The 72089-nt window shown below is 28.3% G+C and overlaps 1 protein-coding gene across 9 annotated transcripts; it reads left to right on the top strand.

The window, feature by feature from the left end:
• Positions 1-45277: 45277 nt before the first annotated feature.
• LOC136076747 (uncharacterized) lies at positions 45278-53709 on the top strand. Of its 9 annotated transcripts, XR_010636556.1 has the most exons (7): positions 45278-45315; positions 45392-46928; positions 47277-47441; positions 50954-51011; positions 51097-51226; positions 51861-51959; positions 52610-52754. XR_010636556.1 is itself a non-coding variant. In XM_065790155.1 (5 exons), the coding sequence occupies exons 2-5, from the start codon at positions 46337-46339 to the stop codon at positions 53051-53053; spliced, it is 906 nt and encodes a 301-aa protein (XP_065646227.1). In that variant the 5' UTR covers positions 45278-45315; positions 45392-46336; the 3' UTR covers positions 53054-53104. The 9 variants fall into 8 exon arrangements, 2 of the variants coding, with proteins under 2 accessions (XP_065646227.1, XP_065646229.1); XR_010636555.1 differs by having other exon boundaries at positions 51097-51959; XR_010636554.1 differs by lacking the exons at positions 50954-51011; positions 51097-51226; positions 51861-51959 and adding exons at positions 53050-53103; positions 53188-53702.
• The last annotated feature ends 18380 nt before the right edge of the window (positions 53710-72089 follow it).

The following is a 72089-nucleotide window of genomic DNA, read 5'->3' as shown; positions in this document are numbered from 1 at the left end:
TAACCAAGTAATCAAATTCGTGAGCATAAAAATGCTTAGCAAACTTAGCAAAACAATAATAAAGAACAAATAACAGCAGCCAATCAATTAAAAGTTTCAAAATGTAAAAAGTGTAGAGTACAGTTACACACAGAAATGTTGCAATGCGAGAATTCGATGTGTCGGGAACGGTTGTGCAAAGAAACATGTTTACCAAAAAAGTATGTAGTTGGAACTAAATTTTTTTGTTGCCAGAAATGTAAAAAATTTAATATAGTTTCTTAAATATAAGTTGTGTTAAAAAAAAAAATAATTTAAAAAGTTAAAATTTAAAAAATTCAATATTTTCTCTAATGTGCGCTTTTATCAGAATGTCACTTAAAACTGCACTATTATTTTTTCTTTACATTTATTATTTTCAATAACTTCATTCCCAGCCAACATTGACATACGGGTACGGTACGGAACCCATGCGGATTGTCAACTGGGTCTCGTATGGGAAACGGTATCCCGCTGGATCTTGGCCGCAGTTTCCATAAGAGGCTCATATGGGTATGCCTGATGGGTATCCCGTATAGGTCCCAGTCAAATCCTGTACTTTAAAACTGTAAGGGGTCCACTTGGGTTTGCAACTGGTACGCGTATGGGAAACCCATCGGGAACCTGCCGGATCATGGCCGCGGTTTTCCTCTAGGGCCCATATGGGTATGCCCACCAGGTATCCCGTAAATGTCCCACGAGGTTTACCCATTGCAAATCTTGAAAAACTACGTTTAAATGTTTAAAATTTACAGAAAAAGCAAATTTATATATAACTTGCTTGGTTTATTTCTGTAATTTTAATTATTAAAAATAATTGTAATTTTAATTATTAAAAATAATTAAAATTACAGTCGAAATTAAGCAAACTTTTAAACGATTCTTTATTCGTGTATCGAATGCTTTCACGGTTATCTCGCGAATGGGAAGCTTTTCCATTGTTGTTTAAACGACTTCTTTGAAAACCTCTTTACATTATCTCGTTTCAATATGACCTGTAAAAAAATTAAAGTTAACTGTTAGTCTTAACTTTAATAGGTAACAAATTATCTTTAATGTTATAAAGCTCTTACGATTTCTCCTAAAACTCTTCGGACAAAAAATGTAATTTTCACAATCGAAGGTAGAAAAATATAATCTATAATTTTATATTTGACATTCATTTAAATGTTTTAAAATGTATTTGTAATAAATAAGCACATGCTTGGGATTCATATAATAAATTGATAACATTCCTTTAGTTACTGATAAATAAAATATATAAAATTATTAATTAATAAAATTTTATATTTATATGGAATATAATTTGATATATACTGTTATAACTTTATATATATACATATTGTATATAACTTTATATATATACATATTGTATTAACCCCAAAATTTTTAAAAAATTTTCCAATAGATAATGCTAAATTAAAAAAAGTAAACCTTACATTTGCAAAAGGGCCCTATATTTGCATCTGAGCCCCCTAGGAACAGCTCTGCTTATATATATATACATATATATATATATATATATATATATATATATATATATATATATATATATATATATATATATATATATATATATATATATATATATATATATATATATATATATATATATATATATATATAGAGGGGGTGGCATAAATATAGAGTGAGTTTATTTTTAATATGACTTTTTTAAGCTTTTTGAAAATTTAATGCAAACAAAAAAGTTAATAATTTAAATTGTTTTAAATTTTATTAACAGTGGTTTTGTAAACTAATTAAGATAAAAGGTTTAAAAAAAAAAAAAAGTTTAAGATTTTTTTATTGGAAAAACTTTCACACATGCATGAACACATCTAGGCATAGATTCAACTAGTCGGATACATAATTCTCTTGGAAATTCTTTCCAAAGCTTTTCTAACGCCTGCTGTAATTGCGCAACACTAGCTATGCTCTTTTTGACCAATCTCTTGTCTATCCAAGCCCAAATGTTCTCAATGGGATTGAGATACGGAGAACAAGCTCGTCAAGGCATGACCGTAATGTTTGATCAAGCCACTCTTTAACAGAGATTGCAGTGTGAGCTGTAGCGCCATCGTGCTGAAAAATCCATTGTTATCATCTTCCGTAAAAAGATCAGGTTGTTGGCAAAAGTTTACTTTTGAGGATCTTTTTGTAGATGTTCTGATTAATTCTGCCGTTATAAATGTTGAATAACCCTGTTCCATTATGGGAGAAGCATCCCCATATTCTAACTGATCCTCCTCCGCCTTGTATCCTTGGTACACAAAAACACTCTTTGAAATTTTCACCAGCCAGCCTCTTGATGATTAATCTTGGCTTTATCACCTCAAAATTGGATTCGTCGCTGAAAACAACTTAGGCCTAAACTTATACAGACCAGTGAATTCTTTCTCTACACCACTTTAATCTTTTTAGGCGATCTGAGACATGCAAAAGTGGTTTGGAGCAGCGACATAGCAATCTAAGCCTTACCTATTTAGGCATCTTATACAGTCCATCTACAAATACTAACGTTACCAGGCGTATTTGTGAACCCTTCAGCAAGTTCGCGGTAAGAAATTTTAGGGTCTTGTCTGTTCTTTCTTTAGAGATAACTTTGGTCTCTTGAAGTTAGCTTTAAAGGCCTACCAAGCCTTGGTAAATCTTTGACATCATTATATAGCTCATGGCTTTCAAAGCTGTTTGTACACATTTAAGCGAAACATTGCACATTCAAGCTATTTCTTGTTGTTTATATATTCGAGCTATTTCTTGTTTCAAATATATATATATATATATATATAAATATATATATATATATATATATATAAATATATATATATATATATACATATATTTATATTAAAAAATTGATTATTTTAAACTGTAAACAGTGTCCCGATCCAATGGTTACTGATCCATCAAAATCAGGAATACTAAACTTCTGTTTATACCCTTGTATGTGTTTATTTGAGCAACCCTATGCTCTTTGAATAAGCTTTTTTAATTGATCTGAAAAAGTTTTGTATTTGAACGAGGGACCTTAATCAAGTACTTAAAATTTAACTGTATCATTTCCTATATGTATTAAAGAATGGACATAGTAAACTAGTTGATCCTTTCCGTAAAGTTCACCAAATAACTGCACAAAATAAGTTAGTAACTGATAAGGAAAATCCATATATTTTTTCAACAAAGTAAAACATAAAATTAGAACTGCAACTGAAAGTATTAAAAGGTTTGAATAGATTTTTGGCTAAATCATCCTCTTTAAACAACTGGCCCAGTGCATACTAAAAAAAGTCTAAGTTCAGTTGTTTTTCATTTTTTAATATCTAATTAAGACCTTGGTTTTCAAGAAAATTTTCTTGGAATGTAACGACATATCTGAAACAATCCGCCAGATAAAGTATTGACTGTAACCTAAGACAATTTACAACATTTGATCCATTTAACCATAAGTTAATGAGTCTTTGCATACCCCTAAGCATAATAAAGGCATAAAGTCTAAAGGACTTATGTGTGTTAAATGGAATTAAATTTTGTCACCATGTCAAAATTTAATTTCATTTAACACACCACTGAGATGTTCAGAATGCTTTTGATGACAAAAATCTGAATCAGTGCTTAAAATTGATGAAATATGTGGTAATATTATCTTGCCACACCGCTCTCCTTTCTCAACACAACGCTTACATCAGTTATAACCATTGTGCCCCTAATACACTTCACAAATGCTCTAGCTGGTGCATCACATATGATAACAGCAAGATTGATTTCATACTCAATATTTTAACAGATAAAACCATCTTTTGAAAGAATTTTGAGCTCTATCAAAAAATTAGGTAGATAATCAAAAATGAAATTAGGTTTTTGGGCACTGCTTTTTGAACAAATCTCTAAAAATCCAATTTGGGTTGCCCAAAATTGCGAGTCCTAGACCTAGGCTCTGACAGCAACATTTATAAACAGCAAAAACTTTTTACAAATTTTGTTTAAAATTTCTACATGTATGTTTAAATTTTGTCACTATTTTAGATATTCTTTGAATAATTTCCTAAATGTTTTTTTATCATAAAATATTTATGGTGTATTGTTCTCTTTTACTTTCAGCTATCAAGCAGGTTGAACTGACTTATCCAGCTTCAGCTTTAACTTGGAGCTAATGAGTTTAAAGCTGAAACTGAAATATCAGCTGCAACCCCTAACTTACAGACAACATAGTTAATGTGATGTATATACTTTATCATATGTGTATAATACATGTGTTTTTTTATACTTGAATACTCATTTTTTTATTTTAATTTTTATTTGCTTTTTTTTCAATAAGTGCTTTTTTATAATATTTAATACTTAAGAAAATATTGACTTTTGCGGAATATTTTTTAGACAAAAATAATATTTTTTTACATTACTCTAATTGTGGTAAAAAACAAAGGTAATATTTACTCCATTACATTTGTCCCCCAAAGTTCATGCAATTCTAATAATATTCGTGGTCTTCGAACTAATATTCGTGGTCTTCGAACACTAATATTCGTGGTCTTCGAAGTAACTTTTCTTCTGCTGAGTCATATCTCTTGCAAAGTTCACCAGACCTACTTGCTCTTTGTGAGACTTATTTGAGTTTTGCTGTCTCATCTTGTGATTTTAGTGTTGATGGTTATCTTCCTCTAATTCGTAAAGACTCCAATAGTCACATGCTTGGCCTAGGCATTTACATTTGTAAGAATTCACCCATTTGTCGTGAAACTAGGTTTGAATCCACAGACTATTCTTTTATGTGCTTTCGTTTAGCACCACTTCACTCTATTACCTTTCTCTTTGTTCTATATCGCTCTCCTTCATCTCAAGACTGCACTCTTTTTGACGTTATTTCTGATCATATTGACCAAGCCCTCTCTCTTCATCCATCAGCTAATATAGTTGTTGTTCGTGACTTTAATGCTCACCACTCTGAATGGCTTGGCTCTAGTGCCAGTGATTCTGCAGGCATTAAAGCCCACAACTTTTGCCTTTCTCAAACCCTAACTCAAATAGTCAACTTTCCAACTCGCTTTCCAGACAACCCGAATCATTTACCTTCTCTACTCGACTTATGTCTTGTTTCTGATCCTAGTCAGTGCTCAGTTTCTCCACATTCACCCTTAGGTACTTCTAATCACAGTTTGATCTCTCTAAAACTTATATCTTATTCTTCTTCATCACCTGAATCCCACTATTATCGCACCTCTTACAACTTCAGTAAAGTTGACTGGGATTCTTTCCGTGATTTTCTACGTGATGGCCCTTGGGTAGAAATCTTTCGTCTTCCTGTCGACAAATGCGCTTCTTATATAACTTCGTGGATTCAGACTGGCATGGAATCTTTTAATCCCACTCGACAATTCCAGGTCAAGCCTCACTCTCCTCCATGGTTTTCTTCACACTGTGCTGCTGCGATTGCCAATCGAAACCGTTACTTCCATATTTATCAGCAAAACAATTCTCCAGAACACAGACGTCTGTTTATTACTGCTAGAAACAATTGTAAAAAGGTTTTGTCTAACGCCAAAACCCGCTATTCTCAGGTCATGAAATCTCGTATCTCATCTCATAAATTAGGCTATCGTGACTTCTGGAGAATCTTTAATAATATCAATAGTAAGGGCAAATCCATAATTCCACCTCTCTTGTATGGTTCAGACTTTGTCACCTCACCTAAAGACAAAGCCGAATTGTTTGCTAAAAACTTTTCATCAATATCATCTCTTGATTCCACTAGTTGCGTTCTACCTGATATTGCCAACAAACAGGTTGATCCATTGCTTGACATTCATATCACTCCAGCATCTGTATCTAAAGTGATTTCCTGCTTAGACTCTTCTACAGCTTGTGGCCCGGACAACATACTTGTTATTGTCTTGCATAAGTGTTCTCCGGAGCTGTCATCTATACTCTCAAAACTATTCAACAAGTGCTTATCAGAGTCTTGCTTTCCAGCCTGCTGGAAAGTGGCATCTGTTATCCCTATCTTCAAAAATTCTGGAGAGCGATCGGATTCGTCTAACTACCGTCCAAAAAGTCTTCTTCCTATCATAAGCAAGGTTTTTGAATCTTTAATTAACAAACACTTAATTTCTCATCTTGAATCTAATAACTTACTTTCTGACCATCAATATGGATTTCGATCTTCTCGTTCTACAGCTGATTTGTTAACAGTAATAACTGACAGGTTTTATTGTGCATTAGATAAAGGTGGAGAGGTTAAGGCCATCGCTCTTGACATTTTAAAAGCTTTTGATAAAGTTTGGCATGCTGGTCTTCTCCATAAGCTTTCTTCTTATGGAGTATCCGGCAACATCTTTAAGATCATTGAATCCTTTCTTTCCAATCGTAGCATAAAAGTTGTCCTTGATGGACAACACTCTTCTTCTTATTCTGTAACTTCAGGGGTTCCTCAAGGTTCTATCCTTGGCCCTATACTCTTTTTAATTTACATTAACGATCTTCCAGATATTCTCACATCTAAGGTGGCATTGTTTGCTGATGATACTACCATTTATTCTTGTCGTGATAAGAAACCATCACCCTCTGATTGCTTGGAGGGGGCATTTGAGCTTGAAAAGGATCTCACTTCTGCTACAGCATGGGGCTTACAGTGGCTGGTGAACTTTAATTCAGATAAAACTCAATTTTTTTTCAGCCAATCGTTATCGCAATAATTTAGATCTTCCTATATTTATGAACGGTGATGTACTCGATGAGTCACTTACTCTTCATCTTCTAGGATTAACTCTTACTTCCAATCTTTCTTGGAAACCATATATCAAATCAGTTGCAAAATTAGCATCTGCTAAGGTTGCATCTCTTTATCGAGCTCGCCACTTTCTTACTTTGGATTCTATTCTCTATCTCTATAAATCTCAAATCCGGCCTTGTATGGAATACTGTTGCCATATCTGGGGCGGATCTTCTAATGATGCCCTTTCTCTATTAGACAAGGTGCAAAAACGCATCGTCGTAATGTTGCTTCTCTTTCTCTTTTCTTTAAATACTATAATGGGCACTGCTCTAAAGAGCTAGCGTCTCTTGTGCCATCTACTATAATTCATTCTCGTGTTACTCGTCATTCAATTAAGTGTCATCCTTTTCTGTGACTGTTCCTAAGTGCTCCAAAAACGCTTATTCGTCTAGTTTTTTTCCTCGAACATCAGCTCTTTGGAATTCGCTTCCTCCATCTTGCTTTCCTGATTCATATAATTTGCAATCTTTTAAGTCGTCAGTCAATCGTCATCTTGCTCTACAATCTTCATCTTTTCTCTTTCAGTAACTTCCAACTTTAATTAGTGGCTGCTTGCAGCTTTGTTGGAAGCGAAGATGTTTAAAAAAAAAAAAAAAAAAAAAAAAATTCTATCATACATAAGTTTTTCACTAAATATTATTAAATAAAGTTATTACCATTATTATTATAATTATATTTACTAACCTGTCATTACTAATATTCATCAAAAATACATTCTGGTTGTTGAAGTCACTTTTACTTATATCAGTTTGCAAATATTGTTAAAGGTCAGAGTTCACCATCAAAAGTATTCTTAAACATGCTGCAAATTACAAGATATACATAAGATATATATCATATAAAACCTATCACCTGGAACTTTTTACTTTTATCCAAGCATTTTAAAATCAAGTTATGGAAAACAAAAACAGTGTTCAACTTACTATAACTCAGTTATAATAAATAAGCATATGGTCATGATCTATATAATAACTTTATTTAGTTATCGTTATTTATGTTAAAGTTATCAAGTAAAAATAAAGTTTTATAATTAAAGTTTGAATGCAAAAGTTTATATCAATAATAATTTTATCAGTATTGTAAACATAAGTTAAGTATTATAAGTATTTACAAGTATAAGTATTGTAAGTATAAATTATCATTAATAATAATAACTTATATTATATTATAATATAAGTTATTAATATTAATGATAACTTATACTTACAATACTTATACTTGTAAATACTTATATTGTTAATATTATTAACAATATATATGTAATATTAACAACGTATGTAATATAACAACGTATGTAATATTAACAATAATATCATAATATACATAATATTATGTATAAGTTATATTATTTATATATAAGTTATTTATATATAATTATATATTATTATAAATAATATAATTAACATATTATATGTAATATATTGTATATAAAATGGTTATTATATATAAAATAATGTATACATATATATATATATATATATATATATATATATATATATATATATATATATATATATATATATAATTATTTTTTAATTTATATATAACTTAAATATAAATTAATAAATAATTATATATATATATATATATATTATTTTATATATAATAACCATTTTATATACAATATATTACATATAATATATTAATTACATTATTTATAATAATATATAATTATATATAAATAACTTATATATAAATAATATAGCTTATCCTTCAAGTCGGAAAATCACGTGATCAAAATTCGCGATTGGAAGGCATTATGATTTAGAGGAAAACAAACTTTGTGGCTATCGCTTTCTTCTATATAAATATTGCATTTATTAGTTTATTTTTAGCATTATGGAATCTATTTATGAATATTTTGAAAATCTAAATACAACATCTAAAGAAAGATATAATGAAAAGTTGACAATAATGAACAATAAGAGATTTTGTTTGATAATAATAAGCATAATTAGTATAATATCTTTTATAACTTATAATAATAATTAATAATCATATATGTTATGTATGATTTATACTAAATTATACATAACATATTCGATTTTTTCAAATTATTGTTAAAAGGTTAATTAAAGGTTAAACTATACCAATTGTCAAATGTTTATTGGTATTATTAATTTAATATTAAAACTTTTAATATTAAATTAATATTAATTTTAAAAAAAAGTAAAGTTCTCTAAACTATAAGTTCTGAATAAACATTTAGTTTACTTTTTTAACTTAATATTTAATATTATAATAGATTATTCAAGCCTAATTTTTTTATAAGATTTAGTTTTTAATGAATTATATATCTTATAAGAAAATAAAAAAAAAAATTTTTATTTTTCAAAGCATGCTTGACTACTTCATTTTACTATTTACTCTTACTGTTTTTTCAGTTTTAAGTTTACTCTTACTGTTTTTTAGGATTAAGTTTACTCTTACTGTTTTTTCAGGTTTAAGTCAATGTCCTTACAAGTTTCCAGCAGACAATTGGATTGACAACCCTAATGAATGACCACAACTGACTTATTATCATTTGTATAACTACCTTATCAAGACTCCGTGTAAGTTGGTTTTAATATTTTTTCAAGTTTAATCAATTCTTAAGGTTTCATGATTTTATTTAGTTTTTATTTTTTAAATTATAGGTGTTTATTCCCCAGAGGCGATGGAAAATTTTAAATCACTGGATGCGTGGAAATTTTTTATATCAGGCTGGGTTCAAACAACTTTTCATTTCAAATTAGAAAGTGGTGTATATATTATGCGTGCTGATGTGAGACCATCTTATCGGACTACTGATGAATGTCACAAGCCATGGGTAGCTCTTAAATCGGATGGGACTGTCCTGGCAGGTCATTGCAATTGTATGGCTGGGTAAGTAGTTCATATTTTATACAGGGGCAGATCTAGAGGGTATCCTATGATGCCCAGAATTCACCTATAATATTTTAACAAATTCTGAATAAATTCGTTTCGTAATATGAAAAACTCTAAATTTAAATTTATAGTATAATAATATTTATATACAAGTTGGTAACCTTAGGCCGCATGACATTTAACAGATTGAATGCAAAGTCCTATGGCTTACCTTCTCATTGGTGCACTTCGTTAAATAAATTAGACAAGTAATAAATGTCTGATTTATGAACAGAATAGCCAAGGCAACAAATTATTCATTATATTTTAGATGGATATTTTAGAATAATGTCAAGTATGTAATAATAAGGCAGTGAAGCCGCTTTGATGATGAATTGCCATTTATTGTTGGCAACAGTCCACCCCCTCCCTTTATCCTCTTCCCCCTCCCTCTTCCCCCTCCCCGCAGGCTAGAGGATTTTGAAAATAAATAAATAATCATCACCCATAAAAAATCCTGCATCCACCCCTGTTATATATATTTTAGTTCACACATACACACATATATAATTCAATCAATTCAATTAATATAATATATGATTCAATCGTTCAAAGTTGCGGCGAACAGACGTGTTTTATTGCAAAGAATTTTTTTTTTTTTTTTTTTAACAAATTTAAAAAAAAAGTTTTAAAAGTTAACATTTGTTATCAATTTAATTGTTAAATATGGCAGTTACAATTAGCGAAATAAGAAATATGTTTAGAGAAATGTTTGCTGAGTATAAGAAAGACATAGAGTTACTAATAAAACAACAAGAAGAAAACGTTCTTAAAGTCATTAGTGCAAATGCAAAGATAACGAGTGATAGACAACAAAAATCAGAATTAAATATTATCGACAGTATGGAAAAAATTAAAAGCTCGAAAAGGATGTATTTGATATAAAAGAAAGCTTAAATTTTCACGAAGAACTCATTGAAAAAAAGATTAAAAATAATATTGAATCTATCGAGAAAGAAAGAGTTTCTAAAAATGTAGCGCACAAAAATATAGAGTTTACCGACCTTAAAAATAAACTAAGAGAAATTGAAGATCGGTCACGAAGAAATAATCTCAGGATTAATGGACTGAAAGAAAACGAAAATGAAACATGGACGGAAAGTGAAACAAAAGTGATCAAACTGTTTGAACAGACTTTAGGGGTAAAAAATGTTAAAATTGAACGAGCGCATCGCTGCGGACGTAAAGATGCAAAAAAACCACGAACAATCATGATAAAACTTTTAGATTACAAAGATAAAGTGGAAATTTTAAAAAATTCTTTTAAATTAAAGGGTGAAAGTATTTTCATTAATGAAGATTTTTGCTACGAAACTAATGTAATAAGAAAAGAATTGAGAGAAAGAATGAAAACTGAAAGGCAGCTGGGAAAATTTGCATATATATCGTATGATAAGCTAATTGTGCGCGATTGGGTATCAAAAAAACCGTGCCAAGAAAGCAAGAGTTAAGTTTTATTGTTTTATTTGCAATTTTTTGTTTATAGAAATTCTTTTTATTTTCTATTATTATTATTTTATTTTGTTTAAAAACAAATAAACAAAAAATGGAAGAAAACTTAATAATTAAATATTTTGATGAAAATATCATTCTCAGGGACGAAGATGACTCTGATAATTTTAATCAACAAATATTTGAAAGTCAATACTATACAGTTTTTGAATCTTTCCAATATCTACAAAAAAAGGAAGTTTTTTTTTCAATTTTAAACATTAATGTTCGAAGTTTAAAAAAAAATTTTGAAAACTTTAAGTTTTTGTTAGATGAATTAAAACATGATTTTAAAATTATTTGTCTGACGGAAACTTGGTGTAAGTGTGGTGAAACAAATGCGGAATTTGAACTAATTAATTACAAATCAGTTCACCAACCACGTAATTTTGGTATTGGTGGGGGCGTAAGTATTTTTATTCACAACTCAATTAATTATAGTTTACGTAATGATCTCTGTGTGAATGAAATAGATTGTGAGTCATTATGTATTGAATTAAAAAATAAAAACACAAAAAACATAATTGTAAATGCGACATATAGACCACCATCAGGTAATTTAAAAAAATATAAAACTCATCTGAAATCATTTATAACAGCTATCAATAAAACGCGAGATCATGTCTTTTTGGCTGGTGATCTAAACATTGACCTAAAAAAACATGCTTCAAATAATAATGTAAAAAATTTTATAAACACTCTTCTTCAAAGTAACTTAATTCCCACAATAAACAAGCCAACTAGAGTGACTAACAACTCTTCGACACTTCTTGATAATATAATAACTAATAACTTTCATAATAACCGTCTTAACACAGGTATAATCAAAACTGACTTATCAGATCATTTCCCAACATTCTTAGTTACTAATAACATAATAAATAACAACATTCCTTCTAAAACTACCATATTTAGGCGACAGATCAATGAAAACTCTGTAAAACAGTTTCAAAACCTTTTAAGAAACAACGTTGATTGGAATCTGGTATTGCAATCAAACGATGCTAACAACTCATATGATCTATTTCTAAGTCAATTCTGCAAGCAATATGAAACAGCATTTCCTGAAAAACAAATTATAGTGAACACAAAAACAGTTATGACTCCATGGATGTCTAATGGGTTACTAAAATCCTCAAAAAGAAAACAAAAATTATATGATAAATACTTAAAAAAAAAAACTTATAAAAACGAAATGACATATAAAAACTACAAAAATGTATTCGAAAAAACAAAAAAAATCTCTAAAAGGCTTTATTATGCAAAACTATTAGACAAAGCATGCGGAAACACCAAAAAAACTTGGAATGTAATTAAAGAAGTAATTGGCAAAAATAATTATACGAGAAACTCTCTGCCAAAAAAAATAACAGTTGATGATAAAAATATTTATGATAAATCAATTATTGCTGAAAAAATAAACAGTTTTTTTATTAATGCTGGTCCAATTTTGGCATCAAAAATTCCTCTAAATTCAACTTCATTTGAGTCTTATTTAAAAAATTACGATAAAGTTATGGATGAACCTAATCTTAAATTAATTGAATTGCGAACCGCCTTTTATAGTCTTAAAAACAACAAAAGTGCTGGATTTGATAAAATTAACGTTAATGTTGTAAAATCTGTTTATCATATAATCGAACCTCTTTTGTTTCACATCTTTAATCTTTCTTTTAAAACAGGTAATGTTCCGGAAAAATTAAAAATTGCACGAATCACACCAGTTTTTAAGACTGGCGATGACTCTATTATTTCTAATTATAGACCTATATCTATATTACCGTGTTTCTCAAAATTACTTGAAAGAATAATGTACAACAGGCTATTTAATTATTTATCAGAAAACAATATGTTGTACTCAAAACAGTTTGGTTTTAAGAAAAAATGTTCCACTGAACATGCAGTGATTGATATAGTCAATCAAATAACAAACGCATTTAGTACTAACTACTTTACATTAGGAGTTTTCATTGATCTTTCAAAAGCTTTTGATACTGTAAACCATAACATACTTATAAAAAAACTTGAATATTATGGAGTAAAAAATAATAACTTACTTTGGTTCAAAAGCTATTTGACCAATAGAATGCAATTCATCCAATATGCGCAAAAACAAACAATTCCATATGCTGTAACTTGTGGTGTCCCCCAGGGCTCTATTTTAGGACCCTTATTATTCTTAGTATATATAAATGATCTAAATCTAGCAACACACTTCTTAAACTGTATTTTTTTTGCAGATGACTCCAATCTTTTTTATTCTCACAGAGATATTAAAACACTTTTTGAAACAGCTAACGAAGAGTTGGGTAAGGTTAATGAATGGTTTATAAGTAATAAACTGTCTCTAAATGTAGAGAAAACCAAATTTATTTTATTTCATAAAGTAAATAAATTAGAAAATATTCCAATTACACTCCCAAATCTAATAATCAATAACGCTAACATTAAAAGAGAAACTTCAGTTAACTTTTTGGGCGTAATATTAGATGAACATTTACGTTGGAGTGATCATATAAAAAGCATTGAGAAAAAGTTATCAAAAAATATTGCCATGATATATAGGGCTAAACCATTTCTAAATAATAAATCTTTAAAAAGTTTATATTTTTCTTTCATTCATTGTCATTTGATTTATTGTAATATTGCATGGGCAAGTACAAATCATACAAAATTAAAAAAATTGTACAGTAAACAAAAACATGCCTGCAGAATATTATTTGGAGCTGATAAAATTGTACCATGCGAGCCTCTTCTGCGTATACTGGGCGCATTAAATGTTTATAAAATAAACTTACATCAAGTTTTAATGTTTATGTATAAAACAAAAATGGGACTATCTCCTAAAATATTTCAGTCCTATTTTGAAAAAGTAGAGCATAAATATCCGACAAAATTTTCAAATAATAACTACATTGTCCCTAAATATAATTCAAAACAAATTACATATTCAATTCAATATCGTGGACCCTATTTGTGGAAAAAGTTTCCTAATATTGCAAATACGGAAAAAGTTAGTATACATCAGTTTAAAAAAGAATCGAAACAGGTGTTATTACATATGGATTTTAATATATCCGATTTTAAATGCCTCTTTTAAACTAAAAATCAATTATATAAAATATGTATCAGAATTTATCAATTTATCAATTTTTGTTTGTTAGTTTTTTCATTATTTGAGTTATGGTGTTTCCTCTAATCTTAAAAGTTATTGGTGAAATCTTAGTTTTTCAACATTTTACTTAACTATTAATGAGTTGTTATTTATTTTACTTTTAATTAAATTGGTTAGAAATATACACACATAAAACGGTTTTTTTTTTAAATTAGGTACTCTTTTATTTTGAATTTTTTGTTCTTTATTTAAATATTACTTTATTACAAATTGTTAAAAATTTTATTTTCATATTCTTCAACAAATACTTTGTATAATATACGTATATAGTGTGGCTCTTGAAAATACGTGCTCTTTAATTAATTTATTTATTTTTTGTTTTTGTTTTTTACTTTTCTTTCAGTTTTTCTTGTTTACTTGATTATTACTCTTAACATGAATATTGTTCTTGAAGTATTTCTTAAACTAATTGTTATTTATTTTTACATTTATAATTTTTAATAAATAGTTTGTAAAGTATAAATATATTATCCGGCTATTGTAAATACGTACGATTGGGGCTCGGTGATAAGACAAAATAATGTCTTCTACTTGCCCCGCCAGTTTTTTTATTTTATTTATAAAGCTTGTAAATTGTAAAAGTTATTAAACGGCGAAATAAACAAATAAAAATAAAAAAAAAATATATATATACATATTTATACACCCAGGCATATATATATTTATATATGCATGTGTGTATATATATATATATATATATATATATATATATATATATATATATATATATATATATATATATATATATATATATATATATGTATATATAACATTTCTGATATTTCAAAACTTGTAAAGTCTAGGTATGCTCTCATGTTGGGGCTGTGTTATATAAGATTGAAGCTGCAGTACGCATTGGTTTAACATCATCCACTCCAACTGAGTTAACATGTGTATGGAATCAAACATTTGTAAGAAATATTGCAGGTTGTCCTGTTGAGAATAACTGGATCTGTAATTGGTCAAGTATACCATGCATTATTTGACAACTCTAATGCCAATTTAGTGAAAAAAATTTGTCAAATTGCTAAGAGTGAAGTTAGAACTCCAGCTTTAATGTGGGGAAGAAAACATGAAAACGAAGCTATTGAATTCTTCAGAAATATCTGCTCTGGATACCCTTGTCAAGAAAAAGTACTAAATGATACCATTCCCATTCATGAAGATTTTCAAGTGGAATCTATAGGTTTTTGTGTGTTCAAAAACAAACCTTGATATGGAGCTTCACCAGATGGTGTAGTGTTTTGCTCTTGCTGTGGCTATAGTTTACTTGAAGTAAAGTGTCCTTATACCCTACAGGATAAGTCACTTCACGAAGAAATCGAAGGTGGTAAGTTTTATATTGGAAGAGACGAAAATGGTTACTTTCTAAGAAATAGTAATAATTATTACTTTCAAGTGCAACATGAAATGATGTCCACTGAAACATTGTTTTGTCATTTTGTGGTATGGACACCTTCTGAATCTGTAATTATTAATGTTGAAAAGGATGATATTTTCCTTAACATTATTTATGAAAAATGTGATTCTTTTTGGAAAAAATAATAGGTGTATGCATATGAAACCGCTGTTTAAAATAAGACAAGTTAATTTTCTTTTTAAGACAAAATTAATGTATGGATGATTATGTGTGTGAAACTACGTTCAATTTGCTTTAAATATCATAGTTTTTAATTTGATTTTATTCATATCTAGATAATTTTATACATCTTTCAAAATGAACAACTTTGTGCCTTCAAATATGCATTTGCGGGAAGTATTACTTCACTATTTTATTTTAAAGAAAACTGCTGCAGAAAGTCATCGTTTGCTTGTAGAAGCTTATTCTGACCATGCTTTATCTGAAACAACTCGCAGAGATTGGTTTAGAAGATTTAAAAGTGGCGATTTCGATCTTGACAACAAGGAACGTGGTAAACCTCCAAAAAAATTTGAAGATTCAGAATTGCAAAGTTTATTGGACGAAGACGATGCTCAATCCCAAGAACAATTAGCAGAAGAGTTGAATGTTGATCAGGCAACAATTTCAAGACGTTTACAAGCTCTCGGTAAAATAAGAAAGGAAGGAAAATGGGTTCCACATGAATTGAAAGAACGTGATATTGAAAGGCGTTTAGTGACATGCGAAATGTTATTGAATCGTTTTGAAAGAAAGTCTTTTTTGCATCGAATAGTGACTGGAGTTGAAAAATGGATTTATTTTGACAATCCAGTCCGCACAACACATTATGTTGACCCAGGCGCACCTGTAAAATCAACACCAAAGAGGAATATTCATGGAAATAAGGCTTTGCTGTCTATTTTGTGGGATCAGATTGGTGTGGTATACTATAAGTTGCTAAAACCTAAAGAAACAATTGATGGGCCACTTTACAGACTCCAATTATTCCGTTTAAGAAAAGCATTAGAAGAAAAACGACCCGAATATGCTGAGAGACACGATAAAATAATTCTTCAACATGACAATGCTCGTCCTCATGTTTGTAAAGTTGTTCAAACAACGTTGAAAACTATCGGATGGGAAGTCTTATGCCACCCGCCGTATTCACCAGACCTTGCTCCATCAGATTACTATTTATTCCGATCAATGTCACATGGCTTGGCAGATCAGCACTTCTCGAATTATGAAGAGGTCAAAAAATGGCTCGATGATTGGATAGCTTCTAAACCTGAGAAATTCTATTGGGATGGAATTCATAAGTTACCAAAAAATTGGCAAAAAGTAGTAGAAAATAATGGAAATTACATTCAAAGAAATATAAATAAAACATCTCCAAAACAAATGTTCTAATTCAAAGAAAAAACAGCGGTTTCATATGCATACACCTATTATGTTTTGCCCGAATTGATAACTCGGAAGCTAGAACGTTCCACGCCGTCGGCTCCGGAAAGCCATATCCCTAACGAAGTTGAAAAAGTGATATACTGTATTGAAAATTGTGAGTTTCCTGGAGAATTAGACTGTATGGTGGGGTGCGATAAATGTGATAACTGGTATCACCCGATTTCTATTGGTTTGAAACGACTGCCGAAAGGTAAAACATGGTACTGCAAACAATGTATAAAGTTGAATAAACAAAAAGAAACAATATCATTTTAAATTTATTTGCCTTAGTTTATGAGAAAAAATATTATTTTTACCAATGCTATTTACCCAGTGACAAAAAACCTTTTCCAAAAACGAAAAAGTTATAATATTTTAATAGTCCTAATGTCATAAATGTATAAACACTCTTTGTGCGATTAAATTGTTATTAGGATTATTTTGGAGCCTTACGGTTTACAACTCTTTGTTACCGGTAAACTAAATGTAAAGAGACTCTGGTTTTTTTAATTTATTTTTATTTTTCAATAGCCAAAAAAATAAATATAAAACATCACGTCTAAAAAATATTTCAAAATATTCGATGGTACTCGGATTATTAGCCTATTTCCTTTATTATTAGAAGTGCGACGCATAGTGCAATGATTCCTTCAAGCCAAAAAAAAAAAAAAGCATAAGAAACAGTGGAGAGCCTTGGCGGTCGAGCTTTGACTAAAAAAAATATTTTTCTGCTATTTTCTTATTAGGCAAGGATTGACAAAACACGTTCAAAGGAAATAATCTTAAATTCAATATCTCAGGTTAAGGCAGACGAAACAGGTCTGCCTCTTTTTTTGTTCATAACACGGATTCTCATTTATAAATATAGTTTAATGTTATTTTTGCAGTTTGTGCATTTTTATTCCAAATACTAAACTTAAACTCAAATACAAAAAATAAGCAGATTTCACATTTACATTCATTAGTATTTGTTCGATTTATAGTAAAAAAAATATCAAATTAACGGGTCGGCAGGCGCCCCTTCAATCTTGGTGCCCTGGTTAAATTGCCTTCTTTACCCCTCCCTCTCAAAGGCACTGATTGCAGTAGCATACAATGAGTTATAATTTTTTAAAATAACATGATTTTGACATGTAAATGTTATTTGCTTTTTTTAAAAAAATTATTTAACAATAAAAAACTCTCGAAGACCATAAAGAGATGTAAAAACGGAAAAAAAATATACATAGTAAATCAATAAAATGGATTAAAAAATGACTCAGTAAAATAACCAACAATTAAAATTAAACAAACTTTCAGTAGAATTAAATAGATAAGTTTATATTATAATGAAAATCTTCCATCTATTAAATATTTTAACATATATATATATATATATATATATATATATATATATATATATATATATATATATATATATATATATATATATATATATATATATATATACATATATATATATATATATATATATATATATATATATATATATATATATATATATATATATATATATATATATATATATACACAATAAATCATTACAAAGTAAATCTTAGATTTTCATATCATTAAATACAATGCTTTCTCCCAAATTTGTCAGAGCAGCACATACAGTAACTATTTTATCACAGTTTGCCAAAATACTATTTGCAGACTCATCCTTAATATTTTTTATAATCTTTAATGGTATGATACCTTTTAATATAGTGTATCTGTTTTTCATCAATCCAATTACTCGTTCAATATGAATTCTAACAGATGCAATTTTTTGAGATGTTTCAATTTCTTTGGCCAATAACTGTTTTTTACCCCTTGTAAATGCAGGAATTAACAACTCAGCAGAACTCCCAGCAGCAAAGTCTTCTTGTAGAGTGAATCCACGATCTGCTAAGATTTGGTCTCCTGGCATATGTTTACTAGAAAATTCAGATTCACGTGTAATTAATAAATCCGAAGCTCTGCCTCCATAACATTTTGACAAAAAATTTATTGCCCCAAGAGGAGTACAAGAAATAAACACTTTAATTGTGCAATGCCTTTTGTACTGGCTGTAAAAATGAGCCCTTGCTAAGAGCGAAGACGGTGCTTCAACAAATATCTCGAAACAATCAATAATAGATGCTAAACGTGGAAACTTAGCTTTGAAAATGCCAGGAATAGTGTCGAATATGTGATCTCGATCTTGCATTTTTATTAAAAAGTTAAGTTTCCAATACATTATATCAAGCCACTTGTAAAAATATTCAATAGCAGTTGTTTTGCTAATGTTAGATATATATGCAATTAAGTCAAAATTGAAATTTTGCTTTAACTTGATTATGGTTATAATACCTGATCATAACTACTTAATTTTGTTGGTCTTCTGCTGTCAAATAAATCTTCACATACATAAATTATTGTTTTTTCTAACACTTTAAAGTCTAAGCCAGTCAACATCATGAAAACAGACGGATTTTGCTTCAAAGCTTCTAAAGAAAATGGAGATGCAGCTAACTTTAACTCAATATTTTTTATTTTTAACCAATCCCTTTCATTTCTTAGTTCATCCATTTCATTATAAAGTCCCTCTCTTTCTGAAGTAAAAATAGGTGACTGTAAAGAAAAAGTTAATTCTGATGGAGAAGATACCACAGGTAATTGCAAATTCATATCATCAGTAAAAGTTTCCATTTCTACATCATTAACAGAAAAATCAACTTCTTCTTTAAAATCATATAATTCACCAGATAATTCTTTTTTTATCGATTTAGGATTGCTGATCAATTTTCTTTCAACTAAAATGAAAAGTTTTAATTATCCTTATAACTTTCCTATTATTTGTTAAATATTTATACTAAAGACTTAATTATATTTCAAAACACTATTAACAAATCATTAGCTTGCAAAACCCTGTCTCATATCTATATACTTATATATAACTTTATATAAATACCAGAAGCCCTTTTTATTCTTCTTTGATATCTTTGGATCCTACCAGATATATTAGGTAAATTTAATTGGAGATGAGGTGAAACTATATCATTGCATGAATTTATTTTTGAGATTTTAGATGGACATCTTATATTTGTCCATGGAAATTTAGAAGGTATAGCATCAGGGTGTTTTTCAAAATTTTCTTTCCGTCCTAAAAGTAGGAAAATAATTTGTTTAATATCTGAAAATTATTTTTAAACAATTAAACGAGCTTCAAATGTATTAATAATATTTATTTACCTGATATAAAATGCAAAGAACAAACATAGGTTGATTTTGATTTAGCAGACCAATTTTCGTTGTGTTTTACTCTACCAGAATCATCAACTTTAGCTCGGTGAATAGCACTTATCCACTTTATTCTTTAACTTTCTTTTGCTTGAAAACAATAATATCTAAGCTCTGGATTTTTTAATTTATTTGTTTGACAACCAGGAACGCAACAGCTTTTTGGCATGGTTGTCTTTTGTGCTTTGTCAATCGTTTGGCAGTACCGCTTAACTTAAAAACTCAGTTTGTTTTCCCCCGAACCATAATGGTTGCTATTTCCGTGTTTTCGCGTGACGTCAAGCCGACTTGAAGGATACATAATATTATGTATATTATGATATTATTGTTAATATTACAAGCGCGCAATTTTAAATCAAAGTCAAAAAATTTCAATGAATAAAAAATGAGGCAGATGCATAACAATGAAAGCCTTTTTTTGCATTTATATGTAAACATTTAATATTTATATCTCACGGTGAGTAAACTTCGTTAACATCATAAAAATAGAAAAATCATGTAAAAACGATTTAAAAGCTTTAAATTCCATAAATATCTGGATAAGTGACCAATATCCTCCTTTTTACGTAGAAGAGCGCCGTAAAAATCTGAGTTTTAATTACCTTTGGCGCCGCGTTCTCTTACATAAAAAGGAGGACGTTGGTCAGCTTACTAATCCATCACAATAATCGCCTGTTTGCTCTTTTTAAATGTTTCTGACTAAACCATAGTTTTGATTAAACTCAAAGTAGTTATTACCATCACTAGCAGAAACAAAACTTTATATTTTGATCATTTTAAAAATGCTAACAGTGTCTCAATGGAATAGTTACTTCATGTTTAATAGTTTCTGGAACATATGTTAAACATATATATTATTCTTTGTCATTTTATTTTAAAAACATATAAAAAAGTCTTTTATAATGGTACAAAATGTAATAAATGAAATTTTATAACAACTTCTTTTAAATGGAGTTTCACAGGGAAAAAATACATCGAAAAAAACTTTCTCTTCGATTATAATGTAAATATTATGTATACAAAAAATATTAAGCATAAAAGTTAAATTTTTAATATAATTTCACAAATTACAAATCGCAACCATCGAGAAAGTTTCGTTATGATTTTTTTAATTATCAGTTTAAACCTTTTGGTAACCTTATGGGAAACCTGTCAAATCTCCAGATCCTTTGGCCCTGATTAAAACTAGAAAAAACACAATCAAGCAAATTTGCTTTATTTTTAAACATATGGGGCCCGTCCGGAAACCAAAACACTTACCCGTTAAAATTCCGTTCCCGTAAGCCCAGACAAAAACCATACGGTACCCGTCTGTCAATGTTGGCTGAGTTTTTATTTTTTTATAACATATATTTATTAGGGTACTTGCCTTTGAGGAAATTTTTGAGTTTTAATAAACTACCCCTTGAAATGTGGGACATTGGTGTTAAAACTAACTTTGGAAAAAAATTAGCCTGATCGGACCACTCTTCTGCCTACCCCAGAGCCCATTTAATTTAAAAAAATGGTCAAAAAAACGCCGAAAACGCTTACGTTCGATAGGCTAGGGGGAAATGATAGTATAAAAAGTTTTAACTGATTTTTTTTTAAATAATAAAGGTATTGATTTATATTTTTAAATAAAAAGGGTAGTTAAGGCAGAATATGAACACTTTTGCTGTTTTATTGTGTTAAACAGTGTTATAAATCGCAAAAAAATAAATTATTTTGCCGCTAATTATAAGAATGATGAAGTACTTTGTTTTACACTTTAATTTTGTTTTTGATCGGTTATTTTCTTTTCTCTATTATATTGGTGAGATCATAACAATTTTACTCGTTTAGATTATAATAATCAAAAAAAAATACTTATTACCCTATCGAATTTTTATTCCTATTATTGTTGCCGAAATTTATGAATTTGCAGTTTTCTTGAGTTTACAGGTACGTTAACTAATTGTCTTTCTTTCTTTTTCTTTTTTTGAACAATCAGTAAAATTTATTTTTGAAAGTACTATTTATTTATACATTTATCAATGTTTTATGACTTATGGTATTTTAGGTTTTATGATGAACATTAAAGAAACTGAAAACAGAGATGAAGAAAGAGAGCTTAGGTCAAGAAAAAAAGTTTTTTCCTTATTGGAGAAGCTAATCCAGCTATATCAGGTGCTATATTGTAATTATTTTGATTGATAATTATATACTTTTTATTTTGTATTAAAATGATATATTGTATGCGTAATTTAATGCATACGGCAATAAGGCTATTGTTTATATTAATATGTTTTCCAAAAATAAAAAAGGCTTTTAATATAAGTAATGAAATATTGAAGTATGTATATTATTCACATCAATAAATACATTTTTTATATTGTTAAGGTATGCAACTTTCAACAGGAATGGAAATGTTGAAAAACTTTTATTACATCAAATCTACACAGGAAAAAAATGTGAAAAAGTCATCAATACTATATTGCATGCCTAATACGATGAAAAAGAATCAATGTAAAAATGACAAATGCAAGTGCATATTATCTTTGATTAAAGCTCCTTCCAATAGTTTCGGACATAACCCTTAGAAAGCATTTAAGTAACTTAGAAAAAGTATACTACAGTTTAAAAAAGAATGAAAAGAGAGGATCAACTTCAGATTTAAAAAAACAAAGTTATTTTATACAGAAGATAGAGAAAGTGTTCTGGATTGGTATACCAAATCTTAGACGTACCATAATGAGCAACAAGAAAAGAAAAAGCCAAAGATTTGAAGTTTTTAGATGATCAAGAAAGCGATATAAAGTTTATTCTCGGAACCAAGGATAAGAAATATAGTCAAATATTTAGAGAGAGTATTAGAAAGAAAAAATGCAAAAGAAAGCACAACACTCAAGGAGTTACAAAAAATTTAGATCAGGAACCAATTTTAGATGAAAGCGATACAGAAATGTTGAATGATATAGACTTTGAACCTGGAGATTGGACAAGGAGAAAAGAAAAAGAAAAGCCAATTACGTGCACAGTTCCTAAAGATATTTACAGTGGTAGTGTTGCTCTTGAAGCATCAATTAATGATATATCTCCTGCAGTTCTCCAGAAAGTTGTCACTTCTGTTGTTCATAAATCTTGTGTGGATGTAAGTAAAGTTCATTGCAGCATTTTAACAGCCTCATCACATATGAAAAAGGTAAACTTAATAATAAATAAATAAGCCAGAAATGACATTAAAGCTGCTTTAAAAGCCTCCAAACATCCACCTATCATTCATTTCGATGGTAAAACCTTATTTGAATTAAAAAAAGGCAAGCGATTCAAAAATGAAAGATTATCTATTATTTCTTGCTTGTAGACACCACATATCTGAGCTAAAGATTGTTAACTTTTGTAATGTTGTGACACAAAAAAAAACATCTGGACCAGAGAATGTTTTATTTAAAAAACTGAAAGACATATTTGAAAGTCCTGATTTTCATTATAATACAAATGATATTACACGATTTCATTGGGATAAGACAAAAGGAACTGTTATCGAATGTGCTGCAGTTGAGTCACATAATTTTCGCGACAAGTATGTTATAAGTAAAAATATATTTAGAAGCGATAGAAAAGAACTAGCTGAGCTGGTTGTTGCTTATTTGTCTTTTGAAGGTGTAAAAATTAGGAAACCAGGAGCTGTCCACCATCCAAGGTTCCTTGGAAAAGCCATAAATTATCTTAAATTGCAATTGCTTTTTATTCAGATCAAATGTGTTCAAGAAGATAAACTACTTTTAGGAGAAATAAACATCATGGCGGAATTCATAGCATGTTTTTATGCAAAATGGTATTTGCAATCTGACAAAGCTATCAAAGCACCATATCTTAATACTTTATCAATACATAAAATGCATCTATACAAAGATATTTGTGCCAAACCAGAGGCAATTGAAGCAGTATTGAAATCATTTTACAAACATTCCTGGTATCTTGATTCTACAATCGTACCTCTTTCTTTGTTGGATAAAGATGCTTCTATTGAAGAAAAAAGTAAGATTGCTTCTGCTATGCTTCAATATGACATGCCTAACTCTGATTATTTTAAAATGAATAACAAATTGCTAATTAAAATGGAAAACAAGATTAGGATTGAAAAGAGATTTTATAATGATCCCCCAAGTTTACCATTACTAGTTGACCAATTCTCCTACTTGATTTTTGATAGAATTGGGTTGGATAAAGAAATGATTAGAGACTGGCTTACCCTCCCACCTCTGTATCGGTGCACACAATCCAGTTTTAGAATCTTCAAAGATTTAGTTAAATCTCTAGTTGTCGTAAATGATCATGCTGAAAAAGCAGTAGGAATGATGCAACGGTTTGTGCACAGATACAATAAAGAATAGGAAATTCAGAACAGACTGCTAACTGTTGATAAAGCTAGATGTGCTACAAAAATGCCAGAAAAAAAGTCTTCACGTTTGTCTAAATAGAGGTTGATTGACTCACTTTCTACACTGGCAAAAATGATTACAATAATGTCAAAAATAATTTTAGAACCAAAAAAATTCGATTGAATTTTCGATCAAAAGTCATAAATGATTTTAGAACCGAAATTCATTGAATAGGTTTACAATCGAAAGTTCTAGCACCGAATTATTTTAGCGTTTATAAATTTTATAAGTTTTATACTTTTGTAATATAAGTTTAAAGTGCTTGCTGTTTGGAATACAGTCTTACATAATAAATTGAAAAATAACGTTTATTTTCAAAAATATCTCGTAGTTGGTGGAATAATAACAGCAGAATGGAGAATCAAAAAGTTTAAGGTGAAAGAAGAAATTCATTCCTCTACATAGCTGGGAATAATTGCTATATAAAAAACAAGAAACACAACGGCTACATTTATTTAAAATGCAAAAACTATCAACTGTGTGTTAGAAGTGCAAAAATACGTGAAGGAAGTGATTTACTTGAGACAATGCGAGGCCATTCTTGTGATTCCAAAACAGAAGATTTTAGCCATTTGGAAGTGATGGAAAAAATGAGACTGAAAGCTGCAATTACACAAATTCAATTACGCCAGATTGACATGGAAATCATTCCTAAAAATGTTCTGTCCTAAAAATTCCTGTCCTAAAAATGCTCTTTATCCTACTTAAAATATGAACAGATACTTCGTGTTGCAAAAAAAACTCAGTATAGTGCAAATCCCAACAACGTAGAAGAAGCAGTACTGGCAGTATCTGAGCCAAATCCATTTACCAACATTGTGAAAGGAATCGTCAGATTTGAAGACCAGTTGGCTATACTGTTTTGTTCATCAGCACTACTACAAATACTCTCAGGTAGCACAGTAATTTAGCTTAAAATTGATAACTTTTTGTGAAACTTTTTTAGAAATTCATTCAATATCTTTTAACCTTAGCTTGCTCAGAATATTCTATTTTGTAATATTTTTCAGAACTCTTGCAAATTTATTCATTTTTTTCAGGCTCAAAAATTATTTTTCATTAATGCAACATTTCGCGTTTTTCCTAGCATTATTAAAGGAGGTCAACTACTAAATATCTCCATTGTGCATTGTGACATTGTCCTTCCCGTGTTTCATGTACTTATGACTAGAAGAAAAGAAGGTATTAATATCGCCATATTTAGAAAAAATAAGGAACTTTCAAGTAAATTTCAACCACGAATTTCTATGGCTGACTATGAAGTGGCAATAGGCATTGCCTTGAAGGTTGTCTTCCCTGAAATAAGACTGACTGGTTGCCGGTTCCATTATGGCCACGAAATTTTGAGAAAAATCAAAGCCGTTGGTCTTCAATCTGAGTACATCGACAACCCTGCAATTAGGAGGTGGGGCCGGAAATTCGTTTCCATGTGCCTCTTGCCTGGTGTTCTCATCAGAGCAGAAGTAGATTTACTCAAAACAGAGATGAGTCAATTTGCTAACATTGAGACTTGTGAAAAAATGAGAAAGTTTGTGTATTACTTTGAGAAGAATTGGAGGACAACACAAACCCCAGCTTTTTTTTCTGTGCATGGACTTCAATTCAGAACCAACAATGTCTCGGAATCACTGCATTTAAAAAAGAATAGACGCATGGCTGGTCACCCTAGCTTCTGGAGGTTTCTAGACGATATATATCATCAGGTATTGCTATATTTAAATGAATATTGTACAGGCTAAATTTCATCATAACAAAGTAACTTGATTTATTATAGGCTAAATTCCATCATAACAAAGTACTTCAGATAGGTGCAAATCATTATATAACAAACTCTTCAGATAGGTGCAAATCATTATATAAATTAGCTATCATAATTTCACAATCACACTATTTAAATTCGTTCAAACAAATATTTTACAAATCAAACCATTTGTTCATATTTTGAAACGGCTTGAAAGTGTGATTATGATGGTTTATTTGTGATAATTTGCTCATATCTGCCCTTAATAACATTTTGATGGTATATTTGTAATCTTTATTACAATTTCAATCTTTGTTTAAATTAAATTTCTTATTATAAAAATGCATCAAAAGATTTTTTTAATGAATTTTTTAGATAACCCTGAATACAGAACTGGAACACAACCAATCACAGAATGGTCATCAATCTCGAAGAGGACAAATAAGAGAGAGAGTTCGATGTTTGGAACGATTACAAAGTTATAAAAAAAAACTTATCACTGGAGAGTGGACTCCAACAAAATTTCTTGAGGCTTCATCTTTCTTCTTTAATGAGATTAAACTCACATCAGTGGGAGATACAGAACAAGAGCCGGTAAATTAAATTGTCAAAACTCATACACATAAAATATTACTGAAAATAAAATAATTTGGTTTAGTAAGCGTTTCAATTAAATATTTTATATCTTGGATCGGGTGATTAGACTACATTATTATTATACTACAGCAAATTAGATGTTTTTGGACGAAAACATAAAATTTGCTGTGGTATAATTTTTATATTGTAAGGTAACATTAAAATGTTTTTATCTAATTTCATTTTCGAAATATAATTTTAAGACGAAAATCCACAAGAGAATGTGCAGGATTATCAACAAGAGACCAGGCCTGCGGAGACATTGTGCAAGATATGCCTTGCAATTCCTTTAGAAGTTGTTGACACTTTTGTATGTGTCTTCGGTGTTCAGATATCCTTGCAAATGGCAGAAACAAAAGATGTCCAATTTGTCGTTCAGAAAATGAAAACTTTTTAAATGTTTTTGTGTCATAATTGGAGGAATTGTTTGATCATTTACTATTGTAAATTAAATCTTAAGTGGACTGTTGTTATCAACTGCCAAGTAATAATTTTTGTAATGAGTATCAATTTGAGGTAGGACACAAACTTAATAAATGGTACAGTTTTTGTAAAATGTTTTTTTAAGTTGATAGAGTTGTTTATTTTATACATATGTCACAGTCTGATAAGCGTTACCTCGGTTACTGCACGGTTTGTCTTGTATGTGTTCAAGTTTATTTCAACGTTTAATGAAAGAATATTTTTACTTCTAATCTAATATATATTCTAATCTAATATACTGATAATATTTCTGAACCAGTTGAATCAACAATTTCTAATAATAATGAAATAAATTTTCAATGAAATCATAAGTTTAAAAGTATTAAAAACCAACTTTTCTCGGTCAAGAAAAAAATGCATTACGATTTTTTAATTTATAAAAATCTTGCTCGAAAACGATGCTCGTTCTGCTATTGCAAAAAGAAAAAAAAAAAAAATTCATAAAAAACAAGAAAGCAATGTTGTTCAAGTTTATCCTTACGTTAACAAAAAAACAAAACAAGCAATTCTGATAAAGATAACCAGCAGGAACAATATTATGCGGAGTCTCTGTCTTAATGGGAATTAACAGGGAAAAAAATGCATTAGTTCAAGTTAAAGTTAGAGTCAATTTGTTCAATAATCATATCTACACCGATTCGTCGATTCGATAATGCAAAAGCTCAGCTTACCACAATACGTTTAACCGATAAATTATAACTGAGTAATTATAATATTATTGATAACTCAAACTTGTCTAATGAACACCTGGGGCTATGTTTTCTTCACCTTAATACGCAAGGATCTGATAGATTAGCCATGAACTTAATTACATATCTAAAGTCTATTTGATAGAAATTCTTTTGTGATTTTAGATCACCAAACTTACCTACCAAGTATTAATGAAGATCTTAGACTAAATTCTGATTTGAATAAAATAAGTGCCAATTATCCAAAAAATGTCAGTCAGCGTTTACAAATATAAATTTGATTAATATCAAATTTATATTTACAAACGCTGACTGACATTTTTTGGATATTTGGCCTTAATTGCGTTTATAAATATAAAATTAACAATTTTTTAGATATTTATAAATATAAGTTTAATAAATTTTCAGATATTACTATCTTTATAAATAAAACTGTTCTTATCATTAGCGAAACTAAATTAAATGGCTCATTTCAAACTAATCAGTTCTTATCAGGTTATCCTATCGCCTGGATATTTTGATATATTTTAATTAGGTATATAAAAGTCTTTTATTCTAGATAGATGTATAAAAGAAATTTGAATTATGTCCTGAATTATCAAACTTCTTACTTAATTATTATTCCAAAAGTTTTTCGTTTAAGTATTGTACTGTTATACTCTTTTTTTTTGGGTGTGTGTGTGTTTTTTGTGTTTTTTTTTGTGTGTGTTTTTTATTTTTATTTTTTAGTTTGGTGTTTTAGTTTCTTATTATGGTGTTTACTTAAAATTAGTACTTGTACTATATGTAAATATTCCATGAAATGTAAAATCTATTTCAGAATACATTTAATTTGAATTTGATATTTCTCAATATAGCGGAGGTATTCTTGTGTACATCAATGATAATATTCCGTCTAAAAGGTTAACAAAAAAGATTTTCCTGATGACATTCAAAATATCACTTTTGAAATTAATCTAAGAATGTGGAAATGACTAGTAACTGCTGTTTATAAAACCCAAATCAGAATTGTGACTATTTCTTCAATCACCTAAAAGGAGTGCTTGACTTTTATTTACAATCATATATAGATTATATTCTAATTGGTGATTTTAATATGTAACCTTCGGATAAAATAATGAAGGAATTCCTTCAACTTTATCAATGCATTAGTTTAATTAAACAACCAACTTGTTTTAAATCGGTTAGTTAACCTTAGGGTTTGGACTGTCTGCGCAGAACTGCGCAGATATGCGCAGACAGTGTAATTTGTCTGCGCAGACGTCGGCGCCGACAAAATTTACTGCTTTGCAGACGATTTTTTGAAATCAACAAAAAAAGTTTTAAACTTAAAAAATATTTTAAGTAATATTTTAATTTTATTATAAATTCAGTGATTAGTAACAATAGGAGTTTTCAAAGATTTTTACCGTAATTAAAAAAATATAATGCTGGCGCCTATTCGGTAATTTCTTAACATTCAATTTCATTGAGAATTGCACCTTCTTCAAGAATGTAATCAGTCTTGTCATTTGTGTCCATCAGCACGCTATTGGTATACGAGAATACCAGCTTTTCAACTCTCTCATTCGTAAGACAATTTCTTAGTCGCGAGTGAATAAATCGAAAGGTCGACCAAGCTCTTTCTGCTGTAGCCGATGAGCAGATCGTTTCGTTAATAGGCTTAGCAATTTCATAAAAAGTAGGATATTTATCGCGACCGATAATGTTCCAATAATTTCGCGCGTTCATCTTGAATATTGTTTCCTTTCTTCTCTCAGGCAGCGCAGCAATTTCTCCTATAAAAGCAATCAATTCATCCTCAGCAGTGTCAGCAATTTCAGGTTTGATCTTTTTAGCGAATTCAATTGTAGCAGTGATAAAATCGGTTTTATCTTCATTCAAATATAAACCTTCTGCGGCATTTTTGGGCCTTAATATGAAAGCAGTTCCAATACCTGGTGTAAAGAGAAAATAGAGCGAGATTGCACTTTTTGTTGTATGTCTTTATCGTCCATATATGAATTGTACATTCGACCAAAGTAATCATACACGAGAGACAATGGAGCTTTATCACTTTCTAGCTTCCCAATCATGTTGGAAGAAAATTCAATTTTTGACAAGCTTTGAGAGACGGTCCCAAAATGGGTTATATTTTATCAACGCCATAACATCAGCAAATATTTTCTTTGTTTGAATTTCCTTCATTAATGTACTTTCCTTGTCTACCAACTTAATAAGAACGTATTTGATAGCTGGAGACTGCTCATTGATTTATAACAACTAAACCATCGTGTAGGTACAGGCATGGACAATGAAAGAGAAATATTTGCTGCAATTCGTCTTTCATCAAACTTTGATTTCACGATGTGATCATTTTTCACATAATTAATGATTTTCTCTGCATCTTTGACTGTTTTTGTGGCCTCAGTTGTAGAAACTATGTCCTTTACAAGCAAACTGACTCCATGAGCTCCGTATCCGCTAGCCGAGTTGTGTGGATATTTCTCCTCGATGATCCTCCACGCTGATTTCATAACAGGAGCGTTATCGCTTATGAAACAGGTAAATTTTTGTGAGCCAATCTTTTAAATAACTTGTAAGAATGCTGCGGCAACTGCAGATGAATTTTGAATGATTCCGGATGTATTTATCGAGGTGTAAGAAAAAGGCTTCTGATCGGGCGCTTTAATTCAAAAATTCACTATGTGATCGTCTCTTATGTTTGTCAAGCCGTCAGACATCAGTGTTAAGTTTGTTTCAGAATTCAAAATTTCATTTACAGAAGTTGAACATTTTATGTATTGTTTGTCGAGCAGAGATAAGGCTTTAGCATTCGGGATGACAGATGCCCAAAGATGAACAAAGTTCAATCAATATTGTATTGCATATCGTGCAACTCTTCTTTGGAATAAAGTAGTATTACCAAATTTTGATCCTTCTAATATTCTTCCTGATTTTAAAACTAAATTAAAAAAATCATTCTCTCTATGGACAACATTCTAAAATTCTACTAAAAATGTATTTAAAATGTATTTGTTAAATCTTCATCTTATTATATATTAAAATGTTTGTATGTTGTATTATGTTAAATACGTTAAATTTTAATACGTTAAATCTTCTATATATTTATATATATATATATATATATATATATATATATATATATATATATATATATATATATATATATATATATATCGGAAACCTAGTTTTATATTGTTTGTACGCTGAATTGTATTATTTACGTTATTGTATTACAACTTATATTATTATGTATCACGACTAACATTGTAAACTGAAAAATTAAACTGAAAAAAAACAACCAAAAGTCTTACTCTAGGCACGCGGTAATATTCAGAATGCTTCAGCAACACTTTTTGAATAAACTCTCAGGTTAGCAGACTTTAACATCCCTCAAAATTAGGTCGTATTTTTCGGTTACCGGATTATTTTTTATTTTATATGTTGTTGCAAAACTTTAGCGAACTCAACGTCCCTAAGTCCTAGGGATGTTAGAATTTATATAAATTTAATTTAAGTTACAAGTACTAATAACATTTTTTTAAATAAAGCGAGTACAATCACTTTCTCCATTTTTATTTTATAATGAATTTAATATTTTTAACTCTATTTTAAACTGACTCATAGTCAATCCATTAACTCTATTTAACTATTAGAAGTTTATATTAAATAAATTTATTACATAATATATAAAATTATTGGGGTATTTATTGGAGAAAATCATTTTTTTGGTAGATATCTACACAAACAATTGAAAAATCTAAATTGAAATATAATATATTCAATCTAGATTTTTCATTTTTTTTTTTTTTTGTAGTTATCTACTAAAAAAAATGGTTTCCTCCAATTAATCCCACAATAATTTTTATAGTAATATAGACTATATTATAGTGTAATAGTTTTTATATTAATATATTTAAGGTATAGCATAGCTCCACTTTTATTAGTGGTACCCATGTTGCTTCTGGATTTAAAAAATAATAGAAATCCAGAAGCAATAAGGACCTTATCCTTCCAGTTTATTCAGTAAAGGTAGGTTTTTTCAGTTTATTATCATTGTAACTGATGTGAACATCTTCAATAAATGTATTTTAATCAAAGCATTGCATTTCAATGAAATGTATTGGTCAATCCAAGTCACAACTAAAGAGGTTTTATGTAATACAGTTGCAATGTGTACAATTTGTCTCAAACCTAGGATCGCCCATTTTGCCTCCTTTTAAAAATAAAATTTAACACCTTTCATAAGAGAAAAAATGTTTATACAATAAAAGTTGTCAAATCTGCGTTATCAGGAATATACTATCTATCTATAGCATGTTTACAAAAAATAAAGATTTAAAGCTTATAGTTAAGAAGCAATAAACTGTCAAGGAAGCTTAAAACTCCAAAGTTTCCTGTTGCACATAAGGTAATTTTTAATTTTGCCAATGACGTGTGTTATTTTTGAAAAAATGCAAAAAGTTTCTACACTTTTAGAATTCAAGTGAAAAAAGTGTTCAAACATTAATAAATGTATGTAATGTACTTTTATTAACTCATAGTTCTGCTATAATTTAAAATAATAATTTTTAATACAGCTGTATGTATTTTCAAGTTTTTAATTATTTCATTATATATTCATTGTTTTTGTGTTTCTCTTTGATAAATTCAATTTATGAAATAAATGTTAACTTGGTTTAACTATTAACTTTCTTATTTTAATATTTGTAATATTTTTATTTCTTTTTTATTTTAATATTTGTGCTTTTTTTAGTCTGATTGCAAAAAATATTTTTATTTTATCTGATGTTGTTTATTGATGTATCATAATTTATGATTGGTGTATCTTAGTTTATGATTTTTTTTGTTTTGGTGACTTTTATTATAATTATCATGACAGTTTATCTTTTCATTCTGATTTAAATAATCTCTAAATATTTTATTGAAACATTAAAAAACATAAAAATTTGTTAATATTGGCATTTTAGTTTTAAGTATAAAGTTGGAAAAATCTTGCAAAATTTATTTTTTGGTTTGGTAATATTTGTGAACAACTGTTAATTTTTTAAAAAAAAAAAAAAAAAGAAAACTGAAGAAAAAACTGCAGAAGTGGATTTGGACACTCATCTTATTAATGCATACCTTCTGCGTGAATTGACTTCAATCCATTATAATTTTACTAATCTCGAATAATAACAATTAAAGATTATAGGCACGTGTTTGTTGTGATCCTGTTGATTGGAATGTATTATCATCATCAAAACTGCAGCAAAGAATTTTTTTTACCTCTTTGCTGCAATTATGACAATGTGTGCACTCCGATTATGTCAGAATAACCAATAATAATGTGTTTGATTGCCAAGAGGAATACCTTTTGACAAAAGATTACAATATGAATGAGATAAAATATTTATAAATGAAGCTTGAAGGAGAGATATCTATGTCCATGTTTCTCAGGTCTTAAAAAAATTTCTGGCACTTGAACTGCAGCAAAATATCAACAGGACTGGAAGTCGTGGCAAACAAACTTTAACCTGGAAAAACTGCTCAAAAATGTTTAATTCAGATCTACTCTGATTAGATCTAAGTTTAATTCAGATCTACTCTGAATATTTTTGTATAAATAGGAGTCTGTCTAACTGTCTGCTCATACTCATAGTGCTTGATTTAACAACAATAACAAAATTTTGATTTTAAGGCAAAAACAATAAGTAACAAAAAAAATTTTTATAAACTTCCAAAATATTCAAAATATATATAGATGTTAACAATTTTTTTTACTTATTACAACAGTTACTTGTTTAATCTTCGCTTCCAACAAGGCTGCAAGCAACCATTACTAGAGTTGGAAGTTACTGGAAGAGCCAAGATGAAGTTTATGAAGAAAGATAACGACTCACAGATGATTGACAGATTGCAAGTTATATGAATCAGAAAAACAAGATGGAGGGAAAGAATTCCAAAGAACATATTTCAAGTAAAAAAACTAGGCAAGTAAGAATTTTTGGAGCACTTAGGAATAGTCGCAGTTAAAGGATAAGACTAAATTGAATGATGAGTAATAAAAGAATAAATTTAAGTAGATTGCAGAAGAGACGCTAGCTCTTTAGAGCTGCACCTATTATAGTATATTTAGAAAAGTGAAACAGAAGCAACATTACAACAGTGTGATAATGGTTGGAGGCTGGCTGCAACCTTTACTTGTTTACTTGTATTATAAGTTATTAATATGCAGATATTTATATTGTCTATATGGCTCAATAAAGCTCTTACTTATTCTAAGATTGTTTGCTCACAAGTTGAACTTTCTTACTTATTATAAGATTGTTCATTATAAGTTGAATTTTCTTACTTAATTTATATGTGTTAACTCATCTAATAACTATAGTTTTTGAACATAATTATAGATTTAAATAAATTAATGTTAAGTGATTATTTTATTTTATTTAGTGTCAACTTTTTTCCGGATCAACGATGCGACAAAAGAAATTAAATCGAAAGTGGCTCCATGTTTTAACAAGACAAGAGATCACTATTATGGTCAAATGTGGTGAGGTATGTAAATGACTGATGTTTCAATCGATAAGAAAAATAACAATTGATGAGAAAAATGACAATAGTTAGAAGGGGATTGAAGAGGATGGTGAAAACGATCCTCAACAAAAAATCGACAGATTTTTTTAAATAAATATAAATATCATGTTTTAAATAAATATTTATATTCAAATATAAATTTCAATAAATAATGATATAAATTATTTAAATGTTTTTAAAATTTTTTTAATAAAAAAATTTTCAAAAAGAGCCAGACTATACTACTCATCTTTTAATTAGTAGCGTGTGGTGTTTTTTTGTTGTCGCAATAGGATCATATTTGGTGCAGACATTTTTATCAGGTTCCCTAAAGTATTTTTAAGGCGGATGGTGGTGCCAAATACAACTTTTTTTCTTTTTCTTTTTTTTTTTTAATTCTGATTCACTCCCAACAAGGCTGCAAGCAACCACTACTAAGTTGAGATTTACTTTGCTGTTTGATGGACAACGCGTGATGTTGGTATGTCTTATCTGGGTTTATATGTTTCAGTGAAATAACATTTTTTAAATGAGCCATGGGTTTAGACTTTAGATAGTTTAAACTTTAGTTAGGGACATATGGATTCTTTTTTAGTTTGATACAATGTTTATCACGTAAATAAACTAGAATCACGTAAATATATCTCTTTCGCCAAGATGTTTTGTTTGGTTAAAGAAAACTTTTTTAATTGCATAGTATAGGTTTAAGTTTTTGCATAAAAATGTTTGCTTTGCAACGCAATAACTTCATTAAATAGTTATGCACTTTTGAGATTCCCAAAAATAATGGAAACGCGCCAAAAAAAATATGTATTTTGAAGTGCGGCCGTGGCGCAGTGGTTAGAACGCTTGCTTTATAAGCAGGAGATCCAGGTTCGAAACGAGCTCTGGACATATTTTCGCGTCACGGTATGGAAGGAGGCGTGAACTTCCTGATTAAATGCACTTCCGCGGTGCTCTGTGACAAGACCGTTAGGACTTCTTGGGGCACCTAAAATAAAAAAAAAATAAAAAATAAGTAACTTCAAAATACAGATTTTTGAAATAATCCTCAGCGATATGTTTACATATTCTTATCTTTTTTTAATATCTGAGCCTCCATATGCTTACAAATGTTATGCTTTTGCAAAAAAAAAAAAAAAAAAAGTGAATTTTCTACAAAAAATATTCTTCTTATTGCAAACCTTTATATTACGTTGAATTTCCTGTAGATACCAGATTTAGAAGTTCATGTGCATTTTTTTGCAGCTAAAGTAGGCTTTCCACGTCCACTAATTTGTGTAGTATAGTTTTTATTAAAAGCCAGAGGAGTTTTTAGTAATTTCTCAGACAAAAACGAAATTACTTATAATGTATCTATATATTTTTTTTGTCTTACAAATTGCTTAAAACATCTCTGATTTGCTTTATACTACACAAATTAGTGGACGCGGATAACCTACTTTAGTTCCAAAAATATTTTTATGCATTTCTAAAATCTGGTATATACAGAAAATTAAACGTAATATAAAGGTTTGCCATGAGAAGAATATTTATTGTAGGAAATACATGTTGTTTTTTTTGGAATGCGAGTTAAATCAATATACCAGCATATTAATAATATCAATATGCTAGTGTATTGATTTGATTCACATTAATAAGCTACAAGCATTGCATCTGGTCTCACCGCAATATAAATAGATTAAGTTAATTTGAAGTTTTAAATTCCATGTTCCGTTTTGTCTTTCTTTTTTTTTTTAATTTTCATATATATTTATTTTGCCCCCATAAAGCACCATATAGCCATCATATATATTTTTTGCCTCCCATAAAGCACCATTTACAGAGCACTGCGAAAAAGCATTTAACAAGAAGTTCACGCGAACCACGGATAGGGATCACAGATATGATCCACGGATCCCTATATTTAAATTGCGGAAGGTTTAAAGTTATATCGATTTAAAAGATATTTTTAAACAGTAATTTATAGAAGGTGGTAAATCACAAAAAATAAATTGTTTTATAATAAAATTATGGAGTATTTAAAATGTCAGTCATTTTTATGTAAGAAAGAGAAAAAAGGTCATCAATAGAGACTTTTTTAAATTGAAAAAAAGTAGTTATTTGGCGGGTCCAGACGGCATCAAAACCTATATTGGATTAAAAGGAGAAGGGTTGAATTATAGCCCTACGTATTTAGATTTTTACAGAAACATAAAGAAATTACTTAAAATCACATTCCAAGTGAGCTATTATTTTTTAGTCTAAAAAGTAACTTTTCCCTGCATATTTAAGGTAAGAAACATAACTTGATAAAATATTTTTCTTTTTACTCTGAAAGCTTGATTAATATTTTATTAATTGATTGGTGTACAATAGCTTAAACTGGTTTGTGGTACAAGATAAAAGTTAAAAATTATCGTTTTTTTTGCTAAAAGATTATTTTTTTTAATGACAACTTTGAACAGCTGCGGGGAAGCGTAAAGTGGTTTAACCTTTTTTTTTTTAAGAAAATGAAAATGTGGTCCATTAGCAACAATCTTGCCCAAATTTTTCATATCAGATTTTTACAAAAATGGAATTCATGCCATTTTTTGATTATTTTCAATAACTGTGAAATCTCCGTTAATTTATTGGAGTGTTAATTCGACGGATTAAATCCGTTAGGGTAAAGTGTCCTAATTCCGGCCACACCTTTACAATTTCGTTTCTAAAAAAAATGCCACATTTTTGCTATTTTTTTTTAAAAACATGTTAACAAATAGATCTTCATAACAGTCATACACTGTTAGAAAGATATACCTTTCAGCACTCGGGTCTTAATTTTATTTTTTATAATAAAAACTGCGGAGACAAACAAAGATAACAAAGGTAAAAGAACTTGACCAAATTACAGCAAATTTGACGAAATATCAGCTTGGCTTTGAATTTTTTACGATTCTATTTTAAATCGGAAATAATGCAAATGCTCATATTACAAACAATAACAAAGTTAATTCTTAAATATATTAATTAATTTAAAATATTAAATAATTCTAAATATTATAAAGCAAAAAATGTTTTTAAACTTTTTGTTTTGAATATTCAGCTTTTATCATGCAAGTAACATAAACAATTTATATTAAATGATGTAACCTTATTAACATTAATATCTTACTTGCCTCAGGTATTACATTTCAAGAAATTAAATTTAAAATGGAACTTGGTAATTGACTTGAATTTGGTTGCTTTACCCTACACGATTGAAACATACCGTAAGTTTAACAGATACAAAGTTGAAGTCACAGGATCCTTCGTAGCATTGAAATAAAAAACTATTTCGGTTATCCTGACCTAAATGCCATGATGTTTAACATTTGCCCGTAATTTTTTTGTAACAAAATAAACATAACCAAAACATTTTGTAGTATTTATTTTAAAAGCAACAAATTATTTACACCGATTGGTATTAGAATCAGTCGGGTTTTGGATGGGGTCAAAAGAAATAAATCTTTAGATTGAGTCAAGAGAAATAAACCTTTAGTAAAATAAAAAATAACACTCTGTAACAAAAATCGTAAATCTTCATGTATAACGCGTTAACTAAGTAATACACTAAATATAAACTAAACTTTTAGTTGTATTTAGCGAGTGTTAATCTCTGCTCAACGACCCCGTAGTCAATTTATCGTACTGTAAGGCATGAACATCTTGCATAAACTGCCAGAATATGATTGTTGATAGATTGATAACCAATATATTCTACTTTATTATTGGGACTGAAACTGGTTTTAATGTCCTCCATACAGTCTAAACATTTAAGTAATTTCTCTTTAAATTTTAATAAATATAAATTTGAATAATGTTGAACATTGTGTCAATAAATATGACGCTGAATTTTATGAAACATGAACAAACAATTATTATATAATACACTGAAGTCTATGGAAACAAAAAAAACAATTTCTACAGGCGTCAACTCCGTGAACTTAACAAAAGTATTCCGATAATTTGTAGCAAAAGGAGTAATCTATTGTTCTATTCTCTCATTTCTTAATTTAATCCATATCTGTTACAAAGTTACTGTAAAATGTAATAACGGAGATACTCCGTTAACATTTTTAACAGATTTTTTAGTGTGTATTAGCATTGGAAAAAGAATCAAGCGTAAGGAAATAAAATAATTGTGACATTGCCATGAAATTATAGTGCAATGACTTTATTGCTTTAACATTATATAAGATAAATTTAGATAACAATATAAAAGATAAATCTAAACAGGTAACAATATCACTGACAATATTACAAATATACAATAAAAAAATATAACATTATAAAACACTTATCTTATCACAACGTTATCTTTTTGACTTCTTAAGACTATCATTTGCTGTGTGCAAAGGTAGACAAGCATCTAAAGAAAATATATTATTTAATATACATGTAAGCATCATATAATGATGAATTAAATGTATCTCATTATAAACTAATAAAAAAAATTTAATTTAACTTCTTTAATCTTACTATCCTTAGGCACTCTTATAAACTAACAGATGTTCAGCTGCTATAATGTTTTTTTGGCTATGAAAATAGCCGTTTTTTGAAGTAGCATCGTTTATCATTTGTTTATTTTTCTCCCCCAACTCTGGAAAATGGTCTCTGATTTGCTTTGCTGAAATATAAGACTTTAATATGGTAATGGTAAAAAGTTAATATATTTAATATGTATATATATATATATATATATATATATATATATATATATATATATATATATATATATATATATATATATATATATATATATATATATATATATATATGTATATATATATATACATATATATATATATATATGTATATATATATATATACATATATATATATATATATATATATACATATATATATATATACATATATATATATACATATATATATATATATATATATATATATATATATATATATATATATATATATATATATATATATATATATACATAAATATATATATATATATATATATATATATATATATATATATATATTTATAAGTATATATTTATATAAATATATATATATATATACATATATATATATACATATATATATACATATATATATATATATATATATATATATATATATATATATATATATACAGGGCCGTCCCGAAGGGGGGGTGTAGGGGGTGTCACACCCCCCAAAGCTGTTATTTGTGCATGTCAGTTGGCATATTTGTACATTTAGTATTTGAGTTGGCATTGATGCCAACTTGTACAATTAGTGTTTGAGTTTTGTTAAATATTTTTTTAAATAAAAAATGTAAATTTCATGTTGATATATTATATACTTTTTGATATTTACGACTTTCGGGAATGAAATAGGGTACCGTTTTGGTGACGTTGAAAAAAATAACTTTTTAGGCATATCAATCCCATAAGAAACTGCGGTCTTTAAAACCACAACGAAGTTGCACTTGATGTTTTGTTTTCTTGAGTTTTAAAATATTTATATTTTTGTTATGCGATTTCTTGAATGAGTAATGAAGGGGCAAAACGTAAGAGATTTAAAGTTGAATGTCTAAAATGTGGCAGTATATTTAATAACAATTTTAAAAAACAACACCAAGAAAAAGTACATAATGGGATATCAGTAAATATAAAACACGTTGGTGCTCTCGAAAATCCTTTTCAAAGTGCAGTTAAAACTTCCAAAGTCGCAGGGAAACGAGAATCGGTATGTACCTGGTTTAATGTAATATTAAGTTCAACGATAATTATGCTAATAAAGTTGTAGAATAATTTAAAACATCTGAGTTTTAATTTAAGTTAAAACGTAACATTTAAGAAATCAATCAATCCATTATGTATTTTTTAACAAATCAATTAATCCTTTATGCATTTTTTAATAAATTAATCAATCCATTATGTATTTTTTAAGAAATCAATCTACTATGTATTTTTTAACAAATCCCTTATGTATTCTGAATAAAGATCACATATTCAAGGATAAAAATTGTAAAATCGTTTTTAAAAAATTAAAAGCATTTATTTTTAGCTTCTTTTGGATTAATTTAATTGAATTTATTAAGCTTTTTTAATTAAAGTTATTTCCTTATAACTTGCGATTTATTATTTTTTTAATTAAAGATATATGTTACTTAATGATTTAGAATTTAAATATTTGTTATATATATATGATATAAAGTATAATATAATTTAATATAATTTAGAAATATGAAACATGTAGTTCTCAAATGTTAGAGGAGGATTTATTTCAAGAGAATTCAATTCAATTGTCTCCAATAGATGAACCTGACATACAAAACGATGATGTCAATTGGTTATCGTGTGCTGGTCAGTTAGAAAATATTGTCACAGACTTAAACGAGTGTGGTACCATTTTGTCTAAATTAAAATCTGAGACATTTCCAAATCCTGTGATATTCTTATTGGAAAGCATTCAGGCCATTAGTAGAATAAAATCAAGTTCTAAAGAATTCTTAAAAAATGCAAATATTTTATTGGAACAAATCTCTAAATCACCTGAAAGTTCCAAACCAATTAACAATATTATCGATAACATAATTAATCATGATCTAGGCAGTCGTGATTCGGTTGCTTCAGCATCTCAGCGTCAATACCTTGGCCACATCAGCCAAAATTAACTGAATATCCAGTTAATACTACAGTTAACAACATTAAACGGCATAGTTTTAATCCTAAATGGTACAATGAATATCCATTATTAGAATATAGTATTGTGACAGATTCTGCATACTGTTTTGTATGTACTTTATATTCAAATGGTGCAGGAAGATGAGGTTTTACCCATGCTGAATCTTATCAAGATTCAGCATGGGTAAAACCTGGTGTTCGTCAATGGCATAAAATGAAAAGCTGTGGAGTTAAAAAATTAGGTAAATTACAGCAACGTATTTCTTGTTTTTCTCATAAACCAGCGTTACATGATTATTATCAATTTATGACAACTGAAAATCATATTGATATAATTTTGAACATATCAAATAGAAAAGAAGCAATTAAGTTAGAACAAAAAAAAGATTTCAAATTGTAGTTATATTATTTGATATTGTTAGAACATTATCACGACAAGGATTAGCATTTCGAGGCGATGGTGACGAAAGTGGAGGAAATTTTATGCAATTTGTTTAATCACTCACTAGGCATAATCCCTTACTGAAATGCTGGATGGAATAGTCTTCTTTACGATCACATAAAGTTACTTACTTAGGTCCACGATCTCAAAATGAATTTATTGAACTACTGGCTAAATAAACACGTAACATAATAATAAAAGAGATACATGAAGCAAACATTTATTCAGTATCTGCTGATACTACACCAGATATATCACATCAGGATCGTTTATCAGTATGTGTCCGATATGTTAATAGTCAAGGCAAATCTGTTGAGCGACTTTTGGAAATTGAAAAAGGAAACGATAAAATTGGTTCGGGTACAGCATCATTAATAGTCAACATTTTAGAAAATAATTTATTAAAACCGAAGTTAATACCCTTTCAATCCAATGATTTTGCAAGTAATATTTCAGGGAAATTTAATGGAACCCATGTTAAACTTTCTGAACTTGTTGGTCACAAAATTATATTTATACCATGCCAAGCCCAGCGGTTGAACACGTTTTTAGAACATAGTTGTGATGCTAGTAGTATAATTGGAAGTTCTATTGATATATTAGAAAATCTTTATGTCTTTTTTTCCTCAAGTAATAAAAGATATGGTTTGCTTAATGAGAAAATTTCCAAAATTGAAAGTGCGTTACAATTAAGAAACTTGTCAAAAACCAGATGGACAGCTCGTGCTGATAGTGTTAAAGCTGTATGGAATTCATTAGAAGCTGTTGTTGAAAGCCTTGATGAAATTCTATTATTAAACGAATGTTTTGATAAAGGAACAAGATCAAAAGCACTTGCTCTTCGAAAACAAATACTTTCTTTTGATTTTATTGTTTTTATATCTTTTATGAAGAACATTATGTACAAACTAAAGTATCTTACTGAAACTCTTGAGGCAAAAAATTTATCTATAATTGATGCAATAACTTTAATTGACAGCACAATGAAAATTCTAACATCAATCAACTATGACGATTATGCAATGAACAATTTCATCAATAGTGCTAAAGAGTTTGCCACCTTACGTGGAATAAATTCTGAAGCTGATTTTCGAAACCATCATCGTAGAAAATTAGCTCCTAAACGATTCGATTGTAATTCTACAACACAAACAGAATTTACAATGAATTTATTTTACAGAAAAGAGTTTAAAATAGTTCTTGATACCATTTTTAAACTAACAAATGAAAATTTAAAAACATGTATTTCTTCTATTGAACCATTATATCTATTGTTTTCTCAACCATTTAATAAACTTAATATTTCATTTCCACCAGCCAGCCAAGGTGCAAATCTTCAAGATTATGACTTAGTTCAAACAGAACTATAAATATTATTTAATAAGTTAAAAGAAGACAAAACATCATTTAATTCCTTAATGGAAAAATCAGAAGAAGTAAAGCATATTTTACCATGTGCTAATCAAATTTGTTGTTTAGCCTCGACTTCTCCAGTTACTGTTGCAACAAATGAAAGAACATTCAGTAAACTAAAATTGATAAAAACGCATCTTAGATCAACAATAGCTGACGAGAGATTGAATTCTTTAGTGTTATTGGGTGTAGAAAAAGATATTGTTGACCAGTTGGATATAAATAAAATAGCACATCAATGGTCGATTTTAAAAAACCGGCGTATAAAAATTTAACAAGTTTATACAATTTATTATAAAATTTTATTGCAAACGTCAAGAAATATTGTTTAGATATATAATTTTAATAATCTTCTCTTAATAAATAGTATTACAGTATTAAAACTGTATTTTGATATCGTAATATACGCCCATTTCATAAATGATAGTTATTACTCCAATGCTCAGTAGGCCAGAGTATTTTTTCCGTGGTCGGAAAAAATATTCTGGCCTACTAAGTCCCAAAAAAGTGAATTCTTCAAACATTTTCTTTCTTTTATTATTAAAACATAAATACTTTACTCTACTCAAAAATATTTGGCATTGTATATTTATAATTTTTTGACCAACAAGTTCAGAAAGTTTAACATGGGTTCCATTAAATTTCCCTGAAATTACTTGCAAACTCATAGCTTGCCTTAGGCGAGCTCGCTATAACCATTCATAATGGTTATAAAAATGTCAAACTTTCGCTTATTTTATTTAAAAACTTATCCTCAAAATCTACGTAACTGTACAATGCATTGTACAGTTACGTAGATTTTAACAATAACTTTTTTTTAAAAAAAAGGCGAATATTTATCATTTTTAAAACCATTACAAATAGTTGATGAATAGTTTTGAGTGTTGTGTTAATGTACAGTGTACATTAACACAACACTCAAAACAACGAATCGATGCATGTAATGACGATATATATATATATATATATATATATATATATATATATATATATATATATATATATATATATATATATATAGAGAGAGAGAGAGAGAGAGAGAGAGAGAGAGAGAGAGAGAGAGAGAGAGAGAGAGAGAGAGAGAGAGAGAGATGTATATTATAATTTATATACTATTTAATGAAAATTTTTCTGTCGGTGAAATATTATACTATTTTTAATTAGGATTTACCTAATCCTATTAAATATATTGTCAATACATGTTTATGTTTATTTAAACAAAAAAATAACGTTTATCATGAAAACGGTTTATGCCATGTTTAATTAAATAATAATAACACATAATACGTGTAAAATGCAGATTAAAAACCTGTTATCTTTCACTTTCATCTGAAATAGTATCTTCAGAACTACTCATATTTACATTTTTTTCATAATTACTTAATTCATCCATACTCCTAGTTTTTTTTATTGAAAAAAGTTTTTTTATTGAAAAAACTTTTTATTAATCTATGTCAAATCATGCTGCATTAAACTATTAATGTTTTTAATAATCAAGTCGCGGTTGTCACGTGATTATTAGAAAAAACAAAATTACAAACGGTAACCGAAAAATACGGCCTAATTCTGAGGAATGTTAAAGTCTGCCAACCGCCAACTGCCAACGTGCACAACTGCCAACTGCCAACGTGCACAAATCTTAGCTAAAAAAAAAACTAATCGTTAAATACAGGAATGGCTCCCTATTTTGATTGGACGAAAAAAGATTGTTTTCCTTAGTCCGAAAAACAATTTTTTCTCGTTGCCGTATTTAAAAAAAGTTTATGCCTTTGTATGGATATACATATATAATATATGTACAATATAAATGCGATAGAACTCGCTACTAGATTCCAGTATCTAATACGCAATAACGATGGTGAGTTTTAGTACAGTTTTATTTCATTAAAGATAATGCAATTTTTCTTCTTCTAAAAGACATAACTTTTGTTTAGGCATCTGCTAGCTTGTCTTCAAACAAGTTAAAGCTTAATCACCTTGCGATCAACAATTATAATCGACATAATGCTTGCGAGTCACAGAAACAGTTTATTAAATCTGTTCAAGATTATTCTATCAAAACACGCCAGTCTCCTGTGGATATAACTGATGATGTATTTTCTCTTAAAAGTTTACCACCTAAACATCAGTTAATGAAATGGTCCACTGAACTATCTATGCGCAATAATATTGCGAGTGGAATCCATTATATAGAATGCAACCTAGGAAAGTTCATGTATGAAAGTGTTCAGCATCTAATAGCTCTTCATAGGGTTCAAGAAATGAAGCTAGCAGTTGATCAAGAGTTAACATGGTTTAATTCTCCCAAGTTAGTACCAAAATCAATCAGTATTTTTCCTTCTCAAAATTTAATAGAAAAATTCAAAGAAGTGCTTTTTAGAAGGCCAGCTAACAAAGAAATACCAGAATATGTGATGAACCCTAATACTTTAGCTGAGTTATGTTGTGCTAGATGGCTTTCATCAGATCATATGCTGCAAATTTCTAGCATTTTAAACTCTATTCAAGGCCATTCAAAGGTAATTTATTTTAACTTTTTAGGAAATATTGAGCATTATGTATCAAGAATAACTGTTGTCCCTGAAAAGCTGATCTTTATTATAAATATTGGAGAAAACAATGAGAAAACATTTTCTGGCACAGATTTAAATGCAGGTTGCCACTGGACACTTGCAGTTTATAATAGTATTGAAGGTAATTTTTACTATGGAGATTCTTTAGGATGGACAGCTCCAGATGATTTTTTAACTAAAGTTAAATTATAAATCAGAAAATTGTATCACATAAGCTAAAGCTTTAATATCACTTATTGTCATGATCCAAAGACACACATGAATGGAGTTAAATAATGCAGTTCTTTTTGCAAAGAAAATTATCCCATGCAGACATGTGGAAATATTTGTGGAGTTATTACCATAATAGTATGTGCAATCTCTTGCTTAAAATATGACTACTTTAACTGTATGATAAATAATGATCAAATAGAGAACAATAATTACAATTTTCTAAAAGACCCTACTAAATATTCTAAATATTTAAGATTAGTTTTAATGTCATGGTTTATCTCAAAAGAAATAAATCTTGATTTTGTTGTTCCTACCACTATTGTGCGTGAAGTTTCCACCAGTTTTGAAGTATGTGATACTGATTCTGATGAAGATGCCATATATACAAATGTTTTTGAATCCAACATAAATAAAAAGAAAATGGCCAATGTAAAAAATACCAATTTTTTATCTTTAAAATGCGCAATTTGCACTATCTCTTTCACCCAAAAAAAAAACATGCTGTGGCATATGAAAAATAAACACAAATCAATTGATGAAGCACAAGAAAATTTTCAATCAGGAAATTCTTTTTGTCTTCAATGTGGATTTAAATGTAGGCGAATTAAGGATTTAAGAAAACATTTATCTGCAGTTCATTTTTATACCTTTCTGAACGAAAAATTATCGTTTGCTAATTATCGAGGTAATGCTTTAATGTTTTTAAAAGTAAATAATGTTTTATTTAAATATAGTTTAGAGTAAAAGTGCCATTTATTTTGCATACAAATTTTTGTATTCTTGCTTTATTATTTTTTTAATATGTTAGTGATTATGTGTTGTGAAAATGATTTTGAATTTGTAATAATTTCAAACATAATTACTAACATGAATAGGTTCTTAAAAATATTTATTGCCTATGTTTTAGTCCAGTTCCTGTTGATGTTATGAATTTTTTTTATATAAGTTGTTACACAATGATAATTGTTTTCAAATTCATTTTCTCCTTTTTTGTCTTGTAGTGATTATTTAATTTTTGTAAATAATTTTTTAGAATTTGAAATGTGGAAATCAGATATTGAAAGTAATAATGCAACACAATATGTTTTACCTTCTGGTGAAAAGATTGATAAAGATGGTAGGAAAGTATCATACTATCAATGCTACAGAAGTGGATTTTATAAATGCATTGCGAAGAAAAGACTAGTTAAAAGTAGTGGTATGTATCAAGTAAATAACGATATTTAGAAGAAGAAAAATATTTAACAAATTTTAATTTATTAGCATTGTTTATCTAATTACTGTTATAAGACTTAATTCAGTGACCACTTTCTTATTAAATTTTTGTTAAATACATTATTTATTTCAAACAATATTAGAACACCTAATGGAAATATCTAAAAACTCTTAAACATGTTTAGTTTTTGTGTGCTATAGGTCACTTTGTTTTAAAAATCTTTTAAAATTATACAGATGATGATTATCTTTACTATATTTAGAGTTTTATGTATTATATATATATGATATACAAATATTATATTAATCTATACCCAGTAGGCACGCAACGTTTTACTCACGTTTCAATCACGTTTATTTTAGGTGACTTTGTCCAGGTTACTGTTTTACGTGAAAGTTACGTGCCAAAATATCGCGCCTAACGAAACTATTTTTATTCTTAATAAAAACCTGTGATAAGAAATATGAAATAATATTTTTTATTATATTATTTATTTTTTTATAGTATAGTTTTTGTATTCATTATATTAGTTATAATTATTTTACTGTTATGATGATATAATTAATTTTTATTGTAGTTTAATCATAGTTAAAAAAAAAAATTTGGTCTATATAATATCTTATAACGCAATGCATTTAAAACAGAACTAAATAGTCCAATTTATTTTAAGTTGTAATATCTAATATCCAAATTACATCAAATTAAGTTAAATAAATTAGTACCAAGCGTCCCTATTTGCCACACAAATAAGATTAAACTCAAGTACAAGGTATGCTTTTTTTCTACTTTATGATATAATATTTTAGACTAGCGAATTTGTCCATTTTGCTTACTTAATTTAGTACAAAATAAGTTATGTTAAAACAAATTTAATATCAAATTAAGTAAGCTACATGGACAAATTATAAGTTCTAGCAGAACTTATTCTTGAGCAATAATAATGTCTGTAGAACTTCTGCATACATTATTGCTCAAGAGTCGATTAGATAAAAACCAAAAATAGATTTTCTTGTATTATTTGGTTTTTAACAACAAGGTTAAAGAATTTATCCAAGATAATATCAATAAACAAATGTGTTATGTTTTTTATTATTGATATATGTATATATTATTATTATATACTTTATCTTTTTGTAATATATGACATCTTGATCTTGTGCTTTACTTGTTAAAAAAGGTTAATACTTATTTATTTCATTTTTTGAAATTATTTAAATATTATATGAATAATATATATATTTGAATTGTTTCCCCCCCCCCCCTCCCATTTAAAAACAAGATTTATGGAATATAAGAAATGTAATTTTGCAACACATGTTCCAGTACTTTATAGAAAACCAATAAACATGAATAATTAAAATTATTTTACAGCGTATTTGACAATAAGTATTTAATGTTAAATTTTTCTATGCTATGACATAAAGGCACTAAATCTTGCATCACTTTTACTGGACGTTCTGCACATATATTTGACCCTTGTGTTGGAATTGGTGTTGGCTCTGTGAACCAAAATGTCTTCAACAATTTTAATGCTTTTGGATGCTCATTGCATGCTTCTAATAGATGAACAAAATCTGCAGGATTGAAGTAGTGATCACCAAACCATATATCACCCCATGAACCAGAGATGAAGTTGCATGCTGCTTGAGCAGATTTCGATTCTTGATAGTCTGGTATTAGAATGTAAGCAAGTAGAACAAAAATTACTCTCAAGTTCCATCTTGAATTGCTTATAGCAGGATGTGATTTGAAATTCACTTTTGGAAAGGTACCTGTGCTTTTGAACTTTTTATAACAAGCTATTAAGTGATACAGGAAGTCCATGTCATCTCACCAGCCTACCCAATTCACTTTTGTCAAAGGATCTCCAGTATTCTAAAGTAATAACTTCGGGTTCTTGTACTCTTGCCATAATCTTGTCACATATGGGTAATGAAGATTTGGTTTTGTTGTTAATCTTTCAAAAAGATTATTCATGACATGTAAAATATGGTGGTGGCATCCTAAAAAAGAAGGTTTTTCTAGTCCAATGGTTTTGAAATGTTTCTGTGACAGTGTTACTACATCAAATCTTGTTCCGATATTTACATATGTTGTATCAGATACAACCATTTTTATGGCTAGCCACAGCTCATATTCATCCAGCACAAGTTTTATCCCATTAAATATTGTTTCACCTTTTCCATTCATCAGCTCAAGAACAGCAAGTCTAACCCCTTTCTTTTATTTAAAAACAACTACTTGATGTTCCATTTTCTCTATGTGTTTTCCATCAAAGTGTAAAGACCGCTTTTCATTTTTTAAGTTCTCCATATAATTTGCTTTCAACTTTTCTCCTTCTTTCCCGACATCTTTGAAGACACCACTATGAGTTGGAGTAGGAATAGAAATTCCATTTTTTGATAAAGTTTTGCAGACTTTATGTGCTTTTTTGGTACTAATCTTTGCAGAAATCACCAAATTTACAGACAAATTTGTTTTTTATCTTTTAGATGATGATGACAAACTTTCGACATCTTTAGCTTCGGTATCACTGCTGGAACACTGTTCTTCAGTTACTGAATAACCCGTTCACAAGCTGATTCATTGAAATCTCAGTCTTGGCTGATTTGTTTTTTGAACATTTGTTTCTTTATCAACACCAGTTTTCTTGGATGAATACCTTCAGTATCTTCAATCGTGGCACAATATCCAACTATTCCATTTATTGACATTTGCAGACCATAAAACTCTTTATCTTCCTGACACAACCACTCACCTTTCTCATCAGTTTTGTTAAACAATCGGGTAAAATTTTGAGTTCCAGGTTTTCGACTATTTTTGTCAAGTGTTTTCAATACATTTTTTTATTTTTCTTTCTGATGGTGATTTACCTTGTAAAATTGGAATATTCAGCTTTCTCCATATTAGTTCAATTTCTTTAGCCAACTCTCTCCTTTCTGCTTTTAACATTTGATGAGAAACTTTTAAATTAATCAATAATATGCTGTTCTGAAGACATTTTATTCATTTCACTAATACTTTTAACAATAGCACATATTCTTGAAGTCTTAGCTTTTTCAAATCTCACTAAATTTGATTCCCAAACTTTCTTATTCTTGTCTGAAGCAAGACCATTTTTAGCAATATTTATAACTTATTAGGATAACATTAAAAAGATAGGAAAAATTATTTTCAGCTTGGGGGTAATCTTTTTCAAAAATTAACATTAAAAACTTATATTTTCTGTTTATAAATATAATTTCTCCACTCATGGTGACAGGGGGAATTAAAAGTTCTTAAAAAAATTTTTTAGTCATACCCCTGATGTACAATATAAAACAGGTTATTAATGCGGATTTGTTCAATGTTTCCCCCACTAAAAGATGATTATGACGCTATTGTATTTGAAACTGCATTATACTTATCTTTCAATGTTGACAACCTTCCAATATGTAAAGCAAGTTTCTCTCAAATATAGCATTGCTTTTTTTAAAAATTGTTTCATGATTTAGATCAAAGAAATAGCAACACCAAAAAATCTTGTTGCCAAAACAGTTGGCGACTCACCATGTAAGACTTGTGTTAAAAATATGTGATTTAAGATAATTATTTAATAATCATATTATTATTTAAGTTTTTATTTGTTTCTTTTTAGCTAAATTTGGTGTCGCTAGCTATTATTGGTGAAAATATCGACTTATTCATTAGATAAAGTTTGATGCATGCTCTTACCCAGTTTCCTTCTTCACGTTTCAATCATGTATATTTTAGGTGACCTCGTCCAGGTTACAATTTTACTTGATTGAAGCATAAAAGTTACGTTGCCAAAATATTGTGTATTTTGGAACTTTTTTTATTCTCAATAAAAACCTATGATTAGAAACTTGGAAAGATATTCTTTATTTTATTTACTATTTTTTTATAATATAGTTTCAGGAATTATTTTTTTTTGGGATATTCCCGGAATACCGGATATTTTTCTGAAATTTATCTTTTTCCAAATATCCGAAAAGTTTTCCATACATGCAAGTTAAAGTATATATTATTGTCATCAACTCGGCTGAATGCAAAATTAAGGGAAAAATTAGGGGGAAAATATTCTGAATTTTTTCAGGATATTTTCCGCAAACAATTTTCCGAATTTTTTAAATATAATGATTATATGAAATATATAGTTTATATATTCATTATTGTAATTACTTTTTATTATACTTTTATAATAATATAATTATTTTGCATTGTAGTTTTATAATAATAAAAAAAGTATCAGGGTATAAGATATTTCAGGGTATAAGATATATTAGGGTATAAGATATCTTATAACATCGCAATGCATTTTTGACAAAAATAAAATGTCACATATTTAATATTTTATCTAAACATCTTATATTATTTTATATAAATTTTTTGTCAATTTAGGTTTAATAAATATATTAAAAAGCTTAGTTCAAAATCGTGTAACGTTATGGCAGATAATTCTCATATTGCAACATGCAAAAGATCAAACCCTAATACAAGGTATACTTTTTTTTCTACCCTATTATATAATATTTTAGACTGTCAAATTTGTCGATGTAATTAATTTAATAATAAATAAGTTATTATAGCTTTTTTATTATTAAATTTATTAAACTACATGATAAATGATAAGTTCTGTATAAAATATTATTGACTAAGAAGATCCAATGGTATTGTTATGTTATTGCCTAGGAATATCATTCTGTAGAAAGACACAATAACCTTTTAACTTTTAAAGTTTGAGAAAATTCACTTTTCCCTCTCTTCGTCTTCTTTTGTGATCGCACCCTGTAGCAAGAATTTAATTTAGTTCATATCTTGTTGGAGAATGTAACTTGGTTCTGAATTGAATTTTTAGTACTCGGTATATATTGGTGACCTAATTTGACAATACTTTATTATACATACTTTTAGTTTTATACTTAATATATTATATATAATTAGGGGTAGATGAGGCACCTCAGCCGTGGTGAATGTTTCCACAGCAAAAGGAGCCTCAAGGTGAAAATCTCACCATGGGTAGGAAAATCATGATATAAAATCCCCACTATAATGTTGTGAGGTTATGTGGTAACTATTACATTTTTTTTAATTGTTATAATTTTTCTGTGTGCATTCTAAAATTATATTTAATGTTCAAAACTTTGTAGATTACTCATTTAAAGCAACTTCGTGGGCTGTAACCTTTGCATCTAGTGAGTTAATGTATGAACAAGTTAATGCAGAATCAAGTGCAAATATAAGAAGATGGAAAACAAAGAAAACAAATTATTTAATCAGATGTTATCACATAAGGTGAGTACAGGTCTTTTTCTAATCACGCCCATCAGTTATTAACTTTATATATATATATATTTATCTATAGACAGATATTAGATATAGATATATTAGATAAACAATATTTTTTTAGACTTGTATTTTTTATTTTGTACTTCTTTTTTTTATTTATCTGTCGACTTTTTTGTTATGTCTTTTTTTATTAAATCCTTATTTTTTAGCAATAAGAGTATAAAATTAGAAGGCAAATGACTTTTTTTATTTTTCTACATTGTATGTAGTATTGTTTTCTTAAAATTATTTAATGATTTAGATAAAAGAAAACAACTAGAAAATCTTGTTGCCAAAATGGTTGGCAACTTACCAAGTAAGATTTGTTTTAAAAGTTTGTGATTTAAGATAGTTATTAAATAACCATATTATTATTTAAGATTTTATTCGTTTCTTTTAGCTAAATCTGATTCATTAGATAAAGTTTGATGCGTATTCTTATCGGAGAAAATATCGACTGATTCGTTAGATTAAGTTTGAAGCGTGCTTTTATGGGAGAATATATCGACTGGTTCGTTAGATTAAGTTAGAAGTGCGCTCTTTGTGGATCGAAGTGTGCTCTTCGTAAGTTGCAGATCTATGACTTTGTACTTATTACTTATTGGATATAAGGAGGATATTTTAACAAAAGTGTTGCTTTTATTACAAATTCAAAATGTTTATGTCAAGAACTAATATACTGACTAATAAAACCATGTAATTTAATACGTATTAAATATTTCCTCGACGATGAGTTTTTTTTCTTTACACGAATCCAAACACTTCGTTTTTATAAAGCATAATTATTACTTAAATATTACGTGCCAAAATTAACGTAAAAAGCACGTCTTTTAGACTGTTCATGGGGACCAAAAAGTTACCTAAATATCACGTGCCAAAAGTAACGTGAAAAACACGTCCATAAATCACGTGAATTGGTCATTTCATGGGGAACAAAAAGTCACCTAAATGTCACGTGCCAAAATGACGTGAAATTCACGTTTTTGACACGTCGCTGTGCCTACTGGGTATGATCTCAAATATCTACTTAATAGGTACTCGAAAAATTGCTAAAAATTGCACGTCCACACTTAAAGTTACCCAAACCGTAGATGGACATGTTAATGCTTGTTAATCACACTATGGACATAAAAATGAAATTCAACATATTTCTCAATCAAGTGTTCAAAGGCAAGAAATTGATAGCAAACTTAAAATGGGTGTAACCAAAAATAGAATCCTAGATGATATTAGAGATGAAACAAGTTGTGTTCAATCCAGGTTACATTTAACCCAGCGTCAAGATATCAAAAACCTAGAGAAAGCATTCAACATTATTTCTATACAACTTCATGCCAATGATCAAGACAGTGTTGCAATTTGGCTAAAAGAATGGCAAATGAAGGGAAATGTTTTATATTATAAACTACAGGGTGAGTTAGATACATGTTATACATTTAAAGAATCAGACTTTATAATTATAATGCAAACAGAACATCAAAAAAAAATCCTGATTCTACGCATGGCACAAATGCATATGATTTTCTCATTATACTGCTGATTTACTAACGGTAATAACCAATTGGTTTTATTGCGCACGAGATAGATACGAAGCGGTTAAGCTTACTGCTTTTAAAATTTTTAATGCTTTTGCTAAAAAAAAGCGAGTTGCAAATCTTCAGCATAAAAAAATTCCTATGGTATATCGTATCCAAGGTACTCTTTGCACGGTCGAAAAAGTTTTTCAAATTGGCATGTCTAGAACATTTGCGAGCATGTAAATCACGATGTCGCATGCATTGTTCGTTTCTGCATTCAGATGGTTTTTCATATGGAAATTTAAAAAACTGATGAGCTAATTTTAACTTTATTTTGTAACTGTGTTTTTAAAAATAAAAAAATAAAATTTGTTGTACACAAATTTTCTTTTTTTATCATTTTTCACACAAGTTTTAGAAGTTATGCAATCCAAAGCATTGTTGAAATCAGGATTGCTGATTTTTTTTGTTGAGTAATTAGAACAGTTAATATCTTGAGTTGAAAAATTCACTAATAATAATTTTATTACATTATTTATGATTTTTATTTTTTTAAACTTGAAAAATAAACTTTTCTTGGAATAATGCAAATAATTACAAAACTAAATGTCAATTTAATTTTTCGGTTAACTAATAAATATAAAGTCTAATGTAGTTTTTTGATAAGGGGTCGTCCATAAAATACGTCACACAATTTTTGACCGTTTTTAACCCTCCTTCCCCCTCCCCCCTCCCCCCTACCTTTGTCTCAAAATCGTAACACTTTAGAAGCAAGTTTTGTACGAGTCATCACAAAATCACCAAACCCCCTGCTCCTTATAGCGTAAAGTAATTTGTGGACGACCCCTAATCATTTCATTGAAAAAAAAAAATATTCATAACTGGCTATAATCAAGGTTAAAAATTTTGATATCAACTTTTTTTCTAGTTGATGGAAGTTGAAAATGCGCTTTTTAATTTTTTCCTTCTTACAATTCGTGAATATTAAAAAAGGAACAAGAATTTAATTTTCGTTAGCATTTTAACATAAAAATAAATTGCAGAAAAAATAAATTCATTTAGGTAACAAACACTTGCATGCACACAGCATGCAATTTTTGACATTGTTTTTATGGCAATCGCTTTTGACTTCGCTGGTAACCAGAGCAATTAATATTTTCAATTTACCTTAATTTTAGTGTTTTTCTGCAGTATAATATATGACAAAACAAATTTTCTTATTTTAGCAACTCTAAACTTCAAAGCGCATGGGCAAAGCGCACTTTATAGACTTTCAGCATTAGATTACTTAGTGTTACATTTTATTAAAAAAATCACACTTTTTTGAAATAGGCTAAATTTGATATATATTGCATTGACAAATTAACTTTTTATTTACAAAGAAATAATGAAAAAGAACACATCGAGATGTATGCACTACACTTTTTTTATAGAAGTAATCTTTTAGACAGTTGAATAATTCTAAATTTAACAGAGATTTTTTTTTGGTAAAAGACTTTTTTACCAAACAGTTTTTTTCATCAAGATTTACTAAATCATGACTCTAATAAGGTGTTTGATGTAATCACAAACATTACTCTGATTGATGTGACGTGCAGCAAATCTTCACCATCTGCATCTTAGACTTCATGTATAACTGTTTGGGGTGAATTATATAGATTTAATTATCATTTACTTTTGAATTTTACTTTGTAGCCTTCTAAAAGATAAACATATAAAGAATACATAAAAATTGGCAACACCTTTGTAAAATTTTATACAAGCTTAACACAAACACACAAGTCTATAAAAAAAAAGAAATGAAAATAGATGTTTGCTCTATAGTTATAAATACTCTCGAGTCCTAGATAAAAAAAGGGGGGACATTTGTTAATTTTTGGGAAATTTTCCCACCCACCTTGAGCTTAATAAGACACCCCCCCCCTCTAAAATTCCCACCCATAGATAAAGAAAGAATTTTTATTTAGTATAAAAATAACAACAGACCTAATTAGCATATTGTTTAACATGATCACAATCAATAATATGACAGCTTTTAAGTTTCAATTAGCTCACTCTATTGTGTTATTGGTGTTTTTTATAAGTTTTTTTCAGAAAAAAAAGTGTGTTTAAGATAAAGTTGATAAAGTAACAACAATTATATTATTGAAGTAGGTTTCCTCATTCGAAAAAAAGTAAAAGCTGTATACAAAGGTAATTTAATTTAGTGAAGTAGAATCAGAGCTATTAATAGAGCTCAGAGTCTCCTATTGCTTGTTAACGTTGAAAAAGTGCCATGAGAGCTTGTGCGATGGGTTTAATGATATTCAGATGTTAAAAAAAATCTCATGACTACGTATGAAAATATCACAACATAAATGAAAACAAAAGAAAGAGAGTGTTAGTTTGAAAGTAAAGGTTGGTGTGCAGCATTGTTCAGTGATACACCCTAGGTTTTTATAACCATCTTGTAATCTATTTGTAAAGAGTTTAGACTTATTTTAGCATAAAAACTAATTTATGTAGTTGAAGGAGAATTAATATATAGTGTTGAAAAGTTTCAGTGTTGAAAAGATGGAATTGAAACAAAAGAGCTAAGGATTAACATGATAAAGACATTAGTCATCCAGTTAAGAATGACCAAGCAAAAATATCTGGGAAATGGGCTTGTGGAGTGTGTAGGAAGGTTACATTTTGTGAGCAATGAGTTCATAAAAAAATGTATTTCAACTGCTTTATACACAAGGAGCATTTATTAATTTTCAGAAAATTTTCCCACCCACCCAGAGCTTTTTAAGACCCTCTCCTTTTTCATTTTTTAACCAGACACATTGGTTTTGTAAAAGATTTCTGGTGCAGGTAAACTCATAAATTAGGAGATTACAAAACAAAGTTGAAGGCCAAACAACATAATTCTATTTAGAGTATCAGAAAGTAACGTTACCTCATTAGATAAATCATACCAAAAAGATGAGTAATTTTGTATTCAAATATTTACTATAACTACTTCACATATTGTTAAGAAAAATATAATTAAAGTGATCCAGCTTGGTAAAAAAGACAATATTGTATAACATTGTTCAAGACCATTGTTGGTAAAACTAATAAATTATTGTCAAAAAAACTTTGTAATAAAGAATCTGAGTAAATTTGCAGATGCTAAGATATAAATCAATCAAAGAGCTTCATAATTTGACAAAAAAAGAAAACAAAGATCTTGAAATTCTAGTAGCTGAGGCAAAGGAATAACAGCAAAAAAATTGTAGGGGAACAAATAATTGTGGTAAGACAGATCAGAATAAATGAAAACTGAATTCAAGCAAAAATTGTATAGTGTAGACACATTATTGGAATAACTTAGAGTTGAGCTATAGAAAACTCTATAGAACTCTTAAATGTCACTAGTTGTCATTAGTTGAACAATAATATTTTATGAAGCTAACAAATTTGAAAATAAACTAAAATTATCATTTTAGTAAGATGTCATATATATATATATATATATATATATATATATATATATATATATATATATATATATATATATATATGTATATATATATATATATATATATATATATATATATATATATATATATATATATATATATATATATATATATATATATATATATATATATATATATATATATATATATATATATATATAATATATATATATAATTTTAAAAACACTTATCAAAATGTTTTCTACAGTTTGTTTCACCTTCAGCAGGTTTATCAAGAAGCTTCCTGATGATCCTGCTGAAAGTAAAACAGACTGTAGAGGATATTTAGATGAGTGTTTTTAATAATTTAAACCAAAAATATCTTTTAAGTCACCCGCAGTGACTTAAAAATTACCAATGGAAAGGAGATTCTGGTACAGTTCAGGATGTTGCTCAATGCAATGATTTGTCAAGTCTTGTGTATCAGTTATTCACTTGCAAATTTTCTGATGGATATTTTGTTAAACTTGGAATTGATGGTGGTAAAGGTTTTCTCAAGTTTTATCTAAGCATTGTTGTACTGCATTAAGAGTAGATAGCAGCTTACCACCTCAAAATCAACCTCTCATTCAAAGGACTGGTAAAGACACTAGTTAAGAGATATATTTTTGTTGTGGTATCAGAAAATTTGCCAGAAATTTACTCCAACATTGAACAAATCTAGTCATTGAAAAATGCAAATAGAGTCAAATTTTAGAATACACTAGCTTACATAGTGTATTTTACAGTTAGATCGCTCAATGTTTTTTAAAGACATATATTTTAAAGAAAGATCTTGGCAGTAAGATAATATTTGTTGACATCCTAATAGTAAGATAAAATTTAGTTATAGAAAACTACATCATTTAAAAACTTAATTTAATTTTAACTTTTGACCTACATGTATTTAACTTTATTAGTTAATAAAACAATTTAATAGAGAATCATTAGTTAAACAATATAATTTTATGAAGCATATCAATTTAACTTTTAATTTTATTTTGAACCAACAAACCTCTGATTGAAATTATTGCCATAGCTTAGAATGTAAAAGTATTGCCTTAGTAGTAGCGTGTAAAAAATTGTGTTGCTTTGTTATTGTAAATGTATAATAATACATGTTAATTATTGTAAATGTATAATAATACATTTATAATAATTAATCTGAGTGTTACACACAGGTTAATTATTAAATGCAATAATGTAACAGGTAAATGTAATAGGTAAGTGTATTATAATACACTTACCTATTACATTTACCTATTACAAACCTGTGTGTAACACACAGGGTAACTATTGTAAATGTATTATAATACATTTACAATAACAAAACATATTATTATACAATCAATGTGGTAATAAAAAACACTGTATTTTAATAAAATACAGTTATAAATTTTTTATTATTTAATTATTTATAAAATTAATAAAATAAAAATTAGTAAATAAAAATAAATAAAATTTTTATTTACACATTGAATGTTTAACAAAAAATAATATAATTTTATGTTTTACTCTCTGTACATGTTTTACTTAACACTCTCGGTATATGTTTTACTTAAGAATAACATAAAAACAAATTAACAAAGTTAGTAAACTATAATACTATAAACAAATTAAAAACAATAGCGGTAAATAAAGTTTAGGTAAATAAAACCTAAAATCTAAGACTTTTACAGGAATGGCTCCCTAATTTGATTGGTCAAAATATTTGCTCCGATCTAAAGAATATATTCATAATATTTCATATACATGTTCCATATATAACATATACATGTCTCGATATCCGGTAAACGAGAAAAAATGTTTTTCGGACTTTATGAAACAAAATTTTTTCATCCAATCAAAATAGGGAGCCATTCCTGTATTTAACGGCTCCTAAAAAAAATTAAAGCCGCCATCTTGTTCCAAATATATAGTTAAAGTATAGATTAATGCATACTATAATTTAAATGATTTAGTAAAGTGTTTAAAAACAATTGTCTTAAAACATACCCTTATGTTTAATAATGTTTAATAAAGCATACATATTTTCAAAGAAATTCTTTAAAGATAATGTAGTCGGTAAGTTGTTTATTTTGAAATGATGAATTGTTTTTTTTACAGTAATTTAAAAAATTATATATATATATATATAGTATAAGTATAAGACTTCCTAAATAAAATTATAAATAAATAAAATAAAGACTTCTTGCTCCACCCCAACTTATCAGTCAATATTGACTGATAGGTTGGACATATTGCCTTCTATCATATCAATATTTACTGATAGAAATAGTCATATTGCCTTTTATCATGGAGTCAAAACATAACTGTAATTCGCTTATTTATTTTTCAGAAGCAAGAAGTCAGGTTTATTGAATTTCTACCAAAAAATTCACATACATTCATATCTTTTGACGCATTACAAATTTTAAAAGTGCATGATATAATCAAAATTGAAAATTGTTTATTTATTCACAGCTGCCTAAACAAAAAGCTACCTCCTATATTTAATAAATGGTTTACTATACGCAGTGTAATTAGCTGTCAACTTACAAGAATCTTTTTTAGAGGTGCATATAATGTGCAAACATATAATACAATATCCTACGGTAAACATTCCTTTAAATACTCTGCATTAATGGACTGAAATCGATTTCAAAATAAATTAAAATCAATCCCTTTTAACAACATTAAAAAATATGTCCTCAAAGCCAAATAAAAAATACTACTTGTTACATTAAGATAAATAGAAATAACAGTTCTTACAGGTGATAAAAGATATCTCACTATAGAAGATATATAAGATATAAATATGAATGTTGACTAATAGCATCTTTCTGTGTGTATTGTTTGTTTTATTTGCATTGTTTTTGTTTTGTTTTGTTCATGGTTGCTCTGCTCAATTTAGCCGAGCTATATGAGAGTGAACCATCCAGAATGTAGACTGTACATATATTTTGCAACTTATAACATTCTTATGTAAAACATCTTTATTTCTGGTAAATATATTGCTTTTTGTTGTTGTTGTTGTTTTGTTGTTGTTGTTGTTGGTACATTGGGGTGGACGCTTCATGATGCAGTGTCACACTGTAGATTTACACACTCTGTGTGTAAATTTACACATGCTGGGAGTACATCTATATATATATATGCAGTATATAGATGTACTAGATGTATTGAATCGTATAGAGACTTAAGAATATTTGTACAACCCTTAGCGCTATACAGTGCTCTTAAATTATAAGGTGTTCAAACAAATATCTAACAAGTAACAAACCAACTTTGGCTGTTGATAGTGTAACAACTCACCAGACAAATGATTTAATAAAATATTTAAAGAAATGTTAAATAATTATACAAAATAGATTGAAAATGAATAGTTTATCAGCATCTAGACGTATTTTTTTCTCCCATGAAATAGGCAATTTGTTATTTTTATTACCTCTTTAACTTGTTTTGAAACGATTATGTTTATGATATGAGCTACGTACAAATTAATTATGTGCACATTCAGTAAATATCAAATCAGCAAAATACTAGAGACAGAATAATAACAAAACAAAAATAACTTTTTTACTATTTATTCAAAAGATGAGTCGTGTAGTTTTTATTGAATGAATGTATTATGTTTCTTAGATTTTTATAATATTTTTCTTTAAATTTACCAGTAGTTAGGGGTAAAATTAACAGTAACAAAATTATATATTTTCAGTTTGATTTACCTGTAAACTGGTATTTCAATCCCTAATAACGGAGATAAAAAGACATAAAATAAAAAGATTCTGAAAATATTTTTTTTTTTTTTGTTTTAGTTTTTTTAATGAATTTTCACATTTTCAGCTTTTTAATAAAATATGCTGGGTGTTCTATTTAAAAAAATCACTTACCTATATATTTTTTAAGTTATTTTGTTTATTTTTTTACATTATTAGTTTATGCTTCTCATGGTTTTGGCGTTGGTGATCAACCACATAGATGATCAAACCCATGTTTTTCTTGTATTTATTAATCTGACTTGAATGTTTTTTTTAACTAATATTTGTTTGGTTAAGTTTGTTTTTAGCTTGAAGTATTTTTCCTTTTTCTATTCAATTTGTTAAACCAATATCACAAACAAAAGAAATAATACGATCCCTAATACACGTTCTATTTGTCAGATCAGGTCACACTGCTACTAATAACATGTAAACCAGTACAACCTGCTTCCTATTAACGTCAGGAAGGGCATGCAGTTGTAAAAAATTGTTTCAAATAATTCATAATGGCATTTAAATGTTGCTGTAGACAACCATCTGAACCACACAAGTTTGGAAATGTTGATGTAAAACTTAAGGAAAAAATTCACTTTAAATGTTTGGGGAATTAGTTTGTAGGGAGGTGCTTAATGTTTTTTTTATGTTGGCAAAAGTTTATTTGTTTTATTAATATGAATAAACAGAATTTCATAAATGTTAAGGTTTTATTTTTTATTATTCTAAATATAAGTTATTTTTTTGGTCTTTATTTTTTTGTTTTTTTAGCATAAATACCTAAGCTGCTTTGCTTCTGTACAACATTTAAATTTCCATACCCTTACTCTGTATTAGTATTCTTAGGAATACTAACACAAAATACTTTTATTTGATTATTTACAATGTTTTTTGCAAAAAGTTAACAGCATTTGTATATGCTTTTTAGAAATCAATTATAATGATGATCCTCACCATTATTCTAGCGTCCTTGTTTCTTCGCTTCTACAGATTGCATGTTTCTTATAATGCCATTCCTCCAATATCTAAATGCCTTAAAGCCCAACATTTAGTAATCTTTCGAAAGCTTGAGGTTAACAAATTTCATCCGCAAATCCGTTTTCTTTACTAAAAATCTTACTTGAACTTGCCTAATAATAAAAATTGCACCTATTGTCCCCTTCTCTGACCTAAAAACAAACAGCATTTTACTGATATAGTAGAAACACCATCTTTTTTTCAATTTTTACTGCATAACTTTTCACAAACTTTCATAAATAAGCTGAAATTTTTACCAAATGTGCTCTATATTATTTCAATTTAAAATACAAGACACAAAAGTTGTAAAATTGAACGGTTAATTAACATTTAATTTTTTTTTCGAAAAAGCTTCCGCGCAAAAGTTTAGAAACAACTAAATTTGATTAATATTTATTTCAAAAAAGCTGAAACTTTTACATCACAAAATAGCATTTTTTTTAACAATAAAATAGTTTTAATAAAACACTATGTATTTGGTGACATATCCATTTTCCTTTAAATCAGCATCACAGCGACGAGGCATTGAATCTACTTAGTTAATGAGTACATCCTGAGGAATGTTATACCAACATTCTTCAATCGATGCAAGTAAATGGTCTCAGTTAGTTGTTTTTCTACCAACTAATTGCCGGTTAATGTACTCTCAAAGAAGCTTAATAGGAATGAAATCTGGGCTCTGTGAGGGCCATTTAAGAGATTTGATTTTTTGTGATTTAAATTGTTTAACAGATCTGGCACAATGCTTTGGATTATTATCTTGTTGTAAGATCCATTTGCAAGTCATTTTATGCTTTGCATGTGGCAGCATAACATTCTCATTGACCAGAGACATCAGTCTTAATAAAATCTTTGGACCATAAAACCTTCTAAGTGATAAATGGAACCCACATTGTCACGACTAAACATACCAAAAACATAACATTTCCTCCTCCATTGGTAACACAGAGGGTAACTGATATTTTGGATTAATTTGTCTCCTACTGGGCCCCTAACATACTTAATTCTGTCACTACTTTATAGCATAAACTTTGATTCATCAAAAAAAAATAGAATTTTGACCAGTCATCAACTGACCAACTAATATGATCTTTTGCAAATTTTCTGGTTTTTAAATTTCTTGCAGGTATTTACGGTTTTTTAACTGGACAACGGCCATAGAGTTTATTTTGTCGTAATTGACGTTTAGTTATTTTGACCCTACAGTTTGTGCCATGAAACTGATGCATTAAGTTGGACAGCAGACTTGCGAGTATTATTCTTGGAATACCTTACCTGATAATCTATCAGACTTTTCAGTTGTAACTTTAGGTCTTCCAGAGCAAGATTTGCTTTCAATAGTTTTGCGCAGACAAAATCTTTTTATAGTGTGACTTATTTCTAGTTTAGAAAAATTGTAAAATTCAGAAATCTGTCTGTAAGTCATTTTATTTCCCGCAGCTTTTATAATTAATTCCTTTATTTCCTTTGAAAATTCCTTAGCTTTTCCAATGCTTTTAAAATATTGCTAAGTAATTGAATTATAACATTTTACCAATATTTTGGCAATTAGTTATACTTCAATGCCTTTGAAATATCTCAAAGTAATTAAATTAATAATTTTCACAAATATTTTGACCTTGAATTTTGCTTTTGTTTACAAAAACATGATTTATTTGCAGGGTATGATACTCTTTCTTAACTTTTGCATGGAAGCTTTTTCAAAAAAATAATTAAAAGTTAATTAACCTTTTAATTTACAACTTTTGTGATTTGTATTTTAAATTGAAATAATATAGAGCACATTTGGTAAAAATTCCAGCTTATTTATGAAAGTTTGTGAAAAGTTATGCCATTAAAAACTGAAAAAAAGTTGGTGTTTCTAAACTTTGGCATGATACTGTTCACACACTGCTTCTTATATTGTTATACGTTCTTGCAATAGTTCTTTCTAAAACCTTCATCACTTGTTCAAGCAGGTTTATTCCTTGATATAAACCGCCCTACATTTACAAATCTGAACCATCCAACTTTTTCTATCCAACATCTTTTTTGCAGTTGTTCTTTACAACAGTGAAAAAGTTTTTAAAATAGTTAAAAAATAGTTTTTGTTTCAAATGTAGTAGTGCATAACTAATTTATGTTTATTTTAGCTAGTTCATATTTTTAGAACAATGCGATGGATTTTAAAGTTATTAAATGCCATGACTCGTTTATAACTCTTATTTAGCTACTAACTGAACGTTAGTTTAAAAAAAATTTTGATTGATGCTGCAGAAAATTTCTTGAAACCGTTCTCATTGCTTTTTATACAAGGTAATTAGTTGCAATGTTTTCTTGGTAAAAATTGCTGCTGAGAAGTCCTTATTGGTCTGGTTCATCAATTGAAGAGGGTATGTAACGTTTATTTAAAGTCTTTAAGTGTTTTAACTAATATATTGAAATTTTACAAATTATTTTGAAAAATGTGATTTTATTTTTAAATTTTTGCCGTTCATCTACCACCTCGACAGTCGCAATCAGCATCTGTTTGTCATCTTCATGCTATGGTTGAAGGTACTTAAGAAACAGACAATTTTAATGCTTATACTTAAGTAGTTTCGTTTTAAATAGCAAATTGTTGCTCTTATTTTTACCTTTTTTTTAAAAACTTTCTTAGTTTTCGAATGAGTTATTGTAAATCCAAAATCAACTTAATAATGCAACCCGTAATATTTTATTATATATAATTTAGTCTGGTTATATTATTTCTATCAAGTAAAATTTATTTTGTGAAAATAAACCTGGTTTTTTTCTTTTGTTATTTTTGTATATTATTATTTTTGAAAATTAGCCTTTAATTTTAAAAAGATTAAAAGCATTAAAAATACAAATTTGACAAAGCATCTTGAAAAGTGTTTTTTTTTTTTAATATTATACCGGACTGGTCTGGTGGCAAACTTTGTTAAGGTAATTTAATCCGTATGTATAATTTAAATAGTAATATATAATCCGTAAAAATAATTTACCGGACTTACTCTGTACTTCTTATGTAATGCCTCGTTAACTTTACAAACGACTCACCCAGTTTAAACATGAGGGGCAACTGCCTTGAAAATTATTACACTACCACCACCTTGAAGTTTGTGACTTCAAGGTGGTGGTAGTGTAATAATTTTCAAAACTCAATTTTTCTTTCTGTAAACATAAGTTTATAACTCGAAATAAAGAGCGTTACAAAAAATTATCTTGTTTCATTAGGCAATTATTTAAATAGAATCATTTAATATTTAAATCAAAACTAGAAACAATATTGAGCTAATATAGTTTTTCATTTTCAAAAAAAAGTTGTATTGCCACAAGAGGTTCTAATTTATGGAATACTTTATTCGTTGCTGTAGCTAGTGTTCTGGCCCCCAAAATCTGTCGTTAAGGCCTCAAAGTTTTATAAAAACCTTTTATTATTAACCATTTTTACAAAAAAAATCTTTAAATTTCGAAGTGTCTCACTAAATTGTGGCAAAAAGCTGTTTAATTCGCTGTGTTTCCGCAATTGTGGGCATTAGGAAGCCTAGTTACTCTGACTTATAAACAATCGCCTCAAAATATTCTTCTCTTTTTCAATCAAATAATTCAACAAGAACTTTTTATTGATGTAAATAAATTGAAATTTTTTTAAGGTTTTAATTTATTTTAAATTTTCTATAATTTATCTTATAAACAAAAAAACAACTAATCTTAACTATACTTGCGTAGAGTTTTTAAATGTAACAGTAATTTTAGTTTTTAATAATTTAATATTTGTAAGACACTCTTTACAATAAAAAAAAGCACAGGTTTAAGCGGCGTAGCGATAAAACAAATGAACGGGTCATTTCAGAAAAACCTTAGGCCACTTTTTTACTAAAATAAGTCAAGCACCGATTTGCATCGGCTTTGGTTAGATAAAAGTTCTTTTAATAAATCAAATAAATTTTTGCTAATGACTCAACTTTATACTCCTGTCTTGACAAAAAGTCTTTTCTTTTCGATCGCTCAGAACAGGCAGCCGATCTTTAATTTCACTTCTGTAACAGATTTAAGCTTACAGTGAATTTTAACTCCCAAAAAACTCAGTTATTTACTGCAAACAACTATGGTACTGTCAACATTCTTATATTAATAAATGGCAACTCTCTCACTGATTTTTTTTTTTTTTTTTTTTTTTTCATATAACAATATTCTCTGGTAAAAGTGTCGTTGGTACATAATATATAAAGAACACGGAAACTCGAAGAGGATTATAAGATCCTGTCACCGAGAACCGTTTAACAATACAAAAATTATAAACCAATTATTTCAAAAAAATATAAAATAAAAAGTAAATACCGTTTAAGATAACCTTCATACAAATAAAATAACCTCAATTATAAAACACCGTTTAACTAAACAATAAAAAAATAAAATCAAATATTTGAAATTAGTAAATACCGTTTTTATGAAAACCGTCATACAAATAAAATACCGATTAAAAAAACAATAAAAAATAAAAACAAATATTTTAAATTACATTTAGAAGCACTTATAAAAGAGAAACGAGATCAGAAGGACTCGAAAATATTTTCTATTGAGAAAATAACTTTTTTCAGTTTGTTTTTGAAAGAAGAAAAATTCCAACTTTGGGAAAAATCAAAATTTTTTAAAACTATTTGGTTCCACAAATAAGCTCCGCGATAAGATATAAGAGACCTTCCAAAATTTGTATGCGAATAATGTTGATAAATAAAATTGTCATTTCTTAGATGATATTTGTTTTTGGGCTTTATTGCATATAAATTTTGAAAAGGTATTGGAGCTAAGTTTATCTTACAATTAAATATGAAGCAAAGAGTGTTAAAAACATTTAGTTGGTATATATTAAGAATACTCATTTTGAATAAAAGTGGTTTTGCATGAGTAAAACGATCTTTAAAATTTATTAGTCGTGCTAGATGCTTCTGTTGCCGATAAAGAGGATCTAATTGACATTTTTTAGCACTGCCCCATGCGATATTTGAAAAATTTTGATGGCATTGAATAAGTGAGTAATAAAGTTGAATTAATGCGTGTCTATTTACAAAACTTCTCGCTTTATATAGTACTCCAATATTTTTTGAAACTTTGTTGCGCAAGGTTTCAATATGATTTTTCCACGGTTTTCATCAATAAAAACACCAAGAAAAAGTATAACTTTTAATTGTTTTATTTGAATATTATCTATATATATTTGAGGCATATCATTTGGCAAAAGATGTTTTTTGGATTTTGGATGAAATAGAGTCCATTTATTTTTTTCTATGTTAATTGATAACTTATTAGACTTAAACCATTTTGAAATTTTAATTAGCTCTATGTTCATGTCATTAAATAGTGTTATGATATTACTGCTAGACAAAAAAAAGTTTGTGTCATTAGCAAACATTACTGTTTTTAAATTTGAGGCATTATAAAGATCATTGATATAAATGAGAAAAAGAAGTGGTCCTAGTATAGACCCTTGGGGTACACCACATTTTATATCTATTAAATTTATTGTAGAGGATACATCAATTTGCACATACTGTTTACGATTGCTTAAATAGCTCTTAAGTAACTTTAGAAAATTACCACAGATTCCATAATTTTCTAGTTTTTTAATAAGAATCTCATGATCTTTCGTATCGAAAGCTTTTGATAGATCTATAAACACTGCAAGAGTAAATTGTGATTTTTTAAACGAATCTGCAATACTTTTAGTCAGATGAAGCACTGCGTGTTCAGTGGAATTATGTTTTTTAAACCCATACTGGGTTGTACTTAGTATTTTATTTTTAGAAAGATGATCATAAATTTTATTGTAAAGGATCCTTTCATAAATCTTTGAAAAACCAGAAAGTACAGAAATTGGACGATAATTAGTTATATTTGATAATTCCCCCCTTTAAATATTGGTGTAACTTTGGCTATCTTTAGTTGATCAGGAAATATACCTTGTTTAATTGAACAACTAAAGACCTGAAAGAGTATAGTTTTTATGATCTCGTAAGAACAGATTATAACGTTACCATTTATTTGATCTGGGCCTATCGATTTATTGATTTTTAGCATTTTGTAAGCACATTCAAACTTTTTAATCGAAAGTTCAAAGTTATTAAGTATAGAAATTATCGGAAGATTAAGATCATTAATTGTGTTAGTTATAATTGGAATATTTTTTTCTAAATTTGGACCAATTGTTACAAAAAAGTTATTTATTTGATTTGCTATATCTTTAGGATTATATAAGAAATCATCATTGTTTTTAATAAATTTTGGTAAGTTGCATGTTTTAATTTTTTGATTGCCAGTAATTTCATTTAAAATTTGCCATGTGCGTTTAGATTTTCGTTTACTACTGACCTTTCAAGGAAGTCATACATACAATCGATTGCTAAATTAGCATCTGCTAAGTTTGCTTCGCTTTATCATGCTCACCATTTTCTTTCTACTGATTCCATTCTTTATCTCTACAAACCTCATATTCACCGTTATCATATTTGAGCAGGTTCTTCTAATGATGATCTTTCTCTTTTAGGCAAGGTCCAAAAACGCATTGTAAACGAAGTTGGAACCGCCCTATCTACTAAGCTTGAGCTTTTTTTCCATTGTATTAAAGTTGTATCTCTTTCTCTTTTCTACAAATACTATCATGGTTGTTACTCAAAGGAGCTATTATCCCTAATTCTATTAGCTAAAATTCATTCTTGTTTGACTCGTCTAAAAACTTTTATTCGTCTAGTTTTTTACCGCGCACCTTTGGAAATAACTCCCCTTTGGAACTAATTACCCCTTTTTTTACAGCGCACCCTTTGGAACTAACTCCCACCTTCATGTTTTTCTAACTAATACAACCTTCAACATTTTAAGTCTTCTGTCAACCGTTTTCTTGGTCTATAACTCCTTTCATTTTTTCTAGTAACACCCAACTTATTAGTAGTTGCTTGCAGCCAGAAGAAAAAAAAAAAAACAGGCCTTACAGCATGCGTTGTATTGAAACACCTTAAGTCACTGACTTGTGTTTCTTACTCTGGACGACCGGATGTTTCAAAAGTAGTATTTTAACAGTCAAAAATCACACATTTTCTGCGATTGGATTTTTTGTTTGAAAAATAAAAAGTTTTTTTTTTATTTAAAAACCCTCTCTTTTTGTATTTAGCAGTTTTCAATAATTAAAAAGAATTACAATGAAAAATTAAAAAATAGCATATTTCAGCGGGGTCGGAGCGATTTCAAAAGTGGATAAGGCAACCCAATGTTATCCTCTCCCCTTCCCTCTCCCCCGCCTCCTTCTTCGCTTATCAAAGCATCGTGGTGCAGTAGTTATATTGCTACCTTCAGAGGTTAGAAGTAAAACTATTCATTGCTTTTATGAAAATAAATAATATCTTTATAGTAGAGGGCATTAGGACACAATTTATTATATAAGAAACTGAAATGTTTAAAAAACCTTGTGTGGGAACGTATTTTATCCATAAAACCTTTGAATTTGTTAGGTTGTTAAAAAATCACTTGTTTGTATAAAATGTAAGAACCAATAATCCTAATATTGAGAAACATCTGAACATGAACTGCCTAGATAACCCTTTTAAATAATGAAAAATAACTAACTGTATAGTTGATAATAAGTTTATAGTAGTAATTAACTCCTAATATTAGGACTTTTGATTAGTTTTTTAAGGCTTTTAAAATCATAAATTATTACATTTAAATAATAGAAAGAAAACTCATTCTGTATGTAGTAAAAAACATTAACTTGCTTTAGTTTAGAGATAATTTATCGAGCAGAAAGCAGTGCATATAATATCAAACAGCATAAATAACAATATCAACATAAACTTTTTTTTTTTTTTTTTTTTTTAGTTCTTTATTACAACTTTCTAATAATTCATTTACGGTTTTTATAATTAAAAAAATAAAAATCTAAATAGAAGAAAGAAAATACAATTTTCTTTTTTCTATTTAGATTTTGTAATAAAAATAATAAAGAATAAAGAACGCGGAAACTCGAAGATGACCGGCAGGTCTTGTCACCGAGAACCGCTGAAGTAAAATACTTATTTTAAATTTAAAATAATATAAAAAGTATATACACAAATAACGCTTTTTACACATTAAACATTAGTCTACATAATACAATAATTAAATAAACTTGAAAATATTTTAAAAGTAAATCAATATATTAGTAATTGAAAAAATTAGTTTTTTAAGATTATGTTAAGATTATATAAAGAACTTAAAGTACAATCTTGAGAAATATCATTTGGAGCATTTAAAATTACATTGTTCCATAAAAATGGTCCGCGAAAAGAAATACAAAATTTTCCAAAATTAGTTTGAGAAAACGGTTGTCGAATTAAATTATTATTCCTTAATATATATTTATTTCTGTCTTTTTGTAGATATAAATTATGAAAAGAAATAGGCGATAAGTTTGTTTTACATTGAAACATGAAACATAAAATATTAAAAACATTTAGTTCGTATATATTAGGAACTTTCATTTCATATAAAAGAGGTTTGGCATGAGCAAAACGGCCTTTAAAATTTATAAGCCGTACAACATGCTTCTGTTGCCGATAAAGAGGTTCGAGTTTTCCTTTATTGGTACTGCCCCAAGCAATATTAGCATAGCTTATATGGCAATCAATTAGTGAATACTATAATTGAATTAATGTATGTTTGTTTAAGACGCTTCTTGCTTTGTATAAAATCCCTATACTCTTAGAAATTTTATTACTCAAATTTGCAATGTGATTCGTCCAAGTAAGACTTTCATCAATATACACACCTAAAAATTTTGTCACTAAAACCCGTTCAATAAGAATATCATTAATAAAAAGATTTGGCATATTTATTGGAAGTTGGTGTTTTTTACCAGCTGGATGGAAAAGAATCCATTTAGTTTTTTTTAATATTTAATGATAATTTGTTTAATTTAAACCAATTAGAAACTTTAGCCAGTTCAATGTTCATATTGTTGAATAATGTTATTATGTTATTATGAGAGAGAAATAAGTTGGAATCATCAGCAAACATAATTGTAATTAGATTTGAAGCTTTAAATAGGTCATTAATGTAAATTAAAAATAAAAGAGGTCCTAATATGGATCCTTGCGGAACTCCGCATGTTACATTTAACAAACTAGATGATGTACTTTCATCTGCATAAACAAATTGCTTTCTATTATAAAGGTAACTTTTCAGAAAAACTAATACATTACCAGTTATTCCGTACCACTCTAACTTTTTAAAAAGAATTTTGTGATCTATAGTATCAAAAGCTTTCGCTAGGTCTATGAAAACAGCCAAAGTAAATTGAGAATTTTCGAATGAGTAAGAAATATTTCTAGCAACTTTAAGAATTGCGTGTTCAGTGGATTTGTTTTTTTGAAAACCATATTGATTTTTGTATAATAAGTTGCTTATAGTAAGGTGATTATATATTTTGGTGTGCAAAATTCTTTCTAAAACTTTAGAGAGCGCAGGAAGAATTGAAATAGGACGATAATTATTTATGTTGGTAGAGTCACCGTTTTTTAATATTGGTATGACTTTTGCTATCTTTAGGCTTTG

The sequence above is a fragment of the Hydra vulgaris genome, chromosome 02 (assembly GCF_038396675.1).
Source record: "Hydra vulgaris chromosome 02, alternate assembly HydraT2T_AEP".
Classification (NCBI taxonomy): domain Eukaryota; kingdom Metazoa; phylum Cnidaria; class Hydrozoa; order Anthoathecata; family Hydridae; genus Hydra; species Hydra vulgaris.
Note: the sequence above shows the minus strand (reverse complement) of the source record. Positions and strands in the feature narration are given on the sequence as shown.

Coding starts and splice junctions, on each gene's coding strand:
- LOC136076747 (XM_065790155.1), top strand. CDS start 46,337: ATGCAGACATGTGGAAATATTTGTGGAGTTATTACCATAATAGTATGT. Junction 46,929..47,276: donor ATCGTTTGCTAATTATCGAG/GTAATGCTTTAA, acceptor ATAATTTTTTAG/AATTTGAAATGTGGAAATCA. Junction 47,442..52,609: donor AAGACTAGTTAAAAGTAGTG/GTATGTATCAAG, acceptor AAAACTTTGTAG/ATTACTCATTTAAAGCAACT.